The 72,089-nt window shown below is 36.3% G+C and overlaps 6 protein-coding genes across 6 annotated transcripts; 3 read left to right on the top strand and 3 right to left on the bottom strand.

The window, feature by feature from the left end:
* The first annotated feature begins 18,350 nt into the window (after nucleotides 1-18,350).
* Nucleotides 18,351-20,397, top strand: LOC121777631 (ras-related protein Rab11D-like). Its single transcript, XM_042174949.1, has 2 exons — nucleotides 18,351-18,676; nucleotides 19,793-20,397. The coding sequence occupies exons 1-2, from the start codon at nucleotides 18,444-18,446 to the stop codon at nucleotides 20,235-20,237; spliced, it is 678 nt and encodes a 225-aa protein (XP_042030883.1). The 5' UTR covers nucleotides 18,351-18,443; the 3' UTR covers nucleotides 20,238-20,397.
* Nucleotides 20,398-22,726: 2,329 nt separating this feature from the next.
* On the bottom strand, nucleotides 22,727-25,173 carry LOC121777581 (40S ribosomal protein S6-like). Its single transcript, XM_042174878.1, has 6 exons — nucleotides 25,080-25,173; nucleotides 24,918-24,982; nucleotides 23,807-23,864; nucleotides 23,605-23,713; nucleotides 23,244-23,516; nucleotides 22,727-23,151 (listed from the first exon to the last, which is right to left on the bottom strand). Exons 1-6 carry the CDS (start codon nucleotides 25,083-25,085, stop codon nucleotides 22,913-22,915), a joined length of 750 nt encoding a protein of 249 aa, XP_042030812.1. The 5' UTR covers nucleotides 25,086-25,173; the 3' UTR covers nucleotides 22,727-22,912.
* Nucleotides 25,174-33,803: 8,630 nt separating this feature from the next.
* LOC121776688 lies at nucleotides 33,804-35,843 on the top strand. Its single transcript, XM_042173871.1, has 8 exons — nucleotides 33,804-33,867; nucleotides 34,162-34,246; nucleotides 34,311-34,432; nucleotides 34,510-34,594; nucleotides 34,708-34,828; nucleotides 35,007-35,074; nucleotides 35,158-35,278; nucleotides 35,670-35,843. The coding sequence occupies exons 1-8, from the start codon at nucleotides 33,804-33,806 to the stop codon at nucleotides 35,841-35,843; spliced, it is 840 nt and encodes a 279-aa protein (XP_042029805.1).
* A 2,866-nt stretch (nucleotides 35,844-38,709) lies between these two features.
* Nucleotides 38,710-41,489, top strand: LOC121776687. The gene is made up of 4 exons (XM_042173870.1): nucleotides 38,710-39,461; nucleotides 39,564-39,925; nucleotides 40,018-41,057; nucleotides 41,100-41,489. Exons 1-4 carry the CDS (start codon nucleotides 38,710-38,712, stop codon nucleotides 41,487-41,489), a joined length of 2,544 nt encoding a protein of 847 aa, XP_042029804.1.
* A 5,671-nt stretch (nucleotides 41,490-47,160) lies between these two features.
* On the bottom strand, nucleotides 47,161-49,297 carry LOC121777474 (40S ribosomal protein S6-like). Its single transcript, XM_042174748.1, has 6 exons — nucleotides 49,193-49,297; nucleotides 49,031-49,095; nucleotides 48,225-48,282; nucleotides 48,021-48,129; nucleotides 47,660-47,932; nucleotides 47,161-47,574 (listed from the first exon to the last, which is right to left on the bottom strand). Exons 1-6 carry the CDS (start codon nucleotides 49,196-49,198, stop codon nucleotides 47,336-47,338), a joined length of 750 nt encoding a protein of 249 aa, XP_042030682.1. The 5' UTR covers nucleotides 49,199-49,297; the 3' UTR covers nucleotides 47,161-47,335.
* An 8,652-nt stretch (nucleotides 49,298-57,949) lies between these two features.
* On the bottom strand, nucleotides 57,950-63,452 carry LOC121777470 (protein SCAI-like). The gene is made up of 9 exons (XM_042174739.1): nucleotides 62,444-63,452; nucleotides 61,248-61,454; nucleotides 60,909-61,151; nucleotides 60,677-60,743; nucleotides 60,408-60,599; nucleotides 60,195-60,286; nucleotides 59,356-59,538; nucleotides 59,131-59,267; nucleotides 57,950-58,628 (listed from the first exon to the last, which is right to left on the bottom strand). The coding sequence occupies exons 1-9, from the start codon at nucleotides 62,942-62,944 to the stop codon at nucleotides 58,448-58,450; spliced, it is 1,803 nt and encodes a 600-aa protein (XP_042030673.1). The 5' UTR covers nucleotides 62,945-63,452; the 3' UTR covers nucleotides 57,950-58,447.
* Nucleotides 63,453-72,089: the final 8,637 nt, after the last annotated feature.

The following is a 72,089-nucleotide window of genomic DNA, read 5'->3' as shown; positions in this document are numbered from 1 at the left end:
GTTTTAATCCAATTATGTTCGTTTTTATCTTGCTCTTGTAATTGTTTGAATTATTCTTGTGCTTTTTCCTATCAATTGCTTGATCACTAATTGGGAGTGTTAGGATTTCTTAGAGTAATCGGGAGATGAATTAATTAATCTTGAAAGAAGAATAATTCACACCTTAATTCAATAAAACTCGGGAGAGTTGAGATTATGAGTGGGATCTTTAATCTAATCAAACCTTTGGGAGTTAGGTCTAAGATTTAGAAGGGGACTTCACTTATTACACCTAATCTACAGATTTCTCACCTCGGGAGGGGGTTTAATCTACCTTTGTGATTGATTCAACAATTCTAGAGACTTTAAATGGTAAATTGGTTTTAATTGGGTTAGGCTATGAGTTGTGCATCGGATCCTTGAATTCTGCATATTTCTCCATCATCTTACACAACTTGCTTCCTTGCTTTCTTGTTTAAGTGTTCTATTTTAATCTTTGCATTTACATGTTTTCATTAGTTGTTAGTTTCAAAACCAAAATTTCTGATTGTCTAGATAGTAGTTGAAATTTGTTCGTGGTACTTAGGTTTACACTTAATTGTCTCTGTGGGATACGATATACTCTTGCTTGCTATTTGCTACAATAACCCCGTACACTTGCGGGTATTATTTGGGTAAAATAAAGTTGAGTCAAAACCCTACCCCCGAAGACTGCCAGGAGCTGATGCAGATGCATGGGGCGAAGCATGGGTTCCCAGGTATGTTAGGCAGCATAGATTGCATGCATTGGGAGTGGAAGAACTGCCCCGCTGCCTGGAAAGGGTTCTACATGACCGGCTACAAAGGAAAGAATCCCACGATGATCCTCGAGGCCGTAGCTGATTACCGGCTGTGGATTTGGCATGCATATTTTGGGGTCGCCGGGTCGAATAACGACCTCAACGTCCTCAACTCGTCGCCAATTTTCAACGAGCAGTGCCAGGGCGTCGGTCCGGCCATCAGTTTTGTCGCCAACGAGAACCAGCATGATATGGGCTACTACTTGGCGGATGGGATATATCCTAGGTGGCCCGTCTTTGTGAAGACGATCAGATGCGCATCAGATGAGAGGAAGGCCTACTTTACGGAACGGTAGGAGTCGGCGGGCAAGGACGTGGACCGCGCATTTGGTGTGCTCCAGTCTCTATGGGCGGCAATTAGGGGTCCAACGCGTTTGTGGCATGTCGACTGCATTGCTGATATAATGTACACCTGTATTATCATGCACAACATGATTGTCGAAGATGAAGGTGTACAACTGACTAGTTGGGTCAACGACGATAATGAAGCTGGTCCAAGCCACGGCGTGGCCACCCCCAGCGTACGAAGTGGGGTACCTCACGATGAAGCCGGCCGCCTCCAAGCACATGCCACATGCGCCAAGTGGAAGCTCATATTCGACTCCAAAATGATTTAATTGAAGAGTTGTAGGCGCGGAGGACTGCACGACGTTAGTTTTTTTTTTTGTAATTTTGTAATTTTGTAATTTTTTTAATGTACCTTTTTAATTTAAATGAAATTATTGCATTTTGACGTATCTGTGTCGTAAGTTGAATTCCGTATTTTGTGTGATTGTTATTTTTATAATTTTGTTTATTATGGTTGGGCTATTGCTCGTCCAGTTGCTTGTTCTGATGATGTGGCAGAAGGAGTTTAAATGCTGATGATGTGGTAGGAGGAGTTTGTGGCTGGGCTATGGCTGGGCTATGGCTGGGCTATTGCTATTGGAGATGTTCGTAAGGATTTTTTCTTATTTCAACAATAATTTAAGTTTGTTACGTACTACTACTAAATAACATCATCCCACCAGTGCGAGAAATGTGGGTTATAATAGAATTAAATCTCAACCACTCAACAATGATATTGTGGAATATTTTGAAGTTTAAAAAACATTTCTTTTTTAATTAATAGATCCAAATTTTGGTATTATTATTGTGACTTATTTTGACAATATTCTCGTTTGTACATATATTGTATCACCCGACAAATATGAGACAATAGTCATAATAGAATTGAAATTTCAACCACTCAAGTACTAAGCAACTATGTCAAAGCATAGTATTTTATAGCTTAGTTTGTAAGTAGCTCGTCTTGACAAACGATGGTTTCGTAGAAAACATGTTTTTAAAATACTATCAATTGAGCAGTACTAGAAAAATAATGAGACTATACTATACCGTAGTTAACTACGTAAGTACATTTATACGTGAATATACTATACGCAGTGCATTATGATGACATCACTCTTAAAGTAACAACACGACGACAAGTAATATGCAATTACTGTTTCAAGCAATATGAGATACAAAATCAGAGCACTATCGCGACACCATAGTTAAAATGACAACCTAGTCAAATAATTTGTGATATATAGAGAAGCAATCTGCGATACATAAGCAAGCAACTCTGCATATAGTTCCAAGCAATATGTGATACGAAATCAAAATAATCAAATAATCTACACATAGGCAAGGAAGCCTGCCACGTGGTAGGTTAAGATAGAATCTGCTCATAAATCTAAAGGTTCTCATTGGCGGTACATTGTCATTTTAAAGGTGGTTGTCATCTTAATACACTCCTATACTATACTGTTGTACTTGTATGTGTATATAATTACATCAAGTACTTATTCTATGAGCGTGATAATCATAAATATTGATGACACCAAAATCATTGATCAAATATATAGTGATGTATTCATTTTCATATGGTAAATATTGTTAAAAAATAAAACACTTGTAGTCCATTTTATCTTGTGATCTAACGGTTAGATTACTGTCACAAGTCATCTAATAATGTAGATTACCCCCTCCGTCCCACAATAAGAGTCATGTTTTGCCATTTCGGTTCGTCCAATAAGAGTCCTATTTCACTATTACCATAAATGGTAAGTAGGCTCCACATTCCACCGACTTATTCCACTCACATTTTGTTATAAAACTACTATATATAGGTGAGACTAATATTCCACCAACTTATTCAACTCACTTTTATTTACATTTCTTGAAATTTGTGCCATAACTAAATATGAGTCCTATTAATCCGGGACGGAGGGGGTATTAGTTGAATAATGTAGCTTAGCTAATAATATACTTACTATTTTAGTAAAATAATGTAGCATTTTAGTCTAATAATATAGCATCTTAGTCTAATAATGTAGTTTATCTCAATTATACAATCCAAGGATCCAAGAGCTGGGATTTGTTTGATGCTTAATACTAAGGAGGTAGTAGGACCTTAACAACTATAATCTAGTTGATGTGTTTTTTTTGGGTACGATAGTATATGATAGTATATAAATAATGTTTAGTAAATCAAGCAATGAGAGAATAAAATAAAAAGAGAAATGAAGTAGATAGATGGAGTAAGAATAAGGTAACTAGGTGACAAACACGAATTTTGCATATTTTTAAGGACTAGATTTGACTTGTTTTAAATGTCAATCATGCAAATTATAATCTTAAATTGCATATTTTATACATTTGGTATCTTAAATTGCCGATTTTTCCAGAAAATTTGAAGTCCAATCAATTCTTAATGCATACAATTCTCTTTGTCTTCTAAAGAGCTTCGTGTGGATATCTTGCACGTCTCAATCAGAGTTCTGTGGAGAAAGTTATGACTATTCTACGAACGTTGCGCAGTGCAGTGAAAACTGATGGGAATTTGGACGGAAATTTACCGAAGAAAAGAAATTATTATATTGTGAAGCCAAATCTCTCTTATTTCTTGTAGGCCACGAAAATTATCAAAATAAACATTTTTCCAACCTATAAATATCTCTAACCTAATTAGTAATGTTCATCTCAGAGCCTCCAATCCTTCCCTCTCTCTACTTCTGCTTCTAACCCATATTCCACACATAATTCATCCATCTTCCATTAGAGCGGAGCTCTGCAGATCCAGGCAACAGAAGATTGAAGATTCAACCTTGGGTTTTATCAATTTCTTTCAAGTCTTGTACTTTTATTTGTTGTTTTTACTTGTCTATGAGTAGTAAACATCAATTGTGGAATTTTTGGTGAATGTATTCAATTGTTTTTCCTTATTAGCTCTTGTGGTTATTTGATTTATCCTTGTGCCTTCTATATTCAATTGATTAGCTACCTCTTGGTTACATGTTAGAGTTGATTAGAGTACTTGGGAGATGAAATAGTTGACTTGGAAAATGGATAATTCACACTTTAATTCAATAGAACTCGGGAGAGTTGAGGTTTCACGTGAGGTCATTGGTCTTAACGATCTTTTGGGAGTTAGATGTTAGAGATTTAAAGGGGACTTTGATTTCAACACCTAATCTACGGATTTCTCACCTCGGAAGAGGGTTTAATCTAGTTAAGTGACCGACTTAATAACTCTATAAACCGTAATTCAAGGAAGTCGATTGTGTTTTGGATCCTAAAATTCCACATTCATTCGCTTGTTTTGTATCATATGTTTTTACGCTTTCTGTTATTTGTTTATTTATTTCAGTGTAGCTTTATAAATCAAACCCAAAAATCTCGTGTCTCTAAGATAGTATATGACGCTTAGTATATGGTAGTCAGTTGCTATCTTATTCCATGTGTTCGATATCTCGGTACTGACCTTTAGCTATACTAGATCTACTTTGTATGCTTACGGGTATTTTTAGTGCTAATAAATAGTGCATCACTATGAGACGTGTATTGTTTTTTAATAATAAAAAAGAATGACTCGAAGTATAATCAGAACACAAAGAATTATGCGTCTCATCTATAATGGGAATGGGATACAAGGAAGCATATTTTTTTTTAGTTTGACCATAGGTGTTCCGAATCCGCCTTCGGCGGAATCGGATTAATCATGTTTTTTAATAATGAGTTATTTTTGACAAATACTGATAAGATATTTTCGAATATGTATGGATGACATAAGCGGTGTCCTCAATATAAAATTCTTCTTTTTTATTCGTAATAATCTGAAAAATGATCAATCAATAATATTGAAAATTTTATGAACGACAAGATCGACCTATAATCTAATTACTAATATATTTATATTATTTACGACAATATCTTAGAAAATAATCATATAGGACTCAATGTTGAATTCAGTTTTTATTAGAAAATAATGTTAGATAAATATTGTGTCTATGTATTGAGTAACATCAATCATAATTTCGAACCTTGCATAATTCATATATTTTTTATGAGGCATAAATATACTCCCTTCTCCCTTCTGTCACATAAAATTATAAATATTTAAGACGGTATGAGTTTTAATGTACAATTAGTAAAGTAAGAGAGATATAAAAATGTGAGAAATGGAGAAGGAGATGAATGATGAATCTCCATAGAAGGAGAAGAGAAAAAATAGAGAAAATGCTTGAGGAAAAGGGAAAACGAAAACAGAGAGCCTTTCATTATGGACTACATTTTGGAAACTTATTTTTGCTAATTACAATAAGGAGCCATATATATAGGCCAAGTAAAAGAACAAATATCCAACTAATCAACCTAACTAATTACATTTTATTTTCAATTTGAACACTCTCCCTCAAGATGGGAGCAACACAGATGCAACCATCTTGCCAAGGAAAAGAAGAAACTAACAAACAAACAAAAAACAACATACAAAGTTCTTTCTTTTATCAAAGTTCAATGAAGCATCCAAAGAACACCAAATGCAGAAGATGTGTTTCTCATTCTGACTTTGATCGCACTGTTAACTGAAAATAAGCACTCATAGCAACCCCAGCTCATCGCCTGATCCAAGATCAGAACCTAAACTTTCTCTACAATGGCACTACTCCTGTGGGAAAGACTGATGTGACCAAAGCAGATAAGAGATGAGATCTTGGAGGAAGGAGAGCACTTAACGACATATCGAACTCAAGAAACCCTTCTTCGTTTCACTCCAAGAAGAAAGATAGCTCCATAAATGTCATCTCCATTGACAAAGATCCTTCAACTGTGAAAGGTAAGTCATCCAATGCAGCTGAGAAAGGTAGAGTTGCTGGTAGGAAAGCACTCAGTGACCTTAAGCACTCAGTGACCTCACAAAGTCGATTAAGGCACATCCAAAGCAGATTGGTATGCCACTGTATCACATCAGCACCAGCAGCAAGGCAAGAACTTCATCTCCCCTTGCAAGTGATCTCAAAACTCCCCCTTAGTAGAGAATCTATCTTGAGCTAAATGATATAGCCTTGACCCTGCCATAGGGAATGCACCAAGCAAATATGTTTCTGACTGGGATGAACAAGCAACACCAGGATGTTGCAACCAAAAATTCACCAATTGTTGCAATCACCAACAACAAATTTACAATCCCCACCCAAAGCAAGAGCATCAATAGCCTAGCGACCAAAGGTCTTGCTGTTGCAACAACTAAGAACAATCAGTCAATCACAACACCAGCTACGAACAACACCGCCACGAACCAGGCTTTGATCATAGACAAGAGACTGAAGAAAAAGGTTTAGAAAACAGAGGATCCGATTTGATCGGGGAAAACAGAAACTGATTCACAAACGAAATAGATCCAACCGAACAATCGGTGAACAACAAAACAAACATCCGACATACAATCGGAAAACCAGAGATAAATCTGAAAACATATACAGATTCAACAACAAATTTGAGAAACCATATTCTCAAAACGAAAACACTCAACCGAATTCAATCGGAGAGATACAAACTTGGATCATACAAATCCAATGAACAAATGATTGAGAAAATCGGAGCATACAACTGCTGAAGTTCAACATACTACACCAAACATGAACTCTAAATCGGAAAGAACCGATTACAATCGGAATTGAGAAAATTGAAAAACTCAATTGAGATTAGAAGATAGAGAAATCACCCATCAATTGGTGAAAACATAACAATTTCAGTGAGAGGAACAAAAAAAAAGAGATCGACGAAGTAAAAAAAAGGAGAAACTTCGGCACATTGATGAAGATGATGGAGAAACATAACAATTTCAAACAAGAGAACCGATTGAAAATCGGAATTGAAGAAAAAACAGACCGGAGAGAGAATAGAACCTGATGATTTACGGATCGGAAATAGAGAGATCCGAAAAAGGATAGAACCCTAGCTGGAAACCAAATGAAAAATTGAAAAAATTAGAAGAGACGGAGGTAATCAGAGGCGCGCAGCGGATTTGCGCTCTGATACCATGTGAGAAATGGGTCACTCACCCCTTAAAAGGCCTCATAAGGGGGAGGGTTATCCATACTTTTATAGGTGAGCTAGGATCGTTACCAAGTCGATGTGAGACAAGATAGTGGCCCATTTCTAATATGGTATCAGAGCGGGCCCAAGTCGATGATGGTTTTCTCTTTATCTCTTATCTACCTCACGAGTGGAAGACCGATGTCCTTTTCGGCCCACATCGATGATGGTTTCTCTTACATTGCCTACCCACGTGATGGAAGACCGATGTCATTTCCGGCCCACACGTGAGGGGCGTGTTAAATTCTCAAAATTCTGTCCCACATCGACTTGGTGATGATCCCATCTAATCTATATAAGTGTGGATAATGTAATTAGGTAGGTTGATTAGTTGGATATTTGTTCTTTTACTTGGCCTATATATAAGGCTCCTTATTGTAATTAGCAAAAATAAGTTTCCAAAATGTAGTCCATAATGAAAGGCTCTCTGTTTTCGTTCTCCCTTTTCCTCAAGCATTTTCTCTCTTCTCCTTCAATGGAGATTCATCATTCATCTCCTTCTCCATTTCTCACATGGTATTAGAGCGCGCTCAAGTCGATGATGGATTTTATCTCTTTATCTCTTCTCTTGCCTACCCACGTGATGGAAGTCCGATGTGTCATTCCGGCCCACACGTGAGGGGGCGTGTTAAAATTCTTAATATCTTGTCCCACATCGACTTGGTAACGATCCTAGCTCACCTATAAAAGTATGGATAACCCTCCCCCTTATGAGGCCTTTTAAGGGGTGAGTGGCTCATTTCTAATAAAAAAGTAATTACTATTATTAGTACATAATAGAGTTACCTTATTAGAGATAAAAAAAAAAGAGGTTAGCAAAAATAGAATGGCATATTTCTATGGGACAGCTAAAAATGATAAAAGTTCATATTTTTATGGGAAAAATATGGGACGGAGGAAGTTTAATCAATACGTATATTTTAGCCGCTTAAAGAGCAAGGATACCATATTTTTTGCTTACGGGCGATAGAAAATGTAACAGTTGTCACCCTGATATTGGAAAACTTTTTGGAAGAAGAAGAATATGTTAAACGATGTCGTTTTGAGATTATTTTAAAGCTTAATTTGGAAAATATGAAATATGATTTTACCCCCTATTAATGTACAAAACTCATTCCCCTTGCTTGTTCAGTCTAGTCCGTTGACTCCATTATGTCCCTCAAAAATTATTTTTTGATCTGCAACTGAGTAAACCAACGGGTGATTATTATTACTAATGATGTTAGGCTTCGATCATAACAAGAAATGTAGAGATACTTCCCTGTTCGTGATAAGGAGTCCCGTTGTTGTTTTAGTTCGTCGGCCATAAGAATTACAATTCATTTTTAGTAAAAAAAAATTACTATAAATAATAAGTATGTCTAACCAATTTTTTTTTAACCAGATTTTTTTATCATTCTTAAGCCAGTTACCCTAATTTAAGGAGTAGTTTGTCCTTCCAATCAATAAATATCACGATCATTATAGTTAACTCATTTAGTCATTTGTAACAAATAGTAGCAAGTACCACTTACATTTGACCAAACACATGCGTGGTATAATTGAGTTGTGTTACTAATCGCCCATCAGGACAAATTTATTAATACAACGTGAGATAAACATTATTTTGACATAATTTTCCAATGCCTGAAAGCGATAATTTAATGAAACTCAACAAGAATATATTTAACGTCTTGTCAATAATGTAGCCGTTGACTACAACTGTGTAGGAGTGTTTCACGTTTGTATTTTCTTAAATTTTGAATATTATGAGCACATCCATCGTGGATCTCGTAATTTGATAGAGGACTGAAAATCTTTCTCAAATAATTATTTCAATTTATCGATATGGACAGCCCAAGCCCAACTGCACAATCGCCTCCTCCTGCAAAGCCCACAAGACTCGACGCTACACTACACCAACATCCCAAGGTGTATCTACATTCTGATTCTTCAAGGTTATCTTATTAATAATTATGTAATTTAGTTATTGCCGTAAGTATAAGCTTTTTTAAATCACCACTGACATTTAAGTCGAGCATAATTATACATATGAGATATTTTTCCTTTCAATTATAAATACTACTAGCATTTTAGATAACTTAGATTGAAATAAAAATTCATTTTGTATGTTTTTCCATCTTTTTGAGGAAGAAATACTTTATCTCTAACAAATTCCATTATAATTGTTGCTTATTTCGGTTATCCTATTGCAATAGGTAAAGATATAGATAGTATAATCTAGCGTGAGTGTAGCTAAAATTGTGGAACCAAGTGGTTGTTGTAGTGAAGGTTATCCTGGTTTTTAGGAAAAGGTCCATAGACCCTAAGGTCATATCATAGAATATTTTCATATATCTACTATTTAGTATATTATTGATTTACCATATCATTATATTTATTTTTTTTCTTCTTAAGTTAGGGTATTTAGGAGTATTATAAATAGGAGACATTGTTATTCCTTTCAATCAATGAATGAATATATGAATTTACGGTTTTTCTATTTTATTTTATGCACTTTATTTAAAGCTTGAGTTGTCAACGGGATTCCGCCTCCCGGGACTTCTTGTTTATCGTCTCCGGCATCGTGATAAGGGGAATACCCTTATCACTCATACACCTTCTTCATCACTTTTCTTCAACTCCCTCCGTCCGAACGAAATAGGTCGAATTTCATTTTTTCGTTCGTCCCATAGAAATAGTCCATATCGATTTATGGAAGACTTTATTCTCCTTTTTTACTTTATTATTTATGGATCCCACCATCCACTATATTATTTCAACTATTTTTTTCTCCTCCCTTAATTTACCAATTACACAATAAAATTCGTGTTATTCCCAATTAGCCTATTTCTATGGGACGTGTAGGGATCAGACAAGTTCGAGTTCACTAATTACCGAGACCTCTTTGTTCTTATACAAGAGAGCTCAGCCAGACTCTCACCCACGCGACTGATTTATACAACATGAAAACCTAGCTATTACAACAACTAGCTATTACTCTCGGACCATGCAATCCTTGACTGGATGCGCCACTGGACCACCGAGAACCTGCACACTCAAAACCCTAGTTAGTAAAACACAAAAGATCCTCTCAGATCTAAAATAGTAATACAAACAAAGTGTAGAAATAACAAGGAAAACAAAGGATTCGAATAGATCTAGTAGCTATGGCTCAGCCACCCGCTAATAGTACGAATCTATTCTCCAAAAAACAAGATCCAAGGGAGCATCGTTGAATCCACAAGTGATTAACCTCATTCACCGGATACCAACCCCAATCCACTCCACAATGCCGGATCTAACAACTCTCCGAACACAAGCTCACAAGAAACCCTCGGAACAGAAACCCTAGTTTCTCCAACACCCAAGCAACCGAAGCAGTTACTTTATCCCACACTTACACAAGATCAATCATTCAAATAACCGTGAAAGATCACCGTGAAACAACCGGAGACTCATCGGAGAAGAAGACAGAAAGAAGGGAATCACACAGACGCGAGAGAGAGCAGAGAGAGAATGAGAGAGTAGTGAATGTCAAGCAGCAGGTGGAGGGAGAGGGGGGTATACCATCCGGAAATTGGGCTAGGGCAGCCACAAGCCCAAGTCACCACCTGGGCCAAAATAATTCTCAGGCCCAAATAATATTCCACCAATATATCAGCCCAATAAATCAACATACTCCACCTTGGACATTATTCTGGGAAACCAATTGCACTATTAGCTAAGGTTTAAATTATCATTGCCTACAAGGCATCCCCCTCAGCTCCAAAGAACAAAGTTCACTAGCATTTAGGGAAGCCACCAGGTTTGCCTATTAGACACTAGATGGGCTGACACCTATTAGTCTAAAGGACTTAATGCCTCCAGCCACATAACACCCTTACCATAGTAGATAAGGTGACTGGGGACTTTTTCCCCTGGGGCATGCACCTATCCTAGGTTAAAATGCAGATAGTTAATGCAGAAAAGAAGTTTTTCAAGTGGAAAACATTTAGTCCCCATGTCAGCTGGGTTTTTATCACTGTGCACTTTAAAAAGAGAAACTTCACCCTTTTCTACAATGTCTTTAATGTAATGAAACCTTACATCAATGTGCTTAGTTCTATCATGGAAAACGGGATTTTTACATAACTGAATAGCAGATTGAGAATCAGAAAACACAACAAGAGGAGATTTCACAAAATTCAGTTCAGAAAGCACTCCCTTTAACCACACGGCTTCTTTCATTGCCTCACTAATGGCAATATACTCTGATTCAGTAGTGGACAGAGCCACTATATGCTGCAAATGAGACTTCCAACTTATACATGATCTATACACATTAAACATATAGGAAGTGGTGGACTTCCTTTTGTCTCTATCATTAGCATAATTGGAGTCAATAAAACCAGTTAATTTCACACCATCATCACATTTAGAATAGCACAATCCATACTTAGCAGTATTCTTAAGATATCTCAAAAGTCATTTTAGAGCTTCCCAATGAACAGGACCAGGATTAGCCATGTATCTACTCAAGCAAGACACAACATAGGCAATATCAGGCCTAGTACTTACCATTAAATACATTACTGATCCAATTGCATTAGCATAGGGGATTTTCTTCATGGCATTAATATCATGTTCAGTTTTAGGGCACATATCTTTACTCAACATAAAATGAGCAGCTAAAGGCTCAGAAGCAGGGTTAGCATCAAACATGTTAAATTTTCTCATAATTTTGTACACATAAGGTTCCTGATGCAACTCAAGCACACATTCTTTTTTATTCCTGAAAATATTGATTCCTAATATTTTCTAAGCATCACCTAGGTCATTCATATCAAAATTCTTACTCAAGGCAGTTTGCACAACAATTATGGTTTTCAAACAGGGACCCATTATCAGCATGTCATCCACATACAAAAGCAAGAAGTCAGGCACAGAATCAAGGTTCTTCATATACAAGCATGCATCAAAAGTACTTCTAACAAAGCACAACTTATGTATATAATTATTGAACTTGATATTCCACTGCCTAGGAGACTGTTTCAAACCATATAAAGCTTTTTTCAGCAAACACACATGATTGGAAAACTTAGGATCAACAAAGCCTTCAAGCTGTTTCATGTAAATTGGTTTATCCAAGTCACCATGCAAGAAAGCAGTTTTAACATCCATTTGTTTTAATTCCCAGTCAAAATGAGCACATAAGGAAAACATTAACCTCACAGTAGTAAATTTAACAACAGGAGCAAATATTTTTGTATAATCTACCCCCTCTTGTTGAGTAAAACCCTTTGCCACAAATCTGGCCTTGTACCTCAGACCTCCCACCTCACTTTTCAACTTATAGAGCCACCTGCAATCAACCATAGATGCACTAGGAGGTAGAGGTACAAGAATCCATGTTCCAGAATTTAGATTTAACAGCCTGCTTATAAGACTGAGGCTCATCCCCATCAGATTCATACACATTAAAAGTCAAATTGATCAAAGCAACCAACCCCGCATAACCATCATATCTAGCAGGTTTCTCAACATTAAGCCTTCTAGGCCTATCCCTAGATAGCACATAGTCATTCAAGTTGGGAGCATCAATAGCATTTTGAATTCCTAAGGGGCTATTTAACACATTCTGGGCAGAAGCAGGAGTATTAATTCTCACAGGACTATTAATCATATCACCAACAGTATCAACATTATCAAGCAAAGGCACATTGTTGACATCATTATCTTGAAGATTTCTCTCATTGGGTATCTCATTAGGAGTATAGGCTGTAGTAGAGTTCCAAAAAGGTTGTTCCACCTCACTTGAAACATCCACTGGATGCTCCACATCAGTGTTCTATGGACTCCACCTCAATAAGAGGATCATTGTCCACACTATCTGGAGCAGGGTTATCAGTCAATCTCAATCAAGGGAATTCAGTTTCATTAAACACCGCATCCCTGCTAATAATGACTCTAAACCCAGGCTCATCTATTAACCAGACTCTATACCCTTTGACACCCTCAGGATATCCCAAAAACTCACCCTTTCTAGATCTAGGTTCAAGTTTGTCAGTTTTAATATGCACAAAAGCAGAACAACCAAACACCCTCAGATGAGAAAGATTTAGGGATTTTCCAGTAAAAACATGTTCATGGCACTGACCTAACAAAGGCACAGAGGGAGACCTATTTACCAGATAAGTAGCAGTCAACAAAGCTTCACCCCAAAATTTTTTAGATAAACTAGATTTTGCTAGCATGCATCTTACTTTGTCTAGTAAAGTCATATTCATTCTTTCAGCAACCCCATTTTGCTATGGGGTATAAGGCACAGTTTTATGTCTTTTAATACCAAAATCAGCACACATATAATCCATTTGTTTATTACAAAATTCTAATCCATTATCAGTTTTTTAGCCTTAATTTTCTTTCCAGTCTGAGTTTCCATCAAGATTTTCCAAGTAACAAGTTTTCCAAACACATCATACTTATGTTTCATAAGGAAGCACCAAACGTTTCTTGAAAAATCATCAATGATTGAAAGAAAATACACAACACCAGAGTGAGAAGACACAGAGGCAGTGCCCCACACATCCATATGCAAGTATTCAAGAATATTTCTACTAATATTAGCAGGCACAGGAGTAGGAAAGGTAACCCTATGTTGTTTACCCAGGACACAAGTGTCACAGAAAGGCAAATTACCATGAACATCATATTCAGATAAGATAGCATGTTTTTTTAGAATATTCAGCCATTTTTCACTCATGTGACCTAGCCTATTATGCCACAACATCAATTTATCAGATTTCACAATATTGGCACATGCTTTTTCACAAGTAAGAGGCACAACAGTACAGACATATAAACCACATTTTCTTTTAGCCTTAAACAAACAAATAGAACTCTTACAGATTTTCATGCAACCTTCCCCCCATTTTCCACCCATGCCAGAATTTTCCAAGGCAGTACAGGACATCAAATTATAGCACAAATCTGGAACATATCTCACATCCTTTAGGTTCAACGCATAGCCATTATCAAACTTCAAACACACAGTGCCAATGCCAAGAATTTCACACTTCTTGTCATCAGCCATTGACACATAAGTATTAGTTACAGGCTTAATATCACTGAACACTTCCTTGAAGGGACTAAGATAATAAGTACATCCAGAGTCACACAGCTAATCATTTGAAGTAAAGGGACACATAGGGGAAGCATTTATATACAACAAATCATGCACCATAAACACAGATTCATTGTCAGCATCATACTTTGCCACATTTGCAACATTTTCAATCTGAGAGTTATTATTATTATGAGGTCTATTCTTTTTTGGCTTAGTACAATCTCTTTTATATAATGCCCAGCTTCTCCACAGTTAAAACATTTTCTGAAAGATCTATGGTCCTTGCTATTGGACCTAGATCTAAACTTTTTCTTGAAATTAGAGTTGGTATTAAATCCACCATTTGATTCATTTCCCCCTCTTGACTTAGATCTTCCCCTAACATTTAAAGCCTTATTAAAAGCAGTTTTATCAGAAACCATTTCCCTTAATTCAAGTTCTTTAGATTTTAGGGAGCTAATTATTAAGTCCAGAGGAACAGAATCCATGCCATACTTAATGGAGCTTTCACATCACTATAAGAATCAGGTATGGCATTCATCAAAGCAATATTAGTATATTCATCAATTGTTTTATCATCAGATCTCTTAATATCTTGCACAAGCTTCTGAAATCTATCCACATTGTCATCAATATCCTTAGACAAGTCAAGCTTAAATTTGAACAGTTTTTCAAGCAAATACATCCTTGAAGACATAGAAGTTTCAGTAAACAAAGTATCAAGGTGTTTCCACATTTCAGAAGCAGATTCAATATGATCAATTTTCCTAATCACAGAATCAAACAAATTGAGAATAATAGTAGCCCTAGCCAACTCATTCATTTCATCTAGTTTATCTTGAGGAGTATCATCAGGCAAAGAACCATCAACAGATTTAAACACTTTTTGTTGAATAAGAATGCATTTCAGTTTCTGTTTCCAAACCACAAAATCATTTTTGCCATTAAAATGAACCAAGCCAACAGGTAGAGTCATTTTTTAAACAAATTTTTTTTTGCAAGAATACATGGAGCAAGGTAAGAACACACAATCTTGCAAGCACTCAAGCACAGAGACATACACACCAAGACAGAGCACACTTTCACACAGTTTTCACAACAAGTCAGACCTCAAATCCCTAACTGTCACGAGCAACACTGGCTAAGGCTATCCCAGTTCACAATCACTCACTTTTGGAAGGCGCAGGGGGTCACTTAGGCAGCACGTACAATATGCTTGATGGTCAAGTGATAACAGATCAGAGATCAGAGAGCACCAAGAAACCACAGAAGCAAGTAAAACACAGTGAAAACAGAAAAAAACCCTAAGTCTTTGCCAAAGACTGTCTACCAGCAACAAAGATCTCAATCCTATATCGGCTCTAAACAGAAAAAAAAAAAAAAGAGATGTTCTAGCCAATTTACCAGAGCGAACCCCCAATCGAGGATCGAGGGATGGTTCCACTTGCCCAACTCCTTAATGCGACTCGGCATGCCGGACTAGTCCCCCCATGACTCTGATACCACTATAGGGATCAGACAAGTCCAGGTTCACTAATTACCGAGACCTCTTTGTTCTTATACAAGAGAGCTCAGCCAAAATCTCACCCACGCGGCTGATTTATACAATATGAATCCCTAGCTATTACAACAACTAGCTATTACTCTCGGACCACGCAATCCTTGACCGGATGCGCCACTGGACCACCAAGAACCTGCACACTCAAAACCCTAGTTAGTAAAACACAAAAGATCCTCTCGGATCTAAAATAGTAATACAAACACAGTGTAGAAATAACAAGGAAAACAAAGGATTCGAATAGATCTAGTAGCTATGGCTCAACCACCCGCTAATAGTACGAATCTATTCTCCAAAAAACAAGATCCAAGGGAGCACCGTTGAATCCACAAATGATTAACCTAGCACACTGGATACCAACCCTAATCCACTCCACAATGCCGGATCTAACAACTCTCCGAACACAAGCTCACAAGAAACCCTCGGAACAGAAACCCTAGTTTCTCCAACACCCAAGCAACCGAAGCAGTTACTTTCTCCCACACTTACACAAGATCAATCATTCAAATAACCGTGAAAGATCACCGTGAAACAACCGTAGACTCATCGGAGAAGAAGACAGAAAGAAGGGAATCGCACAGACGCGAGAGAGAGCAGAGAGAGAATGAGAGAGTAGTGAATGTCAAGCGGGAGGTGGAGGGAGAGGTGGGTATATCATCCGGAAAATGGGCTAGGGCAGCCACAAGCCCAAGTCACCATCTGGGCCAAAATAATTCTCAGACCCAAATAATAGTCTAGCAATATATCAGTCCAATAAATCAACAAAAAGGAGTATCTAATTCTATTTGATTTAAGTTTTTGTAGCCTTTTGGTGTTAATTTGAGTTGGGCATAAAAGCAAGTCTTGGCAAAACAACAAATTATGGGTCTTATCTATGAAGATTCAAATCAATTAAACTTGCCGACAGTTATCCGGTCGATGGTTCAGTTGAAGATGTAGAGAATCTATTTCCTATCACTATTTTGCGATGTTCATGGGCATAGTCATCATCGTCTTCTGTTGGTTCAGGGATGATCATATCATTAGTGAAGTTAAAGTTGGCGCATATTCAATTGGACTTGACTTTGAAATGTGAAGATAAGGTATGGGAAGAGAATAAGAAGATAAAGTTAATTTGAAATTCTAGGGCCCAATCAATTTTCTAGTTTTAGGTTTTAAGAATTAGGACACCACTCCCTTTCCCTTTGTTCGTTATTGAATGTCCTATATTTTCTTTTTCATTCGTACGCCATTAAATCGAGAAAAAAATTTCTAGTTAAGGCATACCAAAGTCGCAATGTATGTGGTACTCCCGCCATTTCACAAGAGTATGTATTTTTAGTTGAGCGCGGTTTTAATACACAATTGATAGAGCAAGAGAGAGATATAAACAAAAAGTAATCAAAGTGTTGTTGGTGAAGATGGGTCCCTCCCCAATAGAGATAAAAGAGTTTTTAAAATTAGAAAATTTAAACTTTTGTGGGACTGACTAAAAATGAATGAATGCATTATGTCTTTATCAATAAACCTTTGATAAATGAAAGTATATAAAATCTTATTTACAACTAGATACATAAATGATGAAAATACTCAGATTGAACCATATACTACAGTATTACTATATGAATATTTTTTGCCCATTCTGTGTATAATAGATACACTGTATATGCACATAATATATGTATATTAAAAATAATTATATTGTACCACCTACTTATATTAAAAATAATTATATTGTACCACCTACTTAATACTCTCTCCGTTCTTTTATAATCAGGACATTTTTTTTCTACACAGGATTTTAGAATGGATGTTTAGTGTATTGTTATAGTTGGTATATTTTCGTAATTTGTGTATCTAGCTGGAAATGATATTTATTATATTTGCACTTGTGGAATATTTATTGCAAGGACATTCTACATAAGATTATTATTTGTTATTCCTTGATTAGCGAATTTTTTCTTCATTAAAATGTCCAATTTTATTTGTGCTATTTTTTTTAAATGGACCACATATTGAACTATTGCATTCACTCTCATTTTACTACAAAAATATACTCCATAAAAGTAGACATATATTTTACTAATATTTTTTATTGCTGAAAGAGTATTATTTCTCTATTTTTCTTTTATATTGTGCATCTTAAAAAATATATACCGGAAACCACTAGCTTAACATATCTCCAAACGTAGTTCATTTATTATTTTATTTTTATATTTTGTGACTACGAGCGTGCGTTATTTTCCAAATAGTTTCTACTTGATTTATAGTAATTACTTTTATGTAAAATATTATTTTCATGGAAGAAAGTACTTTCTTGGATTTCTAAAAATAACAGGTTTGAGATTTTAAAATGTGAGAGATAAAATTAATTGAAATAATTTTACTGAATAATGACACCCACTATGAAAAATAAAAGGTAAACTAATTTGAGAATTTAATAAATACTTTAATGGATGGAGAGAATATTAATAAAAGAAAACAAATATGGTTATGAAAGATGAAGAATAAATTAACCACAGAGAGAAAGATTAAACCCCATTAATTTCGGTGTGTGTCCAAAAAAATCTTCTTCTCTCTCACTGGAATTCAAAAAAAAATGGCTAGTGGTGGTGGATATGGCAGCTCCAACCAAAAAACCGACTACGTGTTCAAGGTGGTGTTGATCGGAGACTCCGCCGTCGGCAAATCTCAAATTCTGTCGCGTTTCTCACGCAACGAGTTCAGCTTGGATTCAAAGGCGACTATCGGCGTCGAGTTCCAGACTCGCACCATGGTTATACAGCACAAGTCCGTCAAAGCTCAGATCTGGGACACCGCTGGCCAGGAGAGGTAGATTTCTCTTTCTCTCTCTCTGGATCGATTTGATTTTTCTGAGTTTCAATTCGGATTTGTTCTAGCTAGATGCATGGAAATGGAATTGAGCTGGTCGATTAGGTTTTTAACTTGAATGTTTTAGTTTTAGCCAATTTTTCGGAATTTCGAAATGGCTGAGTTGCTTTGATTGTTAGTTTTGATTTCGTAGCTTTGATTGTTAGCTGTAGAGCTGTTTGATTTGTTTGTTTGGGAAGGCGATCTATGCTTTGATTGTTAATTGCTGTTGTGATTGAGTTGCTTGTGATGGATTAGATGGTGAGATTGAGTTTGGGGAATATTCTCAGTCGCTCAACAACATTTAATTACAGACATTTTGTGGCTATAAGAATGGGGATAGGATGCCTAGCTACTTTTTTTAGTTTGAATAATGTATGAGGAATGAGGATGAAGTGCCATCTAATCACCTGGTTTGTAGGCTATGACGGGTTCAATTTAGGACTCCATTCTTTTGGATGGCACTCTTGACTTGAGGACAGGTTTTAGAAGGTAGTAGTAGTTTTTTGTCTCACATAGCAATTTAAGGGGTAGTTGTGGCCTCGACACCGTCTTCCTATAGTAGTTTAGGTGGGGAAAGTTCTATTCTACCCAAGGTTCAGCTGTCTGTCCCTTTTAATTGGCCTAACATGGTCAAATCATTACTTGCTTATGTACAAAGAGGATTTGATGGGAGCTTATAGGTTATAACATTGTCGTGTAGTTGGGCTCATTAGGTCGAGGGTTAAATTTGAGCAGCATAATTGAACCTGAATTACAGGCTCCCTCGTATGTTGCATAGCTGCTTATGTATGAACTTTATTGTAGTATCCATGGGCGCTCTCATGTGAAGCCTCGCTAACCTTATCTAAGAAACTTGACCAACACCTAATATATTGTATTGTAAATGCAATTCTTCTTACTCCTTTTAGGGCTCGTTGGTAGCTGTAGTGTGTCAAAATAAAAGCTGAGATAAAAGCAAGATTAAATTAGTACTATTGGTTTTATATTTTGTTGTTTGGTAGATAACATTAGAAACACGATAATATTAGCTGAGATAACTGTTGTCTGATGTCAATGTGATTCTAATATCCACAGATACAGAGCTGTGACAAGTGCTTACTACAGGGGTGCGGTGGGGGCTATGCTGGTTTACGACATAACTAAGAGGCCAACGTTCGAACACATTCCCCGTTGGTTAGAAGAGTTGCGTGCTCATGCAGACAAAAACATTGTAATAATCCTGATTGGGAACAAGAGTGATCTTGAAGACCAGAGAGCAGTGCCGACAGAGGATGCTAAGGAATTTGCTGAAAAAGAAGGCTTATTTTTCTTAGAAACCTCAGCATTGGAAGCAACCAACGTGGAGGAGGCGTTTGTGACGGTCTTGACAGAGATTTTCAACATTGTTAACAAAAAGAATCTCGTTGCCGGTGATGATGAAGCGAACAGCAATCCAGGGTCGTTAGCCGGTAAGAAGATCCTCATTCCTGGTCCAGCTCAAGTAATCCCAGAAAGTAATAGGATGTGTTGTAGATCATGATTTCTTAGTTTGATATTTCTTGTCTGGAATTAATTATTTTTTGAGTTAGTCGGGAATTGTTTGTGTTTACTTTTACAATGTTACAGTGGGTGGGTAAAATGGTCATTTGTTATTTGGCATGGAGATCAAGGCGCACAAGATTTGAACTTTGCTTGGATAATTGTTTTTCTCTTTCATAAATGGTCATTTGTTATTTGAACTTCATTTATAGAAATTATTTGTGATTCGTTTTATAACCAAAAAATTCTTAGCAATTATAATGAAGTATATTACCTTAACAATATACCCTAACAATAAAATTGAAATTAATTCACACCTACCTTTTTACAAAAAAAACACATAAACAAGAACAATAATGAACTAATTCTTTTCTTTTAAAATGGAAGACATGACTACAATTAATTGCAATCGTCAGTTCTATTAATATTTCTTGACAATTGATTTCAGTTACCAATTTTGTTTTGTTGGCTTCAATTGATCACATTTAAATGGTTCTGCAATTAAATTAATGGTAACTTCAAATAGGTGTGGTGTAGACATGTAGTCGTATCTTCTTAATTAAAGGCTAAAGCTAGTTATTACAAGAAGAAAATTGAGTCCATTACCTTGAAATATAATATACGTCAACCTCTTGTTCTACTAGTTTTTGTGTATTTTGCAAATCGGTTTAGGTTAGTTAATTCTTGTCTTTTTATTGGGGACTTGTTTGTGAATTGTAGAATATATATTGTTAATGTAATAGGAGTATAATTATTAAGAAATTTAAATTTTATGTCAATGGGAAAAAACAGTAATAATTTCTAATACTAGTATAAAATAACGAATCATTCTATACTTTAATTTTCCCTCGAAGAGCCACATTTAGTTTCTCAATGAATCAAAGTTTATGACGAAAAAAGCTATATTAAGCATATTGCATTGACTATTATAGGAGCTCAACCGAAGTGTCAATTGAGTGTTCATTGATTTTTTTTTTAGTTTTAATATACATATATTGTCTCATTATCAATATATAAAGAGGTACATGAAATAATACCAATGTCAGTCAACTTGTGTATCGTCTCCAGCAAGTGAAATGTTTTCGAAACTGGTGTCGCACAAATTGCATTACAAATGAGAAATTGAGAGTGTATAAATACAGCAGGAGATTCAACTATCAAAGTTTTTCTTTTTTTTCTCATTTTTTTCTTCTACCACAGTGTTTCTCTTTTAAATCCTGTGTTACTAATTATGTACATTGTATTCCACTTATATTATGATATGGATATGGATATCATGATTTGGAGAGGATCTACATATTTTATCTTCTGTATTATTTACTTTCTTATATACTTAAGATTTGATTCAATTTTATTTAGTTTTAAGGTTAATTTATTTATTAAGATTATGATCACAGTAGGATTCATTATAGTTTCCTAAAAAAAATGAGCCTCGTTAGTTAAAGTGTTAAAGGCACCTCAAGAAAGGATTAGAGATAGAACAGTTTCACTCTGTAGCTTTTTCTTTCAGTTCTTTGCAGTTTCTGTTCGATCTCTACCTTACTCCTATCATCATTCCGCCGCAGGTGAAACAGGCTGGCTCCGCAGCTGAATTGCAGAAGTTGCAGCGGACCCCAACAAATTTCCTTTATTTTTTTTTTCTCCTTCCATCTCCAAGCAATAATCTCCCTCCTTATTTTAGTCTGTTTCACAAAATAGTCTGTTTTTATTTTGGATAGATAGCAAAAAAATCTTAACTTTGACATTTTTCTCATAGTTTATGATTCGGGTGAAATTATGTATGCTTTTGGCAAACGAAAAATAGTGTGCGAACAGAACATTCACCTATTAAACAACATAAATTAATATATTTAGTCAATTATGCTTTATACTTTAAATATACGCATTATAATCGATAAATTCATAAATATAGGTAGCATGATGAAATTTTATGCTATAGAACAATTGGGAAATTGTCAAAAATGATGATATAGTTTGCCATTTTCCAAAATCACTAGATATATTTGACCAAATTTTATGATTTTTAAACCATCTTACATTTAAAAGTTTTTCTCTCTACATCCTAAGCTTCATTTCTTTCTGCGAGTCTCCTTCCTACCTTGCCATTCTTTATGTTTTTATTGCGGCATAATTACATATGTCAACACAACAAATATTACTCCACCCGTCACTGAAAATTTATCACATTTCATTTTCTACACTCATTTTGAAGAATTAATAATAAATAGTTAAAATGAAAAAATAATAAAATAAGATAGAAAATAATGTACATAAGAGTATTCTCTATATTATTTTCTCTCTTATTTTACTTTCTCCAATTTAACTATTTATTATCAATTTTCCAAAACTATGGCAAAAAATGAAATATGATAAATTTTCCACTAACTCGTTAAGCCTATCAGTATTAAAAACTTGCAAGCTGACATCTATTTTAAAGATAAGGTACCAAACCCATAGAAACAAACATAGTAGTTAAAACCAATAAAAAAATGCTAGAAACGTATAAATAAACTAATAAACTAGAGGAGTATTAAACAAAACAAGCTTGGAAAATCATCAGAGAAGCAAATTAGAAAGAAGCAGAAAATACATAAAAACCTCTTAAGCTAACACCAGTAAAACACAAAGCCAAAAATGGCACTGACATACACCAAGGTATAAGATCCTTGAAGACAATCAAGCAGCAATAGAAGGTTTCGAGGCTGTAGAGAGTTTAGACCTCCGCTTAGCCAAGCTCTCACTGCGTCTTTCCCTTTGCTCCTTCAACCTTTGAGCAAGGAGCTTTTGGTAATCAGCAGCTTCTGATTTCGCCTTGGCAATTCTCTTCTTTTTCTCAGCAATTCTGCCTCTCTTCCTCTGTAGGGTGAGGGGAGTGACCAACCTTTGTATCTTAGGAGCTTTGCTGACTTTCTTCCCTGTGTTCATAAATTACATGTCAAATGAAATCCATATGCATCAAAAGTCATTCTAAAGATATAACATGGAAATGGGAAATGCTAAAACTCACCAGCTTTGGTGGTGAATTCACGTCGGTATGTATTAACATACTTCCTAACATCATCTTCCTTGTTAAGGTTGAAGAGCTTGCGGATCTTTGAAGCCCTCTTTGGACCTCTCATCCTTGGTTTCTCAGTATCAGTGAGACCAGGAAGATCATTGTCCCCCTTTTTCACAATAACCAAGTTAAGGACAGAGAGATCAGGGCTCACAATGCAGCCACGGACAGACTTCCTTCTGCGCTCACCGTTTCTCCTACCATAACCACGGAAGCACGGGGTTCCTGATAAAATAAGTTTATCTCAATTAGAATTTCATGTTTCACAGAAAATTATTCAATAAGGGGGGCTGATTTAAGGCATCACACGTACCACGGTGCAACAAGAGTCTCACACGACCAGGGGTCAGGACACCCTGTTTCATCGGGAAGCCCTGCTTGTCACAGCCACCCATAATCTTGAAAACATACCCTTTGAACTCCTGAATTAATTGGGTCAACACGTTAGAATTAACATAAGCAAAAATAGATTTTTGTATCAATCAGGACCAATAAATCAACAAATAATAGCATACATCTCCTAGTGCATCTCCACTGACTTCTTGAGATATCCTCTTGTCCCAAAAAACCCGGCTGCAATTCCCAGGACAAAATCAGGTCAGGCACATAGATCACAGCTTGGTCAAGCCATAACCAAATACAAGACTAAAATTAGCAAACCTAAGAGCATCTCCAAGGGAAGAGGTAAATGGAGAGGTAAGGAGATTTAACTACCATATTTACCCATAAAAATTCATTCTCCAAGGGAAAGGGTATTTGAGAAGGTATTATACCATTCTTTAATTTTTAAAAGTTATCTTTACCTTCTCCTCACACAAAAGATAAAAAGTTAGTCATTTTTGTTTGCCTTTCAATTTACCTTCTTTTCTTGGAGTTGATTACAGTTTATGAAGGTATAGTTACCTTTTTGAGAAGGTAAATGAAAAATATACATTCTCAAAGGGAAGAGGTGAACTGAGAAGGTATATTTCTCATTCACCTTCTCAAAAGGTGAATATACCTTCTTAAAATGTAGTGAACTCCAAAGGTAGTAGGTAAATTTTAAAAGGCAAACAAAAACAACTAACATTTTACCTTTTGTGTGAAGAAGATGTAACATAACCTCTTCAAAATAAAAAAAAAGGTGTAATACCTTTTCAAATTACCTTTCCTTGGAGATTGAATTTATTTGAAGAAAGGGTAAATATGGTAGTTATTTCTCTTTCACTATCCATTCACCCCTATCCTTGAAATGCTCTAAGAATGATAGCAATTGGGGCTCATAGTGTATACAGCACACAGCATACATGCCACACAACAACAAGTCTAATTATTTATAATCACTAATTAACATATGGCCTCAATGATGATAAAATACAAAAAAAACAACCAAAGCTAGACATTTAATTTTAAACATTTCAAAATTCTATCTATTCAAAATACAAACTGTACATAAAACCAAGACATGAAGAACAATGCAAGAGGCAAACAGCAATAGCAAAAAGACTGCCCAAAGCATTCAGTGAAAAATAGTGAAGCATATCTAAAGCTACAATAACATAAACGAATGCCTAAGAAAATGAAGCATCCAGATTCAACAGTAATAAGAAAAGGTATGATCAAATAGGATGAGGAAAGAAGATATACAGCTTAAGGTCATCATCGATTTCCAGCTTCTTCTGGCATCCAGTGGTCGGATTGGCTATGTTGAACTATCAAATGAAAAACAAATCATAAATACACAATAAGAAATGAGCAACAACTGAGCTCTTGAGCGTGTGCTGTGCAAGAGAGAGAGAGAGATTGAACCTTCATTGGCGCAAGAGGATGTTAGAATCACTACGGCCCTCTCTTCTCCAAAACTAGGGTTTCGAAAACTAGGTGAATTTTTGGGACCTCTTTTATATATGCAGCCGCGTTCAAAATATATGTTGATTGGGCCAATAATATGGGACGTAAGCCCATCATTTGAAGAAAATTATTTGGGCTGCCCAAGTTGGATTAGTTCAATATTTTGTCTACTGCTATATGTTCACAATTTAATTGGATAGACCAATTAGGTTTAGCGACCAATGTGATCAAATGCAAATTCTAAATATTATACTAATTCTAAATTATAATTTGGATCGTTAAAAAATATTAAAAGGTAATAAAATAATTGTAACAAAAAATGTCAGCACAATGTCAAAGGTTGATATTGTGTTAACATTAGGGATGTCAATTTAGCCCGCAACCCGTGGGTTGACCCGAATAGCCCGCCAAATTTATAGGGTTAGGGCTGAAAATTTCCAGCCCGATAAAATTACAGCCCGATTAGCCCGCTCCCGATTAGCCCGCTCCCCGTTAGGGCCAGACCCGAAAACCCGATGGGCTGGCCCGGAAACCCGATAAAATTTATATTGTTCTATTTGTTTGACTCTAATTCGACACTTCATTGATTATTTTATAATACAGATTACTGAAAAAATAACTTTCCATTTTATATATTAAATATATAAATTATATATTAAGTTTTTATTAATATAATAATAGATAAATGAATTAGAAACTTCAAATTCACTAAAAATATATATTTAAATTTCTAAACATGCTTTAAAATTTCTTGAAGTTTATGTTTTATGTTGCATAAATCTCAAATATTAGTATTTGATCATGTTAATATTTGAGTTTACGCATATATCTCAAATTTATCATAATTAAATATTTTACATTTTATAAATATAACTAATTTTCACCATTATTTATTGGATTGATCGCATGTTAATTTTATCGGTAGCAACCCGATTAACCCGATGGGCTAGCCCGAAACCCGAGCTTTTAGGGTTATGGCTGAACTTTTATAACCCGAAAAAATAACAACCCGATTAGCCCGCACCCGATTGACCCGCAACCCGAATAGGGTTGGCCCGAAACCCGGTGGGCTGGCCCGATTGACATCCCTAGTTAACATTGTATTGCATTGTGTTGACATCAAAATTTTGAAATTTTACACTATGTTGACATTGTGTTGAAGTTGTGTTGAAAAGTTTAGAGTTTGTATAGTATATGTATTTGCATTTTATCATTACCCTACTGATATATATAGATCATTTGGACTATAGTATTTGATATGATTTTCTTGGAGTGCATAAGAATTTTTCTATTGTTCATAGGTGCATATATTATTTACTATCAATTAATAATATACTCCCTCTGTGTCATAATAAATGGCACACTTGGAAAATGGTACGAGATTTTAGGAGATGTTGTTTTGTGTGTTGAGTGGAAAGAGAAATAGTATATTTATATTAATGTGAGAGAGAATTTTTTCCAATAAAGAAAATGTGATATATTTTGTGAGACAAACTAAAAAGGAAAGTATAATAGCTATTATGGAACGAAGAGAGTAAATGACATTAAATACTACATTATGCAGTTAGTAGCTTCATTGTATAGAAAGCTAACAACTATTTTTAATTTATATTTCGAATAATTCACATATTATATAGTAGTAGATATGATGTTATTGCTATTTTATAGATTTTGTTTAAATACTCACTGTCCCTTATAGGAACATTTAAAATGATACGAATTTTAATGTAAAATTGATAAATAAAGAGAGATAGATAAAAAAAAAAGTGTATTAGGGAAATGAGTCACACCTTATTAGAGAGAAAGAAATTTCCTCATAAAGGAAGTTTCTACTTTTATAGAATGGACCAAAAAGGAAAGAATTTCTATTTTTAGGGCACATGGTAGTATAAACTAACAATGAAATATATTCCGTCCAATGAAAATGGACCATTTGGGTTAGCACGGGTTTTAATATGTAATTGGTAAAGTAAGAGAGAATGAGAAAAAGTAGTTGAAATTGTGTAGTGGATGGTAGGGTCCATAATACGATAAAGTAAAAGAGAATGAGCAAAAGGTTGTCATAAGTGGATATGAACTATTTCTATGAACGAGCGAAAAAATAAAATATAGTCTATTTCCATAGGACGGAGAGAGTACTTATTAGGGATATTGGTCCCTAAACCATCAACTTGGTCCAAATTTTTGTATTTCCAACAAACTTTAAAATTAGTCTAAAATATCACAAACTTTAAATTTTGTTTGTTATTTCCCACCCAGCCCAAATAAGATATCTTCGGCAAAAATCTTATAATAATTGGGCAACCATGAAATGTTTATGATGTTTTAGATTATTTTTTATGTTCATGACGAATAGGATAAATAACCACATAGAAAACCACGTTGATTTAGCAGTGCCGAGTAGGATAAAAAATGCATGGAAGTTAGTTGGATATGGTGATTGACCTGCCACGGGAAATAACAAACAAAATGTAAGAGCACCTGAAACGGTGCTCGTTGCAAGACGGGCCGTCGTGCCGACGGCGCGGCATGCAGCTGCTCGTCGCTGTGCTCTTGCCGTCGGCACGGCCCTGCTCTTAGCATCGAGCATCGCCGTGCCGAAGAGCAGGGCGACGTGGCGTTGTGTGATTGGCCAACGGCATTAAAATATTAAAAATTCGATTTTAAATAAAATATATATTTTTTCACTTCCCAATAAAATATATCCGTTTTTTCTCCACTATTAATTGATTTTCATTTTTTACCCTAAAATTCACATTTTCATCTATAAATACCCACATTTTCACACAAAAAATTTCCCACCACACTACACAATACAATTCTCATCTAAATTCTCACTCTTTCTCTCTTACAAAAAAATGTTCAGCTCCGGCGATCACCCCTCCGACTCCCGCGGATGGAACCACGAATGGTTCACCCCAACACCATTCCCAAATCCGGATACGGATTTCTCGCCCCCTCCTCAAACCCAAGGTTCTCAAATTCCGGGTGGCTATCGGCCTTACCCGATGGGCGATACGGGTGGGCACCCGAACAGGGCTCGAGAGGGAGAGACTCGACGCCACCGTTGTCCCAAATTCCGGAGGGCGGTTTCAACCGTCCCGGTGCTCCTCATCCTCGTAGTGTCCGTGTTCGTACTCGTGGCAGTACCGGTGTCCTCAACGTCTGCATATCGTACACTCCGGGAGAGATGGAGAAGTTATTCAAAGCCTATTTGGTAATCTCTGAAGATGCGGAGGTAGGCACGAACCAAACCGGGGACAGGTTTTGGTCCCGTGTCGCTCTCCGGTACAATGCCACCCGACCGAACGGAACCATCGAGCGCAATGCCATCGGAAGAGCTAACGAAGAAATCTAAAAGTTCCGGGGGTATTACCTCCAGGAACAGGCGTCGACAGGGAGGGGCACGAGCGAGGTCGACGTGAACACGGCTGCCATGAAGACCTACCAGTCAATGCACTACAAACCATTCAAGCATCTCAACGCTTGGTGCGAGGTGCGTCATCATCCGAAGTATAAGGGAGGCGTCGGATTCTCATCGAGCTCCACCAGCAAATGGTCGAGGTCGGAATCCCTATCCGACGCCGGCGAGGATGAGGTGGCTAGCCAGCTTGCCGGAGCTCACTTGGGTAGCCCCGACGCCGGCCCGAGCGGTTCTCAACGCCGGCCGCCAGGAAGGAAACCGCCGTCGCGCCCCCCAGTTGCCATGCCAGCTCCCTCTCCCGCTCTCTTTGTGCCACATCCACCCCCAACAACACGTTGTGGGCCCGTTTGCCTCAAGCCAATATGACCGATACGTCTCGGATGGCTCCCGAGCAACTTGATTCACATTTTGCAATGATACGAGCTCTCCGACAAACATTGGGGATACTGCCATCGGGCTAGTCTTCTTTAAATTTCCACGGATGTATTTTTTAGGATTTTAACTATGTAATTTTAATTTTTAGGATTTTAATTATGTTATTTTTAATTTTTAGTAATTTGTAATAGTATTTGGGGTATTATTAATGCATTTAATATTATGGAAATGTTTTTAGTAATTGAAGTATTTAAATTAAATAATAGAATGATGGGACCCTTGAGCATGCTCTTGCGAAAAAGCATGGATGTGTGTGTTGTGCTCTTGTCAAAGAGCAGGGAGTAACAAATTAATAAAAGTGGGTCTTAGACCCACATCCATGCTCTTGCCAAAGAGTATGGATGCGGATGCTCTAAAGTTTGTGATATTTTAGACTAATTTTAAAGTTCATGGAAAATACCAAATTTTAGCCAAAGTTGGTGATTTTATAGACCAATATCCCTAATTATTATGAGTGAGGAGAATTTATTAAGTATAATTTAAACTACTCCTTCCGTCCCAAGATAAGCGAAGTACTTCTTTTGGGCACAAGATTTAAGGAATTGATATTTAAAAAGTTAAAGTAGAGAAGTAAAGTGAGAATAAAGTAAGTGGATAATAAAGTAAGAGATAGGGTTTTTTACTAAAAAAGTAAATGACTCATTTAAAGTGGGACATCCCAAAAAGGAATATGACTTGCTTACCTTGGGACGGAGTGGGAATATAATCAAATGTAAACTCTAAATATTGTACAAACTCCAAACTATGATCTAGAACGTTAAAAAATGTCAACAAATTATAAAATAATATCAACAGAAAATATCAACACAATGTCAATGGTTGGTACTGTGTTGATATTGTGTTGACATCAAAACTTGAAATTTTACACTGTGTTGACATTGTGTTAAAAAGTTTGAAGTTTGTACAATATATGAGTTTGCATTTTATCACTACCCGGACGGAGAGAGTATTAATTTAGAGAATAAAGATAAATGTACATAAATTGTATAAGGGTGTGTTATAATGCTAATTCATCTTTAAATTGTTAACTACAACTAAATGATAGATATTATATTTTCAAATCAAGGCCCAAGATCATTCAGCCCCGAAAAAAATGCCAATTAGGATATTAATGTCATTTAACAACAAATTGATTATAACTAACTTTTTTAAAAAAATTATCTCAAAACTTTAAATTCATATAACTATCTCAATTTAAATTATTTTTTCACACAATATATAACAAATTTAAGGTAATTTGATAAGGTATCAAATGAGGTCTCAATTGCATATGTTCCGATGTCAAAATTTGATTTTTTTTTGAATTTTGGTGATTCGACAAGCAGATTAACACTCCCACCGTCAAATTACTTGAGTCATATTCCATTTTGGGTTGTCCCAAGTAATTGAGTAGTTTCTCTTTTTAGCTAAAAATAAAACATCTAATCTCGCTTACTTTATTATTTCTTTTACTTACTAGTTTACTCTCTTTTACTTTATTCCATTATATACTTTATTTTATCTTTATTTAACTCACTGAACACCACATTCTTGAATTCCGTGTCGAAAAGAAATGTCACAAGTAACATGGAACTAAGGGAGTATCAATATAGTTGTCATAATATGTCAGCATAATGTGTATAATGTCAATATCAAATTGTGTTGACATATTTAAGACATGGGTACTCTTATATGCACAATAACTCCTTAGAGCATCTCCAATGGTAGTAGGCCAGCCATAGGCCAACCATAGCCTAGCCACAAACTCCTCCTGCCACATCATCAGCACTAAAAACTCCTCCTACCACATCATTAGGACAAGCAACTGGACAAGCAATAGGCTAGCAATAGGCTAGCCACAATAAACAAAATTATAAAAAACAAATAATTAACAATCACACAAAATACGGAATTAAATTTACGACACAGATACGGGAAAATTCAATAATAATATTTAAATCACAGCTCGTCGCAGATACGGGAAAATTCAACGATACGCACAAACACTGCCCTACGCAGCCTAAAACTGCGGCTCCTCCGCAAAGTAGTCTTCATGTAGCCGCTGATGTGCATCTACGTGATCCCCATCAATCACTGCTCGTCGATGGACAACGGGTGGAGGTCGAGGTACCGCCGGCTGCAGGGCCCTTTGTATCAACCGGTTTATCTCGCGGGACGTATAGGCCTCCAACTCTTCGTTCATTTGCCGTTCGTACTCCTCAGCATCACCACCACTACCACCACTACTACCACCCGCGTTACTCATTTCACGTTGTTGCTCTTGTACAGAAATTAAGATGGAGAGAAAACTCGTTAAAACAAGTGGTGTGAATGAAAATGACGTGCAAATCGTCTATATATAGTATCTCGAAAAAAAAAATTAAGCTGACCAATCGCTCGCCGATCAGGAGCCTGCAATGGCGGCCAGCCGACCGGTGAGCGGATCGGCCAGCGCCCGAAAATCGGCGTCGGGTCACCGATTTTTTCGCCGAAATGGCGCTCGCCTGTTCCAATGGTTTGGCGAGCGGACCGGCCAGCTCCGGGAATTGGCTAGCCTGTCCACTCGCCGCCATTGGAGATGCTCTTAGTGTTGAACTTGAGACAAAAAATTAGTCATTAGATCTAATTTTTTATGGATGAGATTTAATATGTTACATCTTATTTCCATCTTTCATCCTCTAAATAAATTACTTTAGTCTAAGGATAGGATAATAAATTCCCAGTTTAGGTTATAAATGATAAACCGGCGCTTGCGAAAAAAAAGGAATTACAATTTACGGTAAATCCATCTCACCCATTCCTCTCCTCACTTCAACTTTTCACCTCTCCACTTTCTTTTCCCACTACCTCCTTTTTCAAACAAGGCAGGCGATTTTCAGAGATACTTCTACAAAAGAATACTTCCGAGAAATCTCAGCCCTAACTATCTTACGATTCTCACCATGGTTGACCCGAGGCATACCAAAATCAAAGGTACTTGTTGTGTACTACATTTTTTTCATTCTTCGAAAACCCTGCATACTAATTTGTTAAACTATGGTTTTTAGATTGCGTTCTAATATGGTATCTGATGCCTGTAAGTTTTGATCGCACAAAGTCAGTTCAGATTTAATAGATTTTAATTCATGTTTTTTTATCAAATTAGTTCATCGCCAATTTATTGGAACCTCTAAAGTTGAACCTCCAAATGAACCAGACATTTCTGGTGAGTTGCCGATTTGTCATTTCAATTTTGGATCCCTGTGTTTGTAATTGAAAGAGTTATAGTTCTATTTTTTCCTCATTTTATTACCGTATGGTTCTCACTTCTAGATTTCTTAGTGATCTTCAAGATATCAGTTTTGATTTTTTGTTGGTTCAAATCTAATTCATTTTAACTGTAAGGTGAATTGATTACAATATAGGATGAAGTGATTTACTTATAAGATGAAGAAATTATATCATATGATGAAGTTATATGTTTTGGATTGTTGAAATTTGATTCATTTTAATTGAAATGGTTCCACTTCCCGAGTGAAGTTATCTATACATATATATATATATATATATATATATATATATATATATATACATATATATATATATATATATATATATATATATGTATAAATGGAGTTTTGGGGGTATTTATGGAATTACCATTTAAGCTTGGATATATAATTTAGACGCTACAATGTAGACATTTAAGAATTGAAACTATAATAGACGTTGCCTTCCCATGCTTTGAATCATTTCACACCTTCCATTGAATATGATTAATATTGGAAAATAAAGCCTCTGAATCAAGATAAAAAAAACTATAATTTATATAAAACTGATTTAAGCTTAAAATTAGAATCTAGACAAGCATACAACATTTCACTTCCATTGAACAAGCATACGTACTGCCAAAATAAGCATAGTAAGGAGGTCAAATGTCAAAGTAATAAAAAGTCAGAAAAGTGGAATGTGTATAAGATACAACCCTTCCATTCTTAAAACAAAAATAATATAAATCACAAAAGATTAGTCAAGACATTCTACGGATGATTGCACATTAATTACCAAAAAAATAACTTCCATCATTATTGTGTGTATTAAACGCACACGTCTTACCACAAAAATAACCCTCATACTAAAATTGTCACTACATATACCCTAATAAGCTTTTCACTTCATATTTTAACCGAAAGCATGGCCAGAAATAGGTGTCCAGTTTTATTTCTCAACATTCGTAACTGCATTTTAGTCATTTTTGCATATTAGTTGTCCACAACATAACTCTCATCATCATTGTGTGTATCAACATTTGTCATTGCATTTTAGTCATTATTGCATATTAATTGCCCAAAAAATAACTCACATCATCATTGTCTGCATCAAATGCACATCTTATACCAACCGTTTACATCAAGCTAATATTTTGCCTACATTCAGGCATGCACATGCAAAAAAAGGAAAAAGAGAAGCATACGTTAATAACAAATTTAATTTTAACCTACGTGGAGAATGTGAAAAGTTTGAAAAGAGCCTCATAGTTCATTTTTTGCCCTATAAATATGACATTTGATGATTTGATCTATCAACACATACCTACTTACCTTATACAGCTCAAACTTCATCTTTTTGTTCTTCCCACGAGTAGCAAGGTTGATACCATTGAATCATTCCACACCTTGCTCGATGATCTACAACTAACGAAAACTAATTCAATTATCAACGTCCGTTGTATCCATGTCTATGAAGTTGCCGCTCCTAGAGACAGAACCAATATAGTGAGTTTAGAATGTGTGCTTCACGGTCGAATGGTATGTTGTTTTGTGCTTTTTAGTTATGTTTTTGCAAGTTATATGAAATCATTAGCTATGGACTTTTTTGTGTTCAGGGCACAAGGATTCAAGCAACTATTCCACGAATTCTACATGCAAGGTTTGGTGCACTAATTAGGGAAGGGGTATATTTCGTATACGCAATTTTCTCGTGAGGCAAAATCGGCCTCGCAATCCAGTTACAAATCATGCATACCACATTAAGATGATTTCAAGCACACAAATGATTGAAGTTAATGAGCCTCAATTTCCAAAATACTTTTTAATTTTAAGTCATTTGAGGAGATTATGCAGATTGGTAATGTATGTGATGAACCACTTTTGGTAAGTTTAGCATCTTTAACTTTACTCTACACTTTTTTTGTCCACGGTTCTTACCTTCATATTTTTGCAGATATCATTGGTGTGGTTGTCGACACTGGAAAAATTGTTACGTATTCTACATCTAAACTCATCGAAATTCGACTATCAGATTCTGAGTAAGTGTTGAAAATTGTTTTGCTTTGTTATTTTTAGAACGTATTTGAACCCTTTTTTCCACAGCCATAACATGCTCTTTTGCACATTGTGGGGAGATGTTGATTCCTATCTTCAACAATTGGAAAGAATTAAGGGGAAAATGCCCATTATTATTGTCCAATTTTGCAAGCCAACTTTGCTTCGCGGTAAGTGTCATTTTTGTATTAATTATATGTAATTTTCTGTTGCGACAAATTAATAACTTTAAAAAGTTAAATTTTAGGCACGATTCGTGTGAGTACCCACTTTAATACATCTAGGGTTTACATCAACCAAGATATTGATGAGATTTCCAATTTCAAAGAGAGGTAAAGTTATTTTCCTTACATATTTAGAGTTTTGATTTTAAATCACTCTTTATTCTAGTATTGACTCTCCTTGAAATGTTAATGATCTTAACATCCACGTGATATCATCATAGGATTTCTGGTGACATCGCTTTCTTGTCTCAAGAATCAATTTATCGTTTTACTGATACAAGGGTGTCTAATGAATTTGATGGCTTGGTCGTAAAGACTCTTGCAGATGTACAAGAAGATGTGGTCATTTTTTCCTCTTTCTATTTGCTATTTTTGTTTCTTTATAGATTAATTTTATTTAACTTAAAATTAATTATTGTATTCTATAGGATGGTTCTTACTGGATTTGTGGTAGAATTGGAAATGTTGAGTGTCACTATGGCCAATGTCATACATGGCATACAAACAATGTGTCAAAAAGGTTGTGAAGATTAAGAATGAGTTCAACTGTGAGAAATGTGATAATTCTGATGGGATTGCCATTCCGAGGTTTGATATTTCCCATTGCTTATCATCATTTATATTTGTTTCTGCTTCCGCATTAGACCTGTCCACTTGCTTTCGTTTTGCAGGTTCCTGTTCATCATGAACGTTGTTGATGGTAGTAGCAATGCATCATTGCTATTATGGGATCGAGAATGTGTCCAACTATTAGGGAAAAAAGTTGATGAAATTCAACTTGGCCATGAGGAGGTATTTTGGAGATATACCAAATTATTTATGGCCCTTTAATTACATGTTTATTTTATATATATATTTTTTATTTTTTCTAGCTTGGAGCTGATGAATATATTCCTCCTGAGATTGAAGAAAAATGTTTGGAGCAAACTTTACTATTTAGCATCCATGTGAAAACAGTAATGAGTATTGGATTGATAAACCATACACTGTGAATGAAATTTGTAATGACCCTCAAATCGTTGAGAAGTACATTCCTCCAACTTTGGACTCAAGGGGTTCAAATTCAGGATTGGAAATTTCTCCCACTTTGGAAGGGCTTTCTCCGGTAATGATTTGTTCCCAAATTATTTTTATGTTCTTTTTTTTACACTTCCATGTAATAATTGTTTTCAATTCTATTTAGTTTGCTGGAACGGACGTTGTTCTGCATGGCTCTACCTCTAGTACCAACGACACTCATACTAAATTGATTGCTAAAGAATCATTGAAAAGAAGTTTGGATGTTGAAATTTTAGGACAAACGATTGTTGTTGGTGGTGAGCAGAAGAAATTAATGATCAAGCAGGAGAAGAATTAGTTTATAGAATGTTATTTTCATTAGATGAACCCCCATGGATCTGTTTTTTTATTAAGTTTTTTGGTATTTGCTATTGTTTTTCTAATTGTTAGGTTGACATCATTGCTATAAGTGATGGATGATAAGCTTTTGTTATATGCATTTCTATGTTTTTATTTTTGAGGTTTTATGATTACTTTTAGCCGCACTGTTGGAATACAGCGTGTTATTTGTTTCATTGTTAGTTAGCGCCACTTTTTTATTCATTTGTATTGAATAATTTTCTACCCACCATTTACTACATAAATCCAAATATACACCCAAAAAATTCCACGTAGACCATGTTTATAAAATACAAAACTTATACTCTCTTAAAATGAAGGTAATTAACTATAGGTATTTTTTGTGTAAATAGACTGATTATAAAATACAAAACTTATACTCTCTTAAAATAAATAATACTATTTCATAGAAACATAAATAAAATGCTACTACTAGAATTTTGAATTAGTAAACCTAACCAGACTTCTTGAGAATAAATAATTTTTATACACTAATTTTATCGAAAACACCAAAAATATTTTTTACAAAATAAAATCTAATAAAACTGAGGTTGCAAATAGCTTCTTAGGTTTAAAGAATCAACAATTATGAATTTGTGTTAGGATTTGACTTTGAGTGCTTTTGTAGTTAAATTATTTTTCTCATTACATTATGTATTCCAAAACTAATACTCCCTCTGTCCCATTAGAAATGAAACGTTTTCCTTTTTGGTCTGTCCCATTAAAAATGAAACGTTTCTAAAAATGGAAACAATACTCTCTCTACTTTTTCTTCTCTCTTACTTTACTCTCTCTTCATTAACTCACAAAACAACACTACATAAAATCTCGTGCCGAAAAGTAAATGTTGCATATTTAATGGGACGGAGGGAGTACAAATAACTATTCCCCTTATAGTATTATGTATCCATGTATCCAGAATTAGAAAATGAAAATATCTTTATAACCATATACTTGATATTTATACTAAATCTTAAGATAATAAAACTGATACACAACAAAATCTCTAGATAATAGTTTTCTTATAATATATATTATGAATAATTCATTTGAATGTTATGAAAAATCTACAGAGAATATTTATTTGAATATATTAATCCTAATATCTAAATACCATTTTTGGAATTCCTTGGGCGGGTTTACTTCTTGCGCATCGTGTACACTTTCCAGCTACAACCATAGAACTGGGTGGTATGAGAGTTACCACACAAAAATGCAAAGGGCTCCTAAAATTATAGTACTATTTTAAGACTTTAAGTGACTAACTACACAAATCAATACTACTTATATATTTTTTTTCTTCTAATTTTCAAAACACCTGACATTTAGAAAGCCCTTTCACTGATAGAGATCTCAATCACAACATTAGTTGTAGCCCTAAAATAGTTTTAAACTGTATATATATGGTTGGTTAATTAAGAGGTGTTATGGGGTTTTGTAACGTTTTGTGATATGAATAAGTTTTTAATAGCCATTACATTTTTATAAGTATTTAGTTTACTTTTACTGACACAATTACTGAATTTTTTTTCCAGAACACAGACAATGGAAAACAGCTAAAGTCTTTACAACCGCAAACGGCTTCTGCACAAGAGGAAATTGTTAAATCCAGTTCAGTGGAGCTTCACAACATAGGTTTGCTTTCAATTTGAGATGTAATTGTTTTAAATATTCCTTGAATGGTCATCTTACTGAGTCTAGCTTTGCATTTCATTTTTTGAGCCTTCGTATATGTATTCCATTCCTTCTATTACATTCCTTGTACATGTGAAACACAATTATTTGATTAGATAGAATACAAGTATTGCTTCAACAAAACACTACTTCGGCTCCAATAAATAATACCATTAGGTGAATAGATGCTTGGATGAATGCAAGCAAGATTTTTTTAAGTTTACCGTTCACATAGCCCTATTGTAAAGCACTTTCTTGATATGAGCATATAAATATATTTACAGCCAAGATTCAGGTAAAAAAACCTCTACTATCAGTAAGGATTATCAAGTAGGCCGACCCAGTGTAAGATATCGAATACATATCTAAAACCCCCAAAATAGAATAAGTGATCAATAAAGTAAAATTGAACTGAGACGGAGGGAGAATTTTATTCATATTTGGCTCATTTGTTGGTCATAATGAGTATATTTTAAAGTTAAGGGTTTAGGATTTAGGTTTCAAGGCTTGGGTTTTTAGCGTATAGGGTCATTATATTGCAATGAATTGAAGCTCGACTAGGAATTATCTCACCAGTGCAATCTTAAATTATAGCTTTTGATAAACAATATCTTAAATCTCATTAGGAAAAGTGGTAAATATACGTTCTTTAGGTTTTTTTATTTTGTGTGATGTAAATTTACTTTATTTTTTAGTCTCACGGTCAGAGTCATTTTTCCATTTTACAAAAATGTACAGTATGATTTTCCACGTATTTATATTTTAGCTTAATCTTAACTTCCTTCGTTTGTTTTTACTAAGCGGGCCATATTAAAACTTAAATTAAAAACATCTGTATTTTTAAACTAAATGTTGGGCAAATTTTTACTAAGCGATTGGGAAAATTTTTACTAAGCTGGCCATATTAAAACTTAAATTAAAAACATCCGTATTTTCAAAATGTCGTCCTCCAGAGGTCTTACATTATTTAATGTTCTCTAAACACTTAAAAAGTGTCCAATTTTTAAAAAATATTCACTCCTATAATTCAATGTTTGCCTTTACTTCGTTGGGTGGTAAAATCGATAATAGCTTGAACACCGGTCGTGCGTCTCCCATTTTCCGTTTGCATGGCCAGAATTACCACTTGATTGGCAGTTTGTTGCCGTTAGATGGTTGCTCGCCAAAATTTTCCCAATTGTACATCTATGTTGCAGTTTCAAATGCGTGGATTACCTCATGCGCATATTTTGCTTTTCCTAAGCAAAGAGGATAAACAACCTGATTCTCGACGTATTGATGAGATCATTTCTGCTGAAATACCTGATGCCCAAGATGATCCATACTATTATGCGAATGTCAGAGAATTTATGGTTCATGGTCCTTGTGGTATTGTTAGAAAATCATCTCCGTGTATGGCTAACGGAAGTTGTACGAAATACTTCCCTAAGAAGTATATTGCAGGAACCAATTTTGATGGTGATGGTTATCCTATTTACAGACGTAGAGATAATGGACGTGTTATCTTGAAGGATGGGGTGCCTTTGGATAATCGATTTGTAGTTCCGCACAATCGTTTTCATCTTATGAAGTATGGAGGTCATATTAATGTGGAATGGTGCAATCAATCGCGATCAATCAAGTATTTGTTTAAGTACGTGACAACATCTTTTTTTGAAACTGGTTCTAATGGTGTGGAAAAAATTGTGGATGAGGTTAGTTTGTTTTATGATAGTAGATACATATCGTCATGTGAAGCCGCTTGGAGAATATTTGGATATGACATTCAATATAAGGATCCGGCTGTTGAAAGATTGAGTTTTCATCTACCAAATGAAAAATATGTCGTTTTTGAAGATTCTGAGCCATTGGAACGTGTCGTGAATCATAATTCAGTTCGTGAAAGCCAATTTTTGGCTTGGATGTAAGCAAATAAGAAATTTGTGGAAGGAAGAGATCTCACTTATGCAGAATTCCCCACAAAGTTTGTATGGAACATTGATCATTGAAAACTTAGAAAACAAAGGTATTCTATCGGAAGATTGTTCTATGTTCCTCCTGGTTCTGGTGATATGTATTACTTGAGATGTTTATTGAATGTCGTTCGTGGTGCGACATCTTATGAAGATATTAAGTGTGTTAATGGTATTCAGTATGCTACATTTCGAGATGCTTGCTATGCATTAGGGTTGTTGGACGATGATAAAGAATACATTGATGGCATTATCGAGGCTTCTTTTTGGGCTTCGGCTCATTCAATACGATTGTTGTTTGTAAGTTTGTTACTATCAGAAACCCTTGCACGGCCAGATATTGTGTGGACAGGCTGTTGGAAATATTTATGCGAAGATGTTGTCCATAAACAACTCAAAATCTTACATCATCCAGGTATTTTATTTTTTTATAAGCGTAGTTTTTATATGCGTTCATAATAATTTTTTTTGTTTTTTAAACTACATGGACTTTTTAAATTATTGTAGATTTGTTGGGGGACGATGAGATTCAAAATTTAGGATTGCTTGAGATTGAGAAATTGTTAGTTAACGGTAGAAGAACTTTGCATGAATTTCGTTCGATGCCATATCCAAGGACACAATCGTTGGAAAGTTCTAATAATAGATTGATTACTGATGAGCTATGTTATGACCGGGAAGCCTTGTCAAGAGAGAATTTAATCTTTGTCTCGAAGTTCACTGATGAACAACACCAAGTGTATGATACGATAATGTCTGATGTCGATTTTAATCACGGTGGACTATTTTTTGTTTATGGGTATGGAGGCACAGGAAAAACTTTCATTTGGAAGACATTGTCAGCGGCTATTTGTTCAAAAGGTGATATTGTTTTGAACGTGGCTTCCAGTGGTATTGCTTCGCTATTGTTACATGGTGGGAGAACAGCTCATTCTCGGTTTAAGATTCATATCAATCCTAATGAAGATTCAATCTGCAATATAAAACAAGGTAGTGCATTAGCTGAGTTGATTGTGAGAACAAAACTTACTATATGGGACGAAGCTCCTGTGGTTCACAAATACTGTGTGGAAGCTGTTGATCGGAGTTTGTGTGACCTTATGAGAGTATGCAATGAGTTGAGCATGGAGATGCCATTTGGTGGGAAAACTGTTGTTTTGGGGGGTGATTTTAGACAGATTTTACCAATTGTGCCTAAAGGTAGCCGACAAGATATTGTTAACGCTACTATTAACTCATCATATCTTTGGAGTAGTTGCAACGTTTTGAGGTTGACTAAAAATATGCGAGTTCTTGGTATTAAATCTGGTGAGGAAGCATCGAAATTTAAGGCATTTTCTGAGTGGATTGCATCTATTGGAGATGGAGTTATTGGTGGTCCAAATGATGGTGAAGTCAGTGTTGATCTTCCTACCGATATTGTATTGTCAGATAGTGGTGATTCCCTACAGAACATTGTTACATCTATTTATCCTTCATATATGAACAATCAAGAGTTGAGCTGCCATTTGCATGATCGAGCTATACTTGCTCCAACGTCAGATGTGGTTGACTTGGTTAATCAATATATGATTTCTTTGGATCAATAGGACGGTCGTGTTTATTTGAGCTCAGATAGTATATCTAAATCTGATCAAAGTTCTAATGGTTTCGCGGAGATACATTCGATGGAATTTTTGAATAATCTTAAGTGCTCTGGTACACCAAATCATGAGTTGTTGTTGAAGGTTGGTACTCCTGTTATGCTATTAAGAAACATAGATCATGCTAACGGATTGTGTAATGGGACACGATTGATCATTACGAGTTTAGGTGATCATGTTTTAGAAGCTAAAGTATTGAGTGTTGATAATCAAGGCCATAAAGTGTTGATTCCTCGGATGTCATTAACACCTTCTGATCCTAGGTTGTCTTTCAAGTTTCAACGTCGACAATTTCCTTTGTCGGTGTCGTATGCTATGACAATTAACAAGAGCTAAGGTCAATCTCTTGCGCATGTGGGATTATTTTTAAAAATACTTGTCTTTAGCCACGACCAATTGTATGTTGTTGTGTCTAGAGTCACGAGTCGTGAGGGATTGAAAATTTTGGTTTGTAATGATGAAGTTTCTGGGTCTATGTATTCTACTGTTAATGTTTGTGTACAAAGAAGTTTTCCATAACTTATGAATGAATATTTTGTAATTTCTGGGAAGATGGAATACAAGTAAGAAGCCATGTCATATTTCAGTACTTACTTTTGTTTTATTGCTAAGTGTTTTTATTGATTTAGTCTTTGTTTCTTTCATCTTCAGGGTCAAGAGAAATGAGCTGGCAGTAAAAGGAACCATAACATTTGATGTAAACAGCACTATCACAATTTCTCATGTGAACTTCCAGTAAAATCCTATTGTTTAGTTTATTTGATCTCCCCCCCTCTCTGCAGGTACATTCCTGTTGTAGGTTACTAATAATCATGCTCACATCCTTTCCTTCTTTCTGTTGATTCAGGGGACTACCGAAGTATGATGGATGTTGTTTCTATATCCACATTAATATAGATTGTTTTGTGGTAGTGTTTCACTGTTGAACTTTAAACTTTATCACATATTGACGATGTGTGTTTATACTTTTTTTATTTGATATCCAACATATTCTTACCAGTGTCCACAAATTTGAGAAGCTGATTTTTTTTAATATTTGACACATAATATTTAGATATTATATATATTTTTTCCAAAAAATTCAATATGTCGTGTAGCACGGGTGATAAATATTATGTTTCTCACATCCAATATAGATGTTGCCTTCCCATGCTTTGAATTAAGATTATAGATAAATTAAACTTGAAATAATAATAAATTATAAAAATATTAAATAGTAATTTAATATTTTTGGCCTATATCTCGACTTATGGGGAAAAAATAATTAAACACCAAAATTTTGAGTTCAAAAAATATTAAACACCAAAATTTTGTAAAATACCTTATATACAAAATTATGAGATCAGTATAATTTGTGAAAAAAAATCAAGATTAATTCACAAATGTGAATTCACAGTTTAAAATTAATTATTATGAATAGAATCAATTGGATCGGGCATCGCTCGGGTATGATACTAGTTACATTAAACCAATTGAATAAGATTTTACATATGTATCTTATTCGGTTCACACTGATTATCTATTTAGTTATCAATTGGTTTGAACTGTTTATGTATCGTGGTGAACCAAATTACTAGTATTGTGGAACTAGTTCTCAATTCAGGATTTCTTAGTGATCTTCAAGATATGAGTTTTGATTTTTTCGATGGTTCAGATCTAATTCATTTTAACTGTATAAGGTGAATTGATTACAATGTAAGATGAATTGAATTCTTAATAAGATGGAGTTATTTATTTTGAATTGTTGAAATTTGTTTCATTTTAACTAATATGTGTCTACTTCTCGGGTGAAATTATTACATTAAAAGATGAAGATATTTGATTATAAGATGAAGTTATATAACACAACTACCACTCCCCATAATTAGACGTCCCCAAATCGAACCGAAACGGCCTGAAATCGTCACCAGCGGTTCCGAACTGGAACCGTCGGCGACAGTTCGAACCGTGCCCGGAACCGCCGGTTCCCCCGGGGCGGTTCAGGTTCCAATTGTGCGCAAACCGTAATCGGCGGTTTTGAATCGCCGGTTTCGTCGGAACCGCCGGTTCTGAACCAGCGGTTAGGCGGTTCCGTCAGCTTTTCAGGCCTATTTCCGACCTACACACTAGGCTTTTCAGAAACCGTCAGCAGAACCGCCGGTTTTCGTCAGAAACCGTTGACGAAACCGGAGGTTCCGTCCAAAAAACCGCCGGTTTTCTGAAATTTTGAATTTTTAAATTTTTTTATTTAATTCAATCACATTTTCCCCCTATAAATACCCCCTTCTGAATTTTTGAATTTCATTTTTTAACATCTATGTGTCTATGTGTTTTATTTTTGTTAGTATTTTTACTTAATTGTATAATTTTCGTAAGAGGAAGAAGATCGATATGCGGCCTTGTTACTTACTCTCGCCTACCTAGAAGGCGGCATTCACATTCGGCTTCGCATTTCGAATACGATGTGAATCTATCTTCGGACGAAGGCGATGATGGATCGCATCAATTCCCCCTTCCAGCGCCGGCCAAGTTGGCGAAAATGATGAGGAGGCCGATGCTCCTCCTCCTTCAGGACGACAAAAGAAGATGCCTCCGAAGTTGAAATCCGATATTTTCACCAAACATTACAAGAAGGTCCTGGTGGTAATTTCAAATCCTAATGATCCGACCACTACCATAGAGACAAATGAGTTCAAAGCATATTGTAACTATTGCGAGAAAGTCTATCCATTTGGAACCGTTGGGGGATATGGTACTCTCTATCGCCATTTGAAGGTAAAACATCCCGTGGAATATGGGCATACTAAGTCTCAAAGCCAAATAAACTTCTCTGTCGGCTCATCGTCTCAAACAGGTACGCCTCTATTTAAATATGATCCCAAAAATGTTACCGATGCTATGGTAAGATGGGCGGCAATGAAGCATTTCCCGTTTAATTTTTTTAATGACAAAAAATATGAAGTTAATATGCAAACCGCATTTAATGTTGCTACAAAATGAATTCCCCCCTCAACTGCTCAAAGATCTAACAACCGGCAGTTTTTTGATAAAAAAGAGAAGTAGGAAAATTTTTATCTACCTTGGGACACAAAGTTAATATTTGCTCTGATGTGTGGATGGATTTTTACATGGGAATTTCATGTCATTTTATAGATAATAGTTGGACTTTAAATAAACGTTTAATTGGTTTTAAACAATTTCCTTCACCACACACCGCACAAGCAATTGCATCTTTAATTATTCAAGTTTTGAATGATTATGATTTATGCAACAAAATATTTTCGGTTGGTTTTGACAACGCAACCGCTAACACTGCAAGTATACCCGAATTAATTGCGGCTTGCTCCCCGATGATAAGTGGTAAGTATTTTCACCAAAGATGTATATGTCATATTTTAAATTTATGTGTACAAGATGCTTTGTCTTTATGGCAAAGACATATTCAACCTATTACAACAGTTGTATCCTTGATCCACTGGAAGTCTCATATTGGCAAGGCGTGGAAGAAGTATTGTCATTCGAAGAAAATAAGGTACACAACTTTTAATTTAGATGTGTCTACTAGATGGAACTCTACATATGATATGTTGCATTCTACATTAGATCATATAGAATATTTGGTTGATTTTTATAGAACTTTTCCTGTAGATGATTTATATCTAACCTCTTCTTATTGGGATCAAAGCATCAAAGGTTTTAGAAATGCCACCGTTGACTTATCGGGTGTGTATTATTGGACATCCGTTCGTGTTTTAGAACATTGCATGTATATATCACTTGTTTTAAAACTGCAATGAAAAATTCCGTAAATAATCCTGAATTAATGTGTGTTTTATATTATATAATTGAAAAATGGCTTAAGTATTTCAATGAGATCCCAACGGTTTTTTTGCTTGCAAAAGTTTTGGATCCAAAATGGAGACTAGTTGGTACTTTAAAAATTTTAGAATTTTATTACAACAATTTGACTTCTATTGATCTTGAACCACTTCGAGCTTTGCAATCGAATGACGAGGACGACGACAACAACATAAACCTAGCCCAAACATTCCAATAAACCTCCCCCACCTCTCAACCCTGCAAAGAAGTTTTGAGTTCGACTTGCGGGCTCTCTTTCACGATTACGAAGCCAATTACAATAGTACCCACCAAGTGAGACCTAGACCCCCCGTCAAACACATAACTTTGGCTTCTTCCAAGTTGATGACCCCGACGCCCAATCCCAATTGGCGGACCTATACGGCTACAACAGCGGAGGAAGGACGGCAAATTTGGCAAGTGAGTTAGATTTATATTTAGACTCACACTTTTCTTTCAATGATGAAGAAGAAGGTCCCGTTCCCCAACAAATCGACGTCCTAGATTGGTGGGGATCACACGAGAAAGATTTTCCCATCCTTGCATCAATGGCCAAGGAGATCTTTTCAGTTTCGGCTTCCACTGTCGTCGTCGAGTCCGCCTTTAGTGTTGGAGGCAACGTCTTGGACGACAGAAGAAGTAGACTCACCGGGCAAAACATGGAAGCCACCATGTTACTTGATGATTGGTGCTCCGCCGAAATTAGAGACCAAGAACCAGATTGGGACAATCAAGTAGTACAACCCGACAAAGACTACTTCCCCGACGAAGAGTAGGCCAATTCCTCCGATCAAGCCAAATAGGTAAGCAAGGTAAGAGAACTACGTGGAGTTTGATTCCAAAATGCAATTGAGCATTGAGGATACGTAGACATCTCAACTTAAATTTTAAATTTAAGTTGAGCTCAAGTCCTTTTCCTTTATTTCTTTTTTCTCCCTTTTGTTTCGAATATGTAATTTGTAAATTGTAATCAAGACTTTAAGTCTTTTGTAATTTATAATTTTTAAGTTGTAATTTGTAAATTTTAAGTTGTATTTTGTAATTTTAAAGTTGTAATTTGTAATATAGTTGAAATTATCAATAAAATTGCATTTGTACATCGCATTATTCTAATTTTATTTATGCAATGATATTTACATTTTTTACTTGAATTACAATTTTAACAAAAAAAATAAAAAATAAATAAACATGAACCGCCGAACCAGTCCGGAACCGGCGGTTCTGGACCTTGACGTGAACCGCCAGTTCACGGTTCAGGAACCGGAACCGGAACCGTCCAAGCTAGGACGGGCCGGTTCAGGTTCAAGAAAATCTTGAACCGGAACCGGCGGTTCCGAACCGTGAACCGTCGGTTGACGTCTACCCATAATCATCACGTTTCTTTTTAAATGTGTTATATAATGCTCTGATTTCTTTTAAACTGAATAAATTTAATTTCAGATCGAACCCAATGATCAATTGAAGACGCATGAATTGCGTAAAATTACAGGCGTGACTTGACAATGGAGATGTAATTGTAAAACGTAAATTGATGAATTGCAGGAGTGAATCAATAGAGATGAAATCCCAAACGTGAGCGATGGGTGTGGCTGACAATATATGAATCTCGTTGATCTATCTTGTAGGTGTGGTGGTGATTGAATCCTCCATTAATATTGGTTGAGTGTATAAAAAAAGAAAATAGTTATACTATCCACAATAATTAACGTGGAATAATGGACATATTATGACAATATATTCGATATATAACTGTGCATCATTTTAGGAACGAATTAACTACTGAAAATATCGGTCTTCCAATACAACCCCTAGCCGATTTTTAAGATTAAAAATTAAAGATTTGACTGATTTATTAGATACACTAGATTATAAATTTGAATGGCTAAGATTTGATCTCTAGTTCGGTCTTTAAAATTACTTCGACATTGAATACAATCATATATATATATATAAATCTGATGGTAGCACAAGGTATGCATTCCTTTGGATTTTATTGAAGCTAGATTTCATACTTAAAAAGACTTCCTCGCAGGGAAAATATGAGATATCATACGCTATACCAGATAGGCCAGAATTCAAAATTTGCAGGCTGACATCTCTTTCAAAACATAAGGTCCCAAGACTTACAGAAACTAGTGGACATAGTATTAAAGTTAATACCAATAAAAAATGCAAGAAACGTATACATATATTGAACTAGAGTATATTAAACAACACAAGCTTTGAAAATATTAAGAGAAGCAAAGTAGCAGAAAATACATAAAAACCCCTTAATCTAAGACCAGCAAAACACCAAGCCAAAAATGGCACTGACATACACGAAGGGATGAGATCCTAGATGACAATCAAGCAGCAATAGATGGCTTCGAGGCTGTAGAGAGTTTAGACCTCCGCTTAGCCAAGCTCTCACTGCGTCTTTCCCTTTGCTCCTTCAACCTTTGAGCAAGGAGCTTTTGGTAATCAGCAGCTTCCGATTTAGCCTTGGCGATTCTCTTCTTTTTCTCAGCAATTCTGCCTCTCTTCCTCTGCAGGGTGAGGGGAGTGACCAACCTTTGAATCTTAGGAGCTTTGCTGACTTTCTTCCCTGTGTTCATAAATCAAATGTCAAATGAAATCCATATGCATCAAAGGTCAATCTAAGGATATAACATGGTAATGTGAAAACTCACCAGCTTTGGTGGTGAATTCACGACGGTATGTATTAACATACTTCCTAACATCATCTTCCTTGTTAAGGTTGAAGAGCTTGCGGATCTTTGAAGCCCTCTTTGGACCTCTCATCCTTGGTTTCTCAGTATCAGTGAGACCAGGAAGATCATTGTCGCCCTTTTTCACAATAACCAAGTTAAGGACAGAGAGATCAGGGCTCACAATGCAGCCACGGACAGACTTCCTTCTGCGCTCACCGTTTCTCCTACCATAACCACGGAAGCATGGGGTTCCTGTTCAAATAAGTGTATTTCAATTAAAAACTTCATGTTACACAGAAAATTATTCAATAGGGATCCTGATTTAAGGCATCACACGTACCACGGTGCAGCAGGAGTCTCACACGACCAGGGGTCAGGACACCCTGCTTCATCGGGAAGCCCTGCTTGTCACAACCACCCATAATCTTGAAAACATACCCTTTGAACTCCTGAATTAATTGGGTCAGCATGGTAGAATTAACATTATCAAGTAAATATTTCGTATTAATTAGGGCGACAAAATCAACAAATAATAGTAGCATACATCTCCAAGTGCATCTCCACTGACTTCTTGAGATATCCTCTTGTCCCAAAAAACCCGGCTGCAATTGAAAGGACAAACTAGGATCAGGCACACAAATAACAGCTTGGTGTATACAACACCGCTCATACGCCACACAACTAGTCCAATTATAATCACTAAGCATCATAACCCTCCATGATGACATGCAAAAAAAGTAACAACCGAAGCAAGACATTTAATTTTAAATTTTTCATAGTTCTATCCATTCAAAATATAAACTGTACAAAAAACTAAGATGTGACGAACGATGCAAGAAGCAATATTAGTCACAATCAGAAACGGCAAAAGACTGCTCAAGAAATGCATTATGCAACAATAAAATCAGGCAATATAGTAAATTTGAGAATACAGTAAGGAGGAAAAAAGTTAACAAAGCTGACATTAATGTCAGCCTCACGATCAAGAGATCTCCCGAAAATTCGCCTATATCAATCATATCTGTAGCTAAAATTCGAAGCCATTTGCTAAGACCGAAATGCACCAAACAGTCGCAGTTTAAACAGACAAAACTGGCTGTTGTTCTCGGCTTCAATATTTTGAAGATTTCATCATGTTAATTCTTATACAAATCAATGACGAAAGCAAGGACATAATAAATGAAATTTTTCAACGGAGCTAAAAACTCAAAAAATTAAATATACACGAACTTATTCAAGCATATATAAAGCTACAATAACATAAACGAATGCCTATGAAAAACGAAGAATCCAGATTCAACAATTATACGATAAGTATGATCAAATAGTAGATGAGGAAAGAAGATATACAGCTTAACGTCATCGTCGATTTCCAGCTTCTTCTGGCATCCAGTGGTCGGATTGGCTATGTTGAACTATCAAATGAAAAATAAATCATAAATCCACATTAAGAGATGAGCAACAACTGAGCTCTTATGTGTGCTGTGCAAGAGAGAGAGAGAGAGATTGAACCTTCATTGGCACAAGAGGATGTGAGAATCACTACGGCCCTCTCTTCTCCTACACTAGGGTTTCGAAAACTGGGTGAACTTTTGTGACCTCTTATATATATCCAACCGAGTTCAAAATAAATGTTGATTGGGCCAATAATAAAAGTAAAGGCCCATCATTTGAATAAAATTAATTGGGCTACCCAATTTGGATTTGATCGAACTGAAATATCTTGATCGGGATAGGAGAGAACTATGTCCCTCCCTCTATTATACTCGCTTCTCTACGAAATTGGAAAATATCTTACATTATATCGGTTTACCCACATCTTCTCTTTCTCTCTCTTTGTAGTTAACAATTTCTCATTAAAACTCATGTCGTCCTATGGCCTATTACGAGAACGGAGGAAGTAACATATAACCAACAAGAGTGATTAGATCTTGATCTAGATGATCTAAAATTATAGAACCATGGTTGATTTATCCAACTCTCCAACACATTGTTAGTAATTCTTGTATTCATCTAATGAGCGCAGCGGAAATTGCAGACAAGAATAACAGATCTAGATTCATAATCATATTGCAAGTTGAGCACGTAACACACAACGAACTAAATCTTACTTGTTGTGTTGTTCTTCTTCTACGATTGTATCCTGCAAGTTGAATCCACTACTATCGAGGTCCACGCGTATTCTGATCCGATGCAGGAACAATTCCTCGGTACAATCGTTCTATAGAGAAAGCTAGGAAATCTCTGTTGAACATAGCGCCGCTTTTCTCTCTTAGAGAATTAGGTTTTCTATATTGTGTTCTCTACAATAGAGGATATATATAATAGAATAATTGTAACATTGGACCAAGCCCAATAGAATTATTTCATATTAATCTAATCTAGCCCATTAATCTTTCAATCTCCCACTTGGACTAGCATTAGATGTAATACACAACTATAACATTGTACCCTTGAGCGGATCATAATACACATATAGTGTGACCCTTTAGGCCCCCATTATCGACGACGATCTAATCGAAGTCTGCACAAAACTCCTAGACTGCGTTGGCAGCGTAGCTCTATATATGACGGACGTTTACGTGAATTCGGTAAACAAGCCTTTACACAAAGTTTATAGTAATATCCTTTCATTCACGAACCACCCGATTGAGCCTAAGATTTGTCATGTGTCATCCAAATAGCTCAATCACTTTATCTCATCTTTATTAAATGACCCATTCGATCATATTCAATTACTTTAATTGAATATATCTTTGCATTGGCCAATGACTTAATGGTCAAGTAATATAGAGAATTTGAGTGTTCTCTCGAAATTCTAATTGAGGAATGAATCTCATTCTTGGCTCAACTACCATTTCCATTTATCTTATGATGTACCCAACACAAGTCCGTGTCTCAATCCTCCTTTGGGAGGCAAAGCATTGGACAAGATCAAAGCACACCACTCAACAAACAAAATGTGTAATGACCTCAGATCCAATGACTATTACATACTTCATGCACTAATAAACTGTAGACACTTAACAAAACAGTTTAATAGTAGGGTATACCAATACTCTCTAATGTATACCATGTGTCCATCACGAGTATCTAATATCTCATAGTTGTGAGAACAACTACATTCTCGAAGAATGTGATGCAAACCCCATGCTAACCTATAACATATCATCAATATCCCATTCTTGATGATCATTGGTTAGGGCTATTTTAGAATTATACTATATCATTAATGTCTCACACCATTAACGACAGTCACAATTCAAGGGAACAAATATTTAGAATAAAATCAAACATTTAAAATAATTATTCCAATAAGTGCACAAAACCCATAGAAAATGAAATTTTCATATAATGTGATCAAGTAATATTGTCTCAACACAAAATGTTTCTAAGACATATAAAACTGTAACTCCCACTGATTCAAAGCCATCTACCAACATGCATAACACCTAAGCTCTCAAAGTGCTTGTTGTGTTTTGCTATACATAACGGTTTGGTGAAAGGATCAGCCAAGTTATCATCAGTGGGTACTCTTTCTAATTTTATGTCGCCTCTTTCAACTATTTCTCTGATCAGATGATATCTTCTGGGAACATGCTTGTTCCTGTTCGTAGCTCTGGGTTCTTTTGCTTGCGCAACAGCACCAGTGTTGTCACAATACAAAGGTATTGCACTATTGGCACTCGGAATGACACCCAGTTCTTTAACGAACTCTAACAAAGCAACAGCTTCTTTGGCAGCTTCAGATGCAGCAATATACTCGGCTTCGGTGGTGGAATCGGCAGTTGTACCTTGTTTGGAACTATTCCAACTCACTGCTCCACCATTGAGGACAAAAACATATCCAGACTGAGACTTATAGTCGTCATGGTCTGTTTGGAAACTAGCATCAGTGTACCCAGTAACTGATAACTCTGGTTGTCCACCATAGACTAAGAAATATTCTTTAGTCCTTCTAAGGTACTTAAGAATAGTCTTAACGGTTTTCCAATGTTCCTCACCGGGATTTTGCTGAAATCTGCCTGTCATGCTAAGCGCATAGGCCACATCTGGCCTAGTAGAAATCATGGCATACATAATAGATCCTATAGCCGAAGCATACGGGATCCTTTTCATGTTGTCTCTTTCTTTGTCATTAGAAGGACAATCCTGCTTTGACAATACAATGCCATTTCCCATAGGAAGAAAACCTTTCTTAGAATTCTCCATTGAAAAGCGCCTTAGCAACTTGTCTATGTAAGTGGATTGTGATAATCCCAACATCCTATTCGGTCTATCTCGATAGATCTTGATTCCAAGGATGTAGGAAGCATCACCCAGATCCTTCATCATAAAGGAACTAGACAACCATTCTTTCACGGATTGCATCATGGAACGATCGCTTCCCATAATCAAGATGTCATCAACATATATGATAAGGTATACGACGTTTCCATTTTCGCGTTTACTATAAACACATGGATCCTCTTTGCTTCTGACGAAACCAAACGATTTGATTGTTCTGTCAAAACAAATATTCCAACTCCTCGAAGCTTGCTTAAGTCCATAGATGGACTTCTTTAGCTTGCACACTGCATTCGGCCTTTCTTTCGATACAAAACCTTCTGGCTGTGTCATATAGACATCGCCTTCTAATTCTCCATTGAGAAATGCGGTTTTGACATCCATTTGCCAAATGTCGAAATTGTAGTATGCAGCAATTGCAAGTAATATCCTAATGGACTTGATCTTAGCAACTGGCGAAAAGGTTTCATCATAGTCAATGCCTTCGCGCTGACTATAACCCTTTGCCACTAACCTAGCCTTGTAGGTTTGTACTTTGCCATTTGCATCTCTCTTCTTTTTGAAGATCCATTTGCAACCTATGGGGTAAACCCCATCTGGCAAGTCAACTAGTTCCCAGACTAAGTTGAAGTACATCGAGTCCATTTCAGATATCAAGGCTTCAAGCCACTTCTCTCGATCGGTGTCCGACACCGCCTCGGTATAGGTCTTAGGCTCATCTTCATCTAAATCAACTTCATCATCTTGGTTCTCAACCATTAGATTCAGTCTCTCAGGTGCACGACGAATCCTTCTAGGCCTATTGAGTTGGTTTTCTTCTGGCTCGGGCTGTTCATTCTGATTGTGAGTAGGCCCAGGAATATCACTATGATCTTCTTGAGGTAGAGTTGATGCAACTATTGTATCATCTTGTATTTGATGCATCTCATTGTCTTGAAGAGGTTCTTCGAGAGTCCCTCTAAGGTCTCCTCTAATAGTATTTTCCCCTCCCAATAGATCATCAAAAACTCCCACTGTGTTATTGTTCAAACCATTTGACAATACATCATCCTCATTGTTAACTTGTGGTTCTTGAATTTCTTCAAGATCTACTGTATTTTGACCTTGTTCCTTGCAGACATAACTGTCTTCAAGAAACGTCATATTCCTTGATGTTATCACCTTGTGATTTTCAGGACAGTAGAAATCGTATCCCCTAGTTTGTTTAGGATATCCCACAAAGTAACACTTCTCACTTTTAGATTCCAACTTATCAGTCATTTGTTTCTTAACAAAAGCTGGACAACCCCAGGTCCGCATATAGTTAAGACAAGGCTTTTTGCCATACCATAACTCATATGGTGTTTTCTCAACTGATTTAGATGGAACTCTATTCAGAATGTAAATAGCAGTCAATAAAGCATGACCCCAGAGAAATAAAGGAAGACTAGCTAAACTCATCATGGATCGAACCATATCTAATAATGTTCGGTTTCTCCTTTCAGATACTCCATTCATTTGTGGTGTACCAGGAGGTGTCTAGTCCGACTGAATTCCATGCGATTTCAAGTAATCAAGAAATTCTCGGCTCAAGTATTCCCCTCCTCGATCTGATCGAAGAGTTTTTATACTTTTCCCAAGTTGTTTCTCAACTTCACACTTAAACTCTATAAATTTCTCAAAGGCCTCAGATTTGTGTTTCATAAGATACACATATCCATACCTTGTAAAATCATCAGTGAAAGTAATGAAGTACGAATAACCACCTTTTGCTTGAGTTGGAAACGGTCCGCACACATCTGTGTGGATCAACTCTAGCACATCATTAGCACGCACCCCTTTCCCAGAAAGTGGCTTATTAGTCATCTTTCCTTTGAGACAGAATTCACAAGCACCATATGATTCAAAATCAAATGAATTTAGATAGTCTAACTTTCTCAATCTCGCTATCCTTTTCTCATTGATATGACCAAGTCTACAATGCCAAAGATAAGTAGCATTATCCGTATTACATAGCTTAAGTCTTTTATTTTGTACATTGAGAATATCCCGTTTGCATTCAAGCATATATAATCCATTCTCTAAAGAGGCATTTCCATAAAACAATCCATTATTAGAAGACGAGCACCTGTTGTTTGCAAAATGGAAGGAAAAACCTTCGATGTCCAACATCGGAATGGAAATAATATTCTTTGAAATAACTGGAACGAAATAACAATTATGTAAATCTAGTCTATGTCCTGAGGGAAGATCTAATCTATAAGTTCCCACGCGTTCGGCAACAACTTTTGCTTCATTTCCAACACGTGGGTCTACTTCCCCAGGCCTCACTTTCCTGCTGTCTATTAAACCTTGCACATTATTACAAATGTGTGAACCACAAGCGGTATCCAATACCCAGGATTGTGAGTTATTCATAGACATATTTATCTCAATGACAAACATAGCTGAGCTCCCACTCATTGCACCTTGTGCCTTGAGTTTTGGGCAGTCTCTCTGCCACTCCGTGAAATTTGACCTAGTCAATTTGTTTGTTTCCATCATACACTCATAAGATAAGTTTGACATATTATCTGAACAGAAAATAAAACGAAAAGCAAATTAGAAAAGCATACAAAGATCACAATCGCATCACTAATCAAACAAGGGTTTATTGTATTGATTAGCTCCCACTAATTTTAACATATATTATGTCCCCCAAACATAAAATACGAATTTATATCTAATATAAATTTTAGTGGTCCAAGATCCAAGTCTATATTATTGCAGCCTCTGCGAGGGCTGATGACTACAATAATATCACCAGGTAGGCCTCCAAGCCAATTGTAACAACAATTTTACAATTCTTGGTTTATTAATCCAATTAATATACGTCCATAAATTATTCTGGTTGCGAGGGCTACTCAAAATAATTTAAGCAAGTCAACCCCATCACACGATGCCAACCATGCATCTATGAATGAGCCTAAACCTTGTAGATTTAGAGTAAACGCGAGGGCGTAAAACTCGTGGTCGAAAAGACTAGGAACATCAAACAATTGTGATGGACGACGCGTTTGTTTCAAAACAAGACTTATATTTTGTGGGGAAAAGTGTGATACTAGTTCTGTGAATATAATATCCAATATTAAACTTCAAACAATTACTGGGCGCCGCCTACCCAGACATAGTATAACACGGACTACACATACTGGGCGCCGCCTACCCAGACATAATATAACACGAACTACACATACTGGGCGCCGCCTACCCAGACAATAAAACGGTCCCTAACTACTATAGTTAAAAAAATAAACATAAAATCAAATAGCATGCTTATCACATAAGATATCAAATAATGCTCACCGAATAAAATCAAATTTTATTCTCTAATTAAATGTGGATTTAATTTTATTAATTCTAAATTAATATAATTATACATATTTAATATTAATTCCAAATTATTATTGTGTTGTGGAGTATATATCATTTCCAGATGATAACTATGTCCCAATTTGTTAATCTAATTCACGAAACTAATCCAATCTATATTAATTCTAAATCAATAAATTTATAAATCAAGTAATAATTTCAAATCATCATCAAGCACATATATTATTTATTATTCCAAAAATAATAATATTAACAAATTCTAGCTCATTAATCCAATTAATTAATTCATCATCTAATTTATATCAATTCCAAACTAATATAAACAAATATTTAATATTAATTCTAAAACAATATTAAAACTAATTTACTATTATTATTCAAAATAATGATAGTAAATAATTTATTGGCTTGATTAATATTATTAATTCTAAATTAATAATGTGATTTACAGTGAACAAAACCACAATTCGGATCTGACCCGGATCTTCAAAACCCGCTAGGGTTCTCGGAAAAGAACAGACGCCCCTCTGTGGTGCTGCCTTCACGCCGTATTTATTCCACCAACTCTGCAGCCCATCGCCACTCACCGCCGCCATGGGCGCAAAGCCGAGGATCCCCGCGACAACCGCTGCCGCCATGGGCTCAAAGCCGAGGACCACGGCACAATCGCTCTCCCCCAGCTTCAGCAGCTACTGCAAAGTCGCCGAAATCGCAGCTCGAACAGTCGATGAATAGTCACAGCAACAACATTGTTGTGGAATATCATTATTTAAAAGTAAAGATGTTGCAGTAGATTACTTGATACTCATAATAATAAATATATTATTATTATTAATTTGGATTATGGGTTTATCCAATTCTCTGATTCATTCACGAGATATAATGCGCATCTGATCAGCAAATCTTCACCTTACTTTTAGAATCACAATCTATTAATCTAATTAATATATTATATCGTCAGTTCGAAACTAACTAGATACATATTCATTCAAAATTGAATAATTTTCACAGATCAATTAAATGAATCAAATCAGAGTTTTGATTTCCAAAATCATCCACAAATTAATTAGGAAACAAAATTAATTATGAATCAAGCCCCGGGCTCTGATACCACTGTTAGTAATTCTTGTATTCATCTAATGAGCGAAGCGGAAATTGCAGACAAGAATAACAGATCTAGATTCATAATCATATTGCAAGTTGAGCACGTAACACACAACGAACTAAATCTTACTTGTTGTGTTGTTCTTCTTCTACGATTGTATCCTGCAAGTTGAATCCACTACTATCGAGGTCCACGCGTATTCTGATCCGATGCAGGAACAATTCCTCGGTACAATCGTTCTATAGAGAAAGCTAGGAAATCTCTGTTGAACGTAGCGCCGCTTTTCTCTCTTAGAGAATTAGGTTTTCTATATTGTGTTCTCTACAATAGAGGATATATATAATAGAATAATTGCAACATTGGACCAAGCCCAATAGAATTATTTCCTATTAATCTAATCTAGCCCATTAATCTTTCACACATTACATTGTATACTCAGCAGACAAAACAAAAAGGATTTTCGAGTGCTATATGTTGACATTAACGAAGACCATGTTGTTGACTCCGAAAATGGTATGGACTTTTTGGTAAAAAAAACAATTGATATATAATGTGGTACACCATAAAGGTACATAAGGTATGCACCATCTACAACCATGTGCAGTCGCAATAGAAGAACAACCAGTGTGAGACGGATTTGATTAATATCAAGAACAAGTAGGTCTTTAAGTACTTCAAGACTTGGGAGAAGGTGCACAACTACAAGAAGTAGTCGGGCAATAGAGGATCGGGCCATGACGGATAGAAGAGAACAAATCGCTAGGAACATACAATACACAACAAGTGGAAGATCAAGAATGAGGACGCAAGTGCAAGGATTGCGCCGAGTAGAAGCTGCCCAACGGGTCTAAAGACGCCCAAGTGCAAGGGAAAGACGTTGATCACATCTTCTTGTGAGGAGATAAGGAAATGCGAAAATCCAATAAGAATGACTTCAATTATGTTCTTTTTATTAATTTCAATTATGTAAATTATTTTGCACAATTTAATTAATTTTTAATCATACTCCATGTGATTAACTTAGTTTTATTTAATCAAAATTATAAATAAATAAAATTAGATTAAAAAATTACACATATATTTTTAAGTACTTGATTCCACGTAATAGTGTAATTGGAGACATTCTAAATTCTAATCGAAAATTTTATGAAATTATGTATTCGTAAAACATTCTAATGTGTAGGAAAATTGGGGATTTTATGATACTAGCATAATTGCTGATGCGATGCACGGATGGTAGGTTTTGACATATAGGGTTGGACAACTAAAAATCGATACAGTTAATTTGTGTGCTGATTCATGATTGGAAGTGTCGCAAGCTTATGTTAATAGTAGGATTTTATAATGCATGTTGACAATTCAATTCGTCAAAATTATATTAGTATTAGAAATCAACAAGCCATGTTGCAGTTATAAATGAAAAACTACACAAAAAAAGCATATTTGATTCATTTGAGTTTAATGAGGCTTACATCCGACATTTGCATTGAATCCAAACCTAATTTTACACACATAAAAGAGAGCAATAACCACAATTTTAAACTGTATAATGAATCATGAATATTTCAGTTCACATTGGTAATCTTACATAAGTTCCATCAACTATGCACCAAATGCTCAAATACACACCAGTTATTAGAACCCAAGTAAGTCATGGCTAGACAGAATAAAACAAATGGATATACAAAAATGGAAAACCTCAACACCTACTTCATTCTGTTTTACAAAAGTTATGAACAATTACTCCTAATTTTTGTGATAATTTAACAAACTATAAAACTCAGAGACCCCAACTTGCTAACAAACCATCAACTCAGCCACACCGACACTATGCATGACTTTGACCAACCATCTGGTACTGTTCATTGCCTCTAAGAAACCAATGGCCCGAGACTATCGATTACCATCACATACTGCTCGTGTAACTTAACTGTAGGTAGTCAAAGTATTTCTCCCAGGAGGTGGCATATTGTACGATTCTATCATACTCCAATATACAGTTTAGTAGTCCCTTTTATAAGTAGTTAAAGGGATCTAAAGCAGTCTGTGACCTTGAGGTTATTCGCGAGTTGGGTGATTGCAGGTTGCACAGCTTTGGAGTTGGCAGATACTGAACTCGGAAGTTCAGGTATACAAATAGGTAAATATTGGCCGCCCTCCTCTCTTTTGCAAAACAGAGTAAGAACAGCGCGGCAGAATATGAATCTGGAGAAATGAAAGAACATTACAATTACCAAGTTACGCTGTTGTATAAAGTACCAAGTTCAAGATAAACATGTCTTAGATCAAAAAATCATGTCTAGGATGCCTCAGGAAGAAAATAACCAAGTTCGAGAAAACTAAGTTTGAAGGCCATAACATGTTCTAAAGGGGGCATGTTCCGAAAAATCACTAAATATTCTGAACTTTGCATGTACCTCGGAGATAATGCCTAGAAGATGTTATTAATTCAGTCAAGGCATATGGTTGAAGATGTATAATTATCATAGTTCAGTTTCGAAGCGACTAAAGAGACTTGGTACTAGTTCGTAGATGGCACCATTATTAATGATGACAAAGTATGGGTTCAAAAGATACTGAAAACTATTAGAATAAATTAGTTCATTTGCCAAGGCCTCTTATTTTAACTCGTCACTGACAAAATTGAAAACTACTATAAAATAAACTAAGTTGATCACATGGATGGTTGGAGACAGAAACCAAGTACCTCAGAATAAGCCGGCGAAGAAATGGATCAGACAAAAGTTGAGCCCAGACAAGGTCCAGATCAGTTGAAGTACAGAGAATTTGCTCCCATTTGGAGAAAGCAGAGGAGAGGATGCTTTCTGTGCTGTTGGACATATTCTGAAAAAAAAAAGATCATTTACCAGAATCAGCTAGATAGTAAAGGAGCCAAATTCTGAAGAGAATTACTGATCAAAAGTTCATTGACCTTGTCATCTTCTGTTAGGTTAAAATCAACTAGCTGGCCGAAGGCCAGTAAAGGAGTAGTCAGGAAGAATGTGAACTGACTTCCATGGCGTGCCGAGTCAATAACACTCGAATTCTTGAATGAAGGTCTCAAAGGAGAAAGAAACAAAGCAACAGGTTCACCCCTTTCTGCTCCACGTAAAACCTGATTACCATTTTGCATGTCAGCGCCTAACAAAAAAATTGGTACTTCCAAACCAATTTTCAGAATCACCGGTGAAGGTATGAAGAACTTGCTTCATTTATATTAGTAGCAATTAGTTTAGTTCGGCAAATGTTAAAGGATGTACTAAACCACAACTACTGGAAACTGCCTCTGGGCTAAGCATAGACAGGCAGGCCTAGAACCTCAGCCAAAAGAGGCATAGGGAAATCGACAGTGTATCATACTAACAAAGGAGAAACTAGTGAGTAGTTAGTTTCAAACTCAATTTTAATGCATGTAATTGGCTTGCAGGGACTAGCAAACACGGGAACATTTACTTCAAAGTTCAGTTTTTGTGCCAAACATTTTGTCCTGTTCGTTCTACATGATGTTTAACAGATAACATCACCTATATTGGAGCTACAAACATAGTACAAATTAACAACAGATTAAGTAAAAGATTTTTTTCTGGAAATTCCATGAGCACAAGTTTGTGTAAAAATCTACAAAAAAATGTTAAGAGAAATGGTTAGCTGATATTGCTGAATATCAACATACCAACAGTTCTGGAGCATTAAAACTTCTCTGAGATATACAGTTCATTGCTAAGTAAATGCTTCGATTAAAATCACTCTACAAAGTTCTAACAAACCTGCCTTGAATGCATGGCTGTTATTACTATCTATTATCAGGAAAAGAGGCCTCCTAGTAAAAGGAATCAGATCACCAGGGAAGAGGATATTTGAACCTGTATCACAAACACAAGGTCATAAGCTAAGAACAGAAAACATAATTAAACTATTTTCGGTTATAATATCATAATGTGGAGATTGGAGAAGAACAAAAATAAGCAATTTTTGAAAACATACTTCCATTTCTGCTTGGACCTAACACTAAATAATCCTCATAATATAGATTTGAATGCCCCTTTGTAGTAATATGATTTTCATAAAAACCATTCCTCTGTTCACGATGGTTGTTGGCAGAGGCACTGGGCAGAGAAGATTTTCTTGTAATCTCATTATTTTCCACTTGTGAAGTACTAGAATGACCAGAATTCCCTGATATGGAAGACAATGTCAGCCAGCAAGATTATATCAAGCTCAGATAAGCAATCAGTAATTTAGTGATACGAAACCTGCAGCAGACAAGTATAAGAGCATAACACTATCTGTTGGAAGTTCCTCACAAATTGCTGCAATCACCTGGAAAATGGCCATGGTCAGAATTTGAGGTGAAGTGCTCATAAGCTGAAACTTATGGCTTTCAAAGGGTTACAGTTCGAGTTCAAACTTTCAGTCAAGATCTAATTTCATGCATAACTATAACACAAAAAAGCTAAACTATAAGGCCAGGATTCTATAACTCACAGCTATCAACTGAGTCACAGATGGACGGTAGAGAACAGCTTTTTTAGGATTTGGAGGTAGATTGGGATCTGTCATATCTGCCATCAAATTTACATCTATCAATCCTGAGGTAACAGAATGATCAGCTGGTCCACCATTCTCCCTCGGTTCAACAGGGTGCTTCTGGTAGAAAGATCCACTGGGTTCCCATTCCAAAGATTGCAGCATTCTAAAAGTATCTAAAGTGAGTTCTGCAAATTTAACCTGACATGCCATATAGAGTGCATTGCTCAAAGTGTTATATGATTTCAACTTTGCGAATGTAACAGCCAAAAATCTGAAAAACCATATATGTATTACCTCATTTTTGTGATAACTGGTCAGCAGTGCATCTCTAAACTTCAAAAGTCTCTTAGCGTGAAATCGGGCCACATACGGAAGTGAGGCTGGATATGAATCAAACATGACAGTATAGCGCAATGGCCTAGAACTGGTGCTACCTGAATCAGCTTCTGTAAACCGCATGATTTCTTGGACCACCAACCTCCATTCTTTGAAGTTGGTACCCTATACGAGAAACTATACTGTTGGTTACACAGTTATGCAGCAAAGTTTATCAATGTTCACATGAAAAGCCATACCATAAATTAGATATGCATACAGAACTTGGAATGCTTTATATGGATATCAAATTGTGTATGATTTGCTCATAGGTGATTAAAGAATGAAATAAAATTTTACAAACTGCATATGAGTAAAACCAGACTTGTTATCATGGCAAACAAATTACCTGAGACCGAAAAAAGACAGACCTTGTGGAAACAAATTTAATAATATGAACATAAACTTTGAATTTACTAAGGCCAAATATTACTGGAGATGAGACAAAGACCTTCGAGAGTGCATGACTATTTAATAATTTCTTTCCCAGTGTAACTAGAACATAAGTGCACCACCATTGCCTTTATACAGTTAGACTATATTCTACTAAAGGAACATTGTTTAATTACAAAATTATGCATTTAGATCGTCGAAGGAGAACAAAGCAGACCAGTTATACAAATTATACAAAAGATTTTAACAACAATTATGTAGGAGTACTTATTAAGGCACTGTAGATACATTTGTACCTGCTCTTACAAATAGGTAAGGTTAATTTCATCCTTGCCACTATATATAGATGTAAGCAAATATACCCCAAATTTTCTAGGTTTTCAACAGCTAACCATATATGTCCACAACTCAAGCCAAACTAGTCCATTGACTTCACCAGAAAAACATAGCATCACGATTTGCACAAAATTTCCCGGTAATAGCCAGGTGAAAAATAGTAAAATACTCCTACTAGCTAATTACAGTACTATGGAAGAATTAATGATGAACGAGCCCCACACACCGAAGAGAATCACAATTTCTAATCAAGCAAGGAAACGATTAACCTATGGAAAACAATTGATTGTAGAAAGGGCAACACATCTGAATGAGATGCTCAGACCAATTATATCACAAATTTAGAGAAACTCGAATCTCAAAAGGAAAGAGTACCAAATAATTACCCGAAAATTAACTCTACTGTCATCGACGAGATCCTTAAACCTCTGAACAAGGAGCTTCACCATCTCGACATGATTCATAATCAAGGAGACCATAAGGAACCTGGCGTAGAACCTCAATTCCTTAAACCTAACCCCTCGATCCTTGGTCGAGCCGTCGAAATACCTCCTATTGAAAATCGCCTCGTAGAATATGTAGGCTTCGAGAAGAAACCGAGTCTCGCTAGTCCTCAAATACTGGTAGAAATAGAGTTGGCCGATTCGCGAAGCGATCTCCCCAATCTCCCAGCGCTGGAGGCCCGATTCCGTCAATTTAGCCCTATTTTCCTGCTGGTACTTCCACAGCCGCATATACGCCTTGAAAACCTTGTGGAAGAAGTGGCCGTACTGCGGTCCGCTCCCGCAGTAGGGATGCAGCGGCGCGTCGCGCACGCGCGCGAACTTCCGCTCCGCGTTCTCCACGAGAACGCGGAATGTCTTCGGTGCGTCTTCCTCTCTCGACATCCGAGTCAGAAAGAATTTCCCCACGACCTCAATTCGCCTGATTTTGTGCGACGAGCTTCACCATTTTTTCTCTCTCTACTGAGCTGGTTGCTTTCGAGTCAACTGGAGGAAAATTGGAGAAACATATGCCTACGTGGAAATATAGAAATCGTTTCTAGAGACAGAGAGAAGAGTGAGCTGGTAAATGGAGGAGTCACGCAGGCAGTCAGGTCGGGTCAAAATATTCGGTTTCTGTTTTTCCTCCTTTTTTCCCCTTTTTCTAATTGTTGCTGTGTGTCTCGTTTTTTGATCGGAAAATTGTTAAAATTAGCGGCGGTGCGGTGGCGGAAGGCAGAATAATGAGTTTAGATAGGATTATGCCGGTAGGGGATGACGGTGAGTGGTGGTGGAGGACTCTAGGTGGACAGTTGTTTACTGGTGTGACGGTGAGAGGAGTCAGGACTGTCTGTGTGAGTGTGTGAGTGTGTGAGTGTGTGAGCGGGAGTGTGTGTGTTAGTTGATTTTGTTCTCTTTTCATTTAACCAGCCTACCGGTTTGAAATTTTTGCAATTTTATTCGGAGTCCTTTAGATTTTGGATAATATTTTCATTTAGGACCCGTTTTATAGAGTGAGTGGGTTATAGCAAGAGGATTAACATAGGATAAAATTTTCGGGCCAAATGTAGGATTTATGTAGGATAAAATAAACCCACAAGAGGATAAAATAAACCCACAAATTTTGTGGGTCACATTAACTAAGCCCAATAGTGAAAACGGGCACTATTCACGCGGGCCTGGCGGGCCGCCGCAATTTTTTTCGGGCCTTGGATTGCATTTATCCAGGCTGAAAATTTGTATCAAACATTGGATTGTGGTGGGTCCCACCAACCTTAACCTTGGTTTATCACCTATAAAACGGGTCCTTAGGGTCAACTTAATTTTAATCGTAATCCATTAGAGCATCATTAAACTCATCTACATTTCAGGTCCCAAGTCCCCTACATGTCATCATTTCCTTAAATTTGAGTCTCAGACCACAACTGTCCTTAAATTTGAGTCTCAGACCACAACTGTTTCAACCCTGCAGGCCTCATCCCGGGTCTCAACTATTAAATTGAACTATTCACAATTTACAACATATTTTATGCGTGAAATAAAAAATGCTGAAAATTTTAAAACAAGGAAAAGTTGTTCTTCATTCGGAAATTGAAAATTACAACATAGAAAATTAAAAGTACAAAAAAAATCATTAAAACATAACGTCGATGCTGGAAAACGTTGGTGCGTGTCCAAATCTCTTCAATTAGATCGACTTGGAGGCGAGTGTGTAGTTCTTCTTGGCGCATCGCAGTTGAACGGGCCATGACATTGCGGATGTCGGGAGGAACGCCCTGCACGGGCGGGGCGATGACAGTGTAGTTACTCCCGGTGCTGGAGAGCGGATCGTCGTTCCACAAAGTGACATTTTCTTCCTCGTCGTCAATGATCATGTTATGCATTATGATACATGCATACATGATGTCGGCGATTAGTGGACGCTGCCAACCACGGGTCGCTCCCTTCACAATAGCCCACCGTGCTTGGAGGACTCCGAATGCACGCTCCACATCTTTCCGAGCCGCCTCTTGCTTTTGGGCAAACAATGCCCTCCGATCCATTGTCGGACATGTGATAGTCTTCACGAACACGAGCCATCGAGGGTAGATCCCATCTGCCATATAGTACCACATACTATACCGACGGTGGTTGGCCGTGAACTCTACGTTCGGCGCTCGCCCGGCACACAAGTTGTTGAACAATGGAGACTCGTTCAACACATTGAGGTTGTTGTTCGACCCAGCAACACCAAACTAGGCATGCCAGATCCACAATCGTTGGTCGGCAACGGCCTCCAACATAATCGTGGGATGTGTGCCCTTGTGCCCGCTAGTGTATTATCCTCTCCAAGCCGTTGGATAATTCTTCCACTGCTAGTACATACAGTCGATGCTGCCCAGCATCCCCGGGAAGCCGTGGGTCCGCTCGTGCATGTTCACCAACTTCCTAGCGTCGTCGGTCGTTGGCTTTCTCAAGTATGTATCATTGAATGGTTCGATGACTGCCCGACAGAATTTAGCTAGGCAATCACGTCCAGTATGCTCACTTACATGGAGATACTCATCGAACATGTCCGAAGTAGTTCCATAAGCAAGTTGACATATGGCACATGTGCATTTCTGCAAAGTCGATATACTTTGCCGGCCACAACATCGGTGGTTTGCTTGAAATACGAGTCACGAGCTACAACTGCGTTGACGATGCGCATGAACAAAGGCCTCCGCATCCGGAACCGGCGACGGAACATCTGATCACTCCATCGAGGATCTCTACAGAAATAATCTGTGAAAAGCCGCAAACCAGCTTGTTCACGGTCTCGGTGGATATACATCTGAGTACGTGGTACCCGGACGTGTTGTTCGTTCCACGCTTGAACAGCAGCTTGGTAGCGTTTCACTTCATTGCTGATTTCTTCTTGGATTGCCGGTATCGCCTCTTCTAACATTCGGGCCATTTGAGCTTCGATTGCTCTTTGACGAGGATGCATTTTTTCGAATTTTAGGGAGAGAAATGAAGTTGAATGGATATGAAAATGGATGGAGTGGTATTTATAGATAAATTTTCAAATTTTTAAAAAAATTAAAGTTGCGGCCCAGTCAGGCCCGAACACCAATTAACGCTGGGCCGGGCCAGACCCCGGGCGCATCTCCGGGACCGGCCCAAGCCGCAAAATGCTCGTCTCCAACGCCGCGTGACGCGGGCCGGGACCCAACTGCGGTCCAGCCCGCCGCGTTAAGCATGCTCTTAGATGTTGGAATATTATCCAATGCACCGAGCTACTATGGTCTTTGGGTCATGCGTCCGAGTGTCAAATCGGGTAATCGTGAATATCAGTATTCAAAATTTGGTAAATAATCTATGGAATATCTGATTCAAAACATATTTCATGTATCCAATCATTTGATATTAGTATTTGCATCTAATTAATTAAATATCCAAAAATCTTGATCGTAATTTTTCATTCAGGGATGAAATGTAAAATATTGTCAACAAACTTCACCATTACAACGGAAACAATGTCGACTTGGGAACTGCTTTTGGGAAGTGCTTCCGTGTTTCATGCCTCAGCATTGTTGATCCTGGTGACTCGGACATCATCAAATCATTGCCCGGTGATCACTAATTTTAATTATTTGAATGACATTCCGGATCCTTTGTATCATTTTCTATGTTTTATACGTGGACATTTATCATCTACGGAGTACAATTTTCTATGATGTGTTACGATCCAGCTTGGTCATGGCTTTTTACATTAAAAAAAATTTAAATAAATAAAAACTAATTAAGAGTGGAAGAATACGCCAAACTTGAACAAAGCATTTTAGAACGATAAAGAATTTTGAGAAAGAGTAGTTTGCTCGAATTTTGAGACTCAAGTAGTATAAGAAAACGACGGAGCTGCTTATGAAAGCTTGGAGACGTCACCGCAACACTCCGACGGGATGAAAGTCGGTATGGTTTTGAGGGAATCACTGATGAACGAGAGGTGCAGGGAGAAGACGACCATCTTATTAGTGCAGAAAACAGAGGGGGCTTTATCGGCGAATCATCATAGTCAACGATGGAGGTTAGTGTGACATATTTTGGGGTCAATTATAAATGGATTTCGAAAATTGAATGAAAATCTAACTAAATAATTGAAATTGGGTACATAAATTTCAATTGGTTAATTGGGTTAAACTCGATACCCATTAGTTAAAAAAAGACTAAATGATCTTGAACCCGATATACAATTTTGAGGGAATCAAATACTCAATACCATACGATTTTAATAAATATGATATGTAATGCTAGAGGCAAGAGTAGAAAGTGATGCCGAGACATGGAAAAAGAGCGATTCCTACATCTGAAGCGGAGGGGGATATAAATGAACCGAAACACACCCGAAAGAGACGAGAGGGATTCCAAGGATATGCAGGTATGAGACTGCATATTCAAGGAGTGTTTTACAGATTTCATAGGTGTTATTCAAATCAACAAGCTGCATCTTCGTTTATGACGCCCATCGCATAGGCATTCCAAAGCTAAGCGTGCTTGGTTTGGGAAATTGTGAGATGGGCGAACCTATGGGAAACTGTGAGTGCCGACAAAGCATGGTGAAAAGGCTTATATTGATATGTGAGGACTCCTCTCAGTTTGGGAGTCGAGTCGTTATATGATATATTTATATTTGAATAGAGTGGAAGAACTGAGAAGCACTAGCGCAACTAGTTTAATGCTATTAGAGGTTTCGAGATTGAACTCAGGCTCCAACTTTAGGTCATTCGAAATAGAGCCGCCCCTTTCGTTGTTAGTTGCTAGCACAACTTTAGGTTGGGTGGCACGACAATTTCATTGCTTAAATTTTGCCTTATTTTCATATTACCGGTTTCCACATTTATATTTTCTCTTTTTTAATAATTTAATTTAAATACTGATTTTTTTCCCAATTGGTCCACATTTTATTATTTTTAAATTTTTAAGAACAATTTACCTATATACTCTCTCACTTTTACCCACATTCACACACAATTGCTCCTTCATGAATTTGCATAAGAAGATTCATGATTGTGATGGTATTTAGACGGCATTGACTATATGCATTGAGCATTAAATATTTGTCCAACTACGTAGAGAGTCGCATACACAGAGGCTACAAGGTTCAACATCCGACCATCATCTTTGAAGTTGGTGCTGACCATCATAGAAAGTCCTTACAGTCTTTGGCATGTACATACCGAATAACAATATCAATGTCCTCGGCTGAAGTTTTAAGTTGTTACTTATGAATAGGGATGGGTCGGTACGGTATATCGTACCCGAAATTTTATACCGTACTGAAAATATGAGATTAGTAAAATCCATACCTATACTTACTGAAATTTGTTGTATACCAGAAATTGCTATACCAAATTTTTAGTATAACCAATTTCAATACCAGTATTGCACCATATTGTGTTATAGTATAATAGTAATAAATAGATGTATAAATATGTTATTACTTATATAAGACATATTTAAACTATTATGGTAGCCCTATAATTTTGTATTCTTCTTTGAAGAGTGTATTAATTTATTTAACTGCTCAAAATAATTGAATAATTTATTTAAAAATTTCAGATTGATTGCCAACTATTTTGTTCAATTATGGAATAGGGTGGCTACATGTAACACTACTATTATAGTAGTATATCTGTAAAGGGAATGTAACAGACCTATTGATTAAGATACAATTATTATGATATTAAATTATTAAAATGGCTACCTGCCTCCTTCAACTGTATTCATATTGCAAGTAATTAAATTTGACTCTGTACAGTTTTAATTTAATTATTCATTAAAAATATTTCAATACTACTGTGTTTGTCCGTTCACACAACCAACATCAAATTTAAACCACAAAATATTACTAGTATAATCTATATATTGATCAATAAATTGTCACATACTAATAATCACGCATTCATGCAACGATGGCATTAATATCTCAATTACTTTTTACACTAGTATATACGTTGGAATAGTGAATAACATTATGGTGCAATTTACATTCATTTCCATTTCATTATAACTATTAATTAATTTAGATTTCTGGGAAAAAAATTATAACCAAATGCGAAAATACGTTTAATTCATTGTTTTTGGCATTTAGGTACTGCGTCGCATATATGCATGAGGATTACAGCTATCATTGTTTGTCATTACAACAAGATTGCCCCATTTCTTGGGCAAATTTTGGATATAATTAAGCAAAGTTTGATTTTTGTAGTGGCTTAAATAACTTTGGGTGTCCCAAACCATTTCTTAAGGAACACGTTTACTAAAATCTAACTTTATAATACATTTTAATTATTTGAGATTCAATTTTAATTTTATATACAAACACTCTATTAGTACGGACTACGGAGTATTTGTTATGGTGAAGAGAATCAATGCTCTAAAGTTACAAGATAATTCTAATTACATATATATTTCTAAGGTTGCGTTAGTTTGCTAACTAATTTACAGTAATAACTAACAACTTTCAATACTGTATATTAAAATTATCAACACAAAGACATAATCATATCAATACAATATGTAAATTTAAATATCAACACAAAGACATAATTTATCAACACAAGAAAGATTGATAAATTTATGTCTTTGTGTTGATATTTTTAACATACAAAATTGATATTTAGTTATTAGTTATTACTCTCTCCGTCCCGTGCTACTCGCACGTTTGCTTTTCGGCTCGTCACAAAGTCCTTACACTATTTATAATTTAAGTTAGAATTAATGCATTTAATTAATATGTTAGTTTAAGTTAAGAGCTCTTTTATTAAGTGATGTCTCATTACACCTAAAATTCTTTTTTAATTACAACAAAAAATCAATCCCAAATTTACGGCCTAAAATGAAAAGTGCGAGTAGCATGGGACGGAGGGAGTACTATAAAAAGTTAGTATTTGATCACACGTATATATGTAATGACCACACTTAGACTGATTCACCTTCATCATACCATGCTCTATTATTGTTAGCACACACCCGTATTAGATATATACAGTGTTACAAAATATACTTTATAACATTGATGGTTAAGTCAAAATTAGTTATGGGTAGAAATCGAGCTTTCTGAATTTCAAGTTTGACATGTCAATTTTTCTACAATCTGGTTAAGTGATTTTCTTACATTATATTTTAATATATTGACAGAACTACTTAATATCTAAATTATTGTCATTTTCAGAATTTTGTTGAAAAATGAATAGTAGTTGAGGAATCAAAACCAAATAATTTTACATATTCTCACTACTATTATGAGATGCCAAGGAACTATATTTTGGATGGTTGACTTTTAGAGAAATAATGAAGGTTGGTATATTAGTGGGATATAGATGTCAAGTCACAATCCATTTGATTATTCAGACTTGTGTCACTTGGCACAATAATTCTTAACTTTTCGATGGTTCCTTGATTTTATTTTTTGTAATTTTTTATTTGGAAGAGTATATGCATGGCATGCCGTAATTTTAGATTTTTAGAGCATCTCAAACAGAACGTCAAATAGCCCTCACATAGCCTTCACACTGCCACATCATCAGCACTACAATTCTCCTGTCACATCAGCTTGCCACATCAACTGGACATCAAATAGCCCTCACATAGCCTTCACACTACCTATCCACATCACTAATAACAATTATATAATTTAATTTACACTCGTATCAACATACAAAATTTAATTTACGTGACAAATACGGAAAATTCGAATAATAATATTAAAACTTAAAAAGTACATTAATTTTAAAAAAAAAGTACAATAATTTTAAAAAAAGTACAAAAATTAAAAAGTACATTAATTTAAAAAAGTAAAACAAAATCACTCCTCGCCGCCGTCCTCGTCTCCGTCGTCGCCCAGCGCTTCTTCACCGTCGTCGCCGCCGCCTCCGTCGCCACCTACGCCGCGGCTATTCCCGCCGATGTCCCTCCTCATCGCCTCCAATTCTTCACGCTGGCTCTGGAGCAATACACGAAGAAAATCCTTCACCTCGGGGTCCACCGCCGCTTGGAAGTCGGCTAAGGTCTTCACCATTTGAGCGCGCATTTGTTGGCGCGCGAAGAATTTGAGCTCCTCGGTAGACCTGCCGAGGGGGGATGTCGAATGGACCCCCTGGGAACTCGGGGTGCCCCCCTCGCAACCTGTTGCGCCCGCCTTTGGCCAACCGGGCGAGGTCGGCGACCGAACGAACGAGGAGTCGGGACCTCCTGGGCCGTCTCGGGGAGGTCTGTCGAACCACCGCTGCTGCCGCTATAATCTCCGGTATAGTTCAGTTTCTGCCGCCGCCGCTTGGAAGTCCGCTAAGGAGAAGGTCTCCCTATACTGTGCATCCGTTGGGGTCGATGTGTGCGAAGAACCGGTGGAAAAATCAAAAGTCGGCCGATAGGCGTTGTCCCCCCCGTGCGTCCCCTGCGCCGGGGGAATCATCTGCTGCGCCGGTGGAATCATCTGCTGCGCCGGTGGCTGCATCTCGGGTGCCCACCCCTGCATCATCTGCATAGGGGGCTGCATGCCGGGTGCCCACCCCGGCATCATCTGCTGCCACGGGTACATGTTGTAGTACCCGGTCATCGGAGGCCAACCACCTCCCCCAAGAGCCGGGGAAGTATGGGACCCTACCCCGGGAGTCGGGGCCGTCTGAGACCCTACACCGGGAGGCGGGGGAGTCTGAGACCATCCCCCGGGAGTCACTGGAGTACCTTCGTAGTTGTTCTCCATTACTCGTTATTGATCTTGAACATAAAGTAAGGTAGAGAGAGTACTCATTAAAACAAGTGGTGCGAATGAAAATGACGTTCAAAGCGCGTATATATAGTGTTTTCAAAAGAAAATAAAATAAAATCTGACGCCGGTTTGACGCCGATCCGGGACCCACAATGGCGCCGTGAGGATCGGCGTCGGAACCGGCGTCATCGCGCGAATTGGCATGGCCACGCCGATTTTGATGCCGATTTCGCCGACGCCGGTTCCAATGGTTCGGCGTCAGAACCGGCGTCGGCGAAAAATCGGCGTCGCGATTTTGACGCCGTTACTGGAGATGCTCTTATTGTTCCTCTTCTTTTCCACCAATGGGAATATTTCCACTCCATATATCTTAAATCATTTTCAAACATGTATTGTGAGTCTGTGACTATATCTCTAGTTTCTTTATTTACAATTTAGAATTTTAACTTAGGGTTGACTTTTAAAATATGATAAATCACTTCAATCTATTTTTATTGGTTCATCCGACAAAATTTGATAAATCATTTCCATCTATAAAAAAATACTTATATTTTTTATTTTGATTCGTCCACAAAAATTAGTTTCTATACACTTATGGTAAATTTTTCTATATAAAGAAATGAATCTCATGTTTCACTAATAATAATTCAATAATTTTTTCCTTTTTATCTTTCTTTTATTTTATCAATTTTACATTAATATTTGTGTCATCCACTATCAAAACTATTTTTAGTGAACTTAGGAGTAAATATATGAAGATTTTTTTACTTATATATTATATAGGATTGTGTTTTACTAAAAATAGTGTATTATAATTAA

Source organism: Salvia splendens, chromosome 18, assembly GCF_004379255.2.
Source record: "Salvia splendens isolate huo1 chromosome 18, SspV2, whole genome shotgun sequence".
Classification (NCBI taxonomy): Eukaryota; Viridiplantae; Streptophyta; class Magnoliopsida; order Lamiales; family Lamiaceae; genus Salvia; species Salvia splendens.
The sequence above is the reverse complement of the archived record's forward strand: the minus strand, read 5'-3'. Positions and strand labels throughout refer to the sequence as shown.

Coding starts and splice junctions, on each gene's coding strand:
- LOC121777631 (XM_042174949.1), top strand. CDS start 18,444: ATGGCTAGTGGTGGTGGATATGGCAGCTCCAACCAAAAAACCGACTAC. Junction 18,677..19,792: donor GACACCGCTGGCCAGGAGAG/GTAGATTTCTCT, acceptor TAATATCCACAG/ATACAGAGCTGTGACAAGTG.
- LOC121777474 (XM_042174748.1), bottom strand. Junction 48,283..49,030: donor ATCGACGATGACGTTAAGCT/GTATATCTTCTT, acceptor TTTCAATTGCAG/CCGGGTTTTTTGGGACAAGA. Junction 47,933..48,020: donor GAGACTCCTGCTGCACCGTG/GTACGTGTGATG, acceptor TTATTTGAACAG/GAACCCCATGCTTCCGTGGT.
- LOC121776687 (XM_042173870.1), top strand. CDS start 38,710: ATGGTTGCTCGCCAAAATTTTCCCAATTGTACATCTATGTTGCAGTTT. Junction 39,926..40,017: donor CAAAATCTTACATCATCCAG/GTATTTTATTTT, acceptor AAATTATTGTAG/ATTTGTTGGGGGACGATGAG. Junction 41,058..41,099: donor TTGCTCCAACGTCAGATGTG/GTTGACTTGGTT, acceptor TTGGATCAATAG/GACGGTCGTGTTTATTTGAG.
- LOC121777581 (XM_042174878.1), bottom strand. Junction 23,865..24,917: donor ATCGATGATGACCTTAAGCT/GTATATCTTCTT, acceptor TGGGAATTGCAG/CCGGGTTTTTTGGGACAAGA. Junction 23,152..23,243: donor TGAATTCACCACCAAAGCTG/GTGAGTTTTAGC, acceptor TTATGAACACAG/GGAAGAAAGTCAGCAAAGCT.
- LOC121777470 (XM_042174739.1), bottom strand. CDS start 62,944: ATGTCGAGAGAGGAAGACGCACCGAAGACATTCCGCGTTCTCGTGGAG. Junction 60,287..60,407: donor AGGTCCAAGCAGAAATGGAA/GTATGTTTTCAA, acceptor TTTGTGATACAG/GTTCAAATATCCTCTTCCCT. Junction 58,629..59,130: donor CTTCGCCGGCTTATTCTGAG/GTACTTGGTTTC, acceptor TCATTTCTCCAG/ATTCATATTCTGCCGCGCTG.
- LOC121776688 (XM_042173871.1), top strand. CDS start 33,804: ATGGACTTTTTTGTGTTCAGGGCACAAGGATTCAAGCAACTATTCCAC. Junction 34,247..34,310: donor ATTCGACTATCAGATTCTGA/GTAAGTGTTGAA, acceptor TTTTTTCCACAG/CCATAACATGCTCTTTTGCA. Junction 35,075..35,157: donor GATGGGATTGCCATTCCGAG/GTTTGATATTTC, acceptor TTCGTTTTGCAG/GTTCCTGTTCATCATGAACG.